This window comes from Pieris rapae, chromosome 1 (genome assembly GCF_905147795.1).
Source record: "Pieris rapae chromosome 1, ilPieRapa1.1, whole genome shotgun sequence".
Lineage (NCBI taxonomy): Eukaryota > Metazoa > Arthropoda > Insecta > Lepidoptera > Pieridae > Pieris > Pieris rapae.
Genome location: NC_059509.1, coordinates 2,817,233 through 2,889,321, shown reverse-complemented (window position 1 = coordinate 2,889,321; position 72,089 = coordinate 2,817,233). Strand labels below are relative to the sequence as shown.

The 72,089-nt window shown below is 32.6% G+C and overlaps 1 protein-coding gene and 1 non-coding gene across 2 annotated transcripts; both read right to left on the bottom strand.

The window, feature by feature from the left end:
- Positions 1-35,910: 35,910 nt before the first annotated feature.
- Positions 35,911-38,370, bottom strand: LOC123689626. The gene is made up of 2 exons (XM_045630668.1): positions 38,241-38,370; positions 35,911-37,940 (listed from the first exon to the last, which is right to left on the bottom strand). Exons 1-2 carry the CDS (start codon positions 38,368-38,370, stop codon positions 35,911-35,913), a joined length of 2,160 nt encoding a protein of 719 aa, XP_045486624.1.
- A 9,296-nt stretch (positions 38,371-47,666) lies between these two features.
- Trnas-gcu lies at positions 47,667-47,748 on the bottom strand. The gene has a single exon. It is a non-coding gene; the product is annotated as a tRNA-Ser (tRNA).
- Positions 47,749-72,089: the final 24,341 nt, after the last annotated feature.

The following is a 72,089-nucleotide window of genomic DNA, read 5'->3' as shown; positions in this document are numbered from 1 at the left end:
GCTTGCGAGTGCGTTGCGTGCCTTTTAAGAATTGCTCTTTTCTTGAAGGACCCTAAGTCGAATTGGTTCGGAAATACTTCAATGGGCAGCTGATTTGAATTAAATGAAAAATATTTGAATTTAACTTTTATGTTTACTTATATGTTTTGAAAAGTAATTTCGGTCTAAAACCTATCATTTAAGTTTTTAATTTATTAAATCAATTATTTGTATAAAATTATGTTGAATGTGGAAACAACATACATTCATAAAATTTTTAATTGGTAAGGTTAGGCAAACTTAAAGTAATCAAAAGGTGCCCTTACTTCTAGTATGTATCCCATTGCCTGTAATAGGATGAGTCAAAATTCGGAATATAAATATACCTCTCTTACCGACTATCATCGGTATTGTCGATGATAGTCGGTAAGAGAGGTCGGTCGGTAGGTCGGTAAAGACGTACTACTGGATTGGTGTGCAGTTCCTTTAAAGCAATTTCTATTTGTGGAGTTGAAGTAATGTATTAAAAACGCAATTTTCTATAAATTATAATAACATTGCTTTTCGTAAGTAACAGAGAGCTCCAGGCTAAGCGTTGAATATGGAAAATACTTGACCACTGAAGCGTGGGTGCAAAACAGACTGAACTTTAGAAAGAAACAGGTGAAAATCTAACTTTAATCGTAGGCTAGTGTTGTATCTAATTAACAATCTTTAAAATTATTATTAACGTAAAATAATATATCGCATTAATATATATTATTCTGTTCTGTACAACTTTCAACAACAGGAAGTATGAACGATGTGTCAATGCGCATTATTTACAAATTCAATGACACTGATAGTATGAAATGCATACGGGCGACCTTGGTGATAAACAGACGGAAACATAATGAGTAAATTCATAATTATATTATTAATAGGAAAGTATTTCTGTATATTTTTATTTATTTGATTTTCCAAGTGAGATCTTGTTTATCTAATTGTTGAAATGTATAATAACGTAGTCTTACATGCATATTTGTTTTATTGGCAAATTAAGCATTTCATGTATGAAACAATTGCTTTAAAATATAAAAATTGATTGAAACGCATTTCAATTTATTGTAAGAGAGAAATTTTCTGAAATCGGCAGTTTTTTTGTTAAATTATTGTTTGGTAACGAGACAGTTATTTGGCCATTGATTTGTTTGAATCTTTTTTTTTATTTAATTCAAATCCACGGTAATATATGCAGTTTGTAATCAAAATAATAGCATTTTATTCAGATAATTTACATGTCTTCTTTACATTTCTATTATCTTATATACTTGTTCGATAGCTGTGTGCCCCTTTTTGGCAAAAACTTCCTCCATATTACACAATTGCTGTCTGCTCTATGCCACGCTCTACCATGTACCACCTGCTGTTTCCTAAATGTAATAATTATAATAAATATATATATATATAATAAATAATCTGTTGATCACAGCTTCGTTATATTTTAGCTATTATATCTTAAATCAAGCCCAGTCATGCTTAACATATTAAAACAATTATGGCGTACCGCCAGTATATAATTATGATATAAAATAATACAGTTTTCCAGAAAACTATATTACACTATCCGATACTACATAATTTATTGCTGGCACAATTTTTGCAAGAGTTTACTAGGAACGAAAAGTGAATTTGAATTGGAATGAAACTTATATTTGTTACAAACATATACATGGAACGTTTTGCGGTTAAATATAATGATTAATGAAATTAAATGATTAGTGTTAATTACAATATTCTTAACCGGCTCAAACAAATTTAAAACACCTTAACAAACCACTAATTTGTATATCCATACTTAGATGGTATTATATTGTTGTCTAACGATGCTTAGTAATTGTCAGGTCAAAAATAAATAACTGTTAACCAACGTTAAATATTAACGGTATAAAAAAAAATATATTTAACAGAACTGATACATACGCACATATGCAAGTCGTGGCAGTTTGACACTGGCATAAAGTTAAAACTATTGCCATAAAAAAAGTCGTGGTAGTTATTGCCAAAAATATTGTAACCTCTTTCGTAGATAACATAACGTTAGTAACAATTTTTTTGGCAGGCCAAGAAATGGGAAAAAAACAAAGTATTTTTTTTGATACGCAATCGAAAACTCTTGTATTTTTTTTGCGTTGTGATAATTTCTTTATTTATTGCTTAATTAGCTAAGATAAGCTAAATAAATGTAAACTTTCTTTTGCGACACCTGTTACTATATCGATATTATTATATGTATCACAATCGTATCGTATAATGTAAATATAACTCGGAGAGCGGTAATGCCAAGGGCACGGTTAGACGTTGTCAGATATAATGTGTATCAAACGTGGTATTTAGACTCGATTCGTGACTGTACCAACTTCACTATTGTTTATTTATGCGAACCGACATTATTAACGATTTTATGTGGGATATTAGGTTAGTGGGAATCAATCTAAATACATCTCTTGTTTTTGTATAAGATCCTAAATGTTCCATTGCGATTTTCTTCGCAACATTTACTGAACTCCATGCGTTCGTATGTATGTATGTAAGTTTTTCTATTGGCCGGGTCTACACCCTATGTCTTCTTTGCCGATGAGTAGGGATGCCTACGGGTTTAAATTTAATGACGTGGAATAACTGATACCTGTCTATCTTATGTTCCATAAAAAACCTATTTGTTTTTACTACATTTTATACAATTTTACCAATTAAGTGATTTCTAAAGAAAGATTTTTGAACCATATTATGTTAACAACATTATAATTAGATTTACAAATGGAATGAAAAAAGACGAAAAATAAGTGCGTAATAACTTATGTAACCTGTTTTAATACGTATACATATTTTAGGTAATAAATTGTAAATGAATAAATAAAATTATAGTTTAATAGATGGCAATTTCAACGAAATACACGAAATCCATGAAGAATCTATTTGAAAAGGTAAGCAAGGGAAGCATACCCTGCCGTACAATAGAGCCAATACTCTGTATTGTACTGTTGATTTTGTAAACTCTTAAATAGTGGTTGACTTGAATGTCACGGCCCAAGAGGATATACTCCAAAGGGAACCAAATTAAAATTAAAGGAAAGGGTCTTAATAATTGATATGTTAACAATGATTTCTACATTTCTTATATACCTACAACATTTAATTGTTAGTAAACTGAATAGATAATTGATTATAAATGTACTATAAAAACTAGGTATTTATTATCCGCTCCTCAAAGCCTGGCTGGATCTAATACAACCTTTTGAAAACGTCGCTCAAAAAGCCTGCCAAGTATAAAAAGATCAAAACCGTTGACAGGTGGAATAGGGAAAATCGAGGCGGAATAGGAAAAAGTGGGAACAGGGGATTCCTGGGAAATTTCCTGAACGTAAGATTTCTCGAGCAAACATCAAAGAGAGCGTTTCAAAGAATGTCGGGAATAATTTGTCATTTCGCGTTTTCACTCAAAAACGCACTGATGAAATGCTGATAATTCTGGGAATATGCTAATAATGATGGCCACTAGATGTGCGTTTTTCACCAGAGACAAGCCCCGTGAATCCGATTCAAAGATAAATTAATTTCATTGAAAAGTGCACGTTTATTTGTACAAAACCTGCCCGCGTTGTATGTACTATATAAATATCATTTGTGTACTTTATATGAACAAGTAAAACCATACTAAATGTATGTATTAACAGCATTATATCCAAATTTAAAGAAAAAGTGTTCTTTTTTATATAATCATAGAAATACTATAGACGTATTTTGAACAGATAGATAATAATATACAATACATATCTATCTCTTCAAAATACGTTTTCAAATTAAAGTATACCACCTCCAGCTAAGCATCAAGAAAAATAGTAGTAGATAGTAAAATGAAGCTTACATACTGAAGACAACATAATACACTTCTGCTTATTTAAGTGCAGAGAATTAAATAGGTTTCCGACTACTGACATTTGGTAATATGACAAAGTAATTCAATTGTTTTAATTACATTTTGGCATTTGTCATTTGAGTTCTATCTAATAATTTTTTTGTAGTCGCCCGTGTCATAGCCCCAGTGGGCTTGGTCGCCAACTATTACTGACATTGTCAAGGTTGAGGTGACATGCCCCACGGGGACCCAAGGTCGGTCCCGGCCGTGCCAGCGATACTATTGAAAAGTGCTTGTCAAAAATGACGTTAATTTATTGGCTTACCCTTTGTTACAATGCGGTTGACCTGACGTACTTGGGTCCAAACTGAAGAATAATATGTCGAATAGTACGCACTTTCAAATATATCACTATCAAGTAATGAAGATTTTTTATGTATGTTGTCTTTGAATTTGAAATATTAATATGATTGATATAATGTCAACCAATGTAGATATAACTCGATCAGGGTTAGTTAATGGTTTGAATTGTAAACCAGGTTTCGTCGCTTCGATGCTCAATAATCCTATTGGCGGTGGGTGAGGTACAAGTAACAGGCTTATAGCGGGTAAATCGATACTGCTTGAAACAAATGAATATGTAACCCAAGGTCGTGTATTATATTTCAGCAGTATCTAGTAATTTGCATAAATTCACAATTAGCGGCTCTTAGTACCCGTTATAACGCCGTGAATGGGAGTGCGACATCTCTAAAATTAATTATTTTAAGACTTTACCTTATTAGTTAATTTAATAAATGCATTATTTCATTATTGCAATCATTCGCTGTAACTGAGGACACTATCTTGAAGGTATTTTTAGACATTGATACGCGCAGTATAGTTTCCATGTCATAATGACTATAATTATATACAGTGTGATACAGTAGTGACAGACCCATTATTAGAAAGCATGGAGGATCCCTAAAAAATATACTATGAACCAAGTTCTGCGTGCTGACTACATCACACGATATCAGTTTTGATAGGTCGGGATATTGGCGTGCATGCTGGAGTCATATTATATCAGGATCATCAGGATATTGCGCGCTGCTTTCTTTTCCATTTGGGTGTTTGGACGGACATGTGATTGAGTATCTTTTGCATTTTCTTAACTAAATTAAATCCCTTCTGTTAAAAATGTATCGTGTTGTTTAATCAAAGGTTATGCAAGAGTTAATAAAGAAACGGGGTCCTACACCTAAACTCGCTTTACTCTCTTACCTTAAGCCACATATAAAATATTACATGTAAGCCATTTTGAAACCTCTATATTAAATCTATATTCCCGGAATAATGACTGCATTGAAATTACTGAGAACGAATTAATTTTTATTATACACTATACGGATAGTATGTTTTTCATAGCAAAAAATTTGTTGCTAAACGATTCGTAAATCGTTACGCTTTGGCGCTCAATTTTTTTGCTTCTGAAGTGAATCATCACAATTGAATTGATTTATTAACTTTACTGTAATTATATGACTAACGTTACATTTGAATTTTTTTATATTTTACAAAAGATATTCTAGTAAACAAAGTGGAGGAAGGAAGATGCTGTTTTTCTTACTATCAAAAGGTGTTATTCTGGGTGAGGAGATGAACTGGCTAATAGAGTGCATGAAGTTATATATATCAGTCGGAAAAACTAACGCGTTTCAGGATGTAAATCATCGTCCTTATTGTAGCCATGGATTGTTGGCGTTGGCTACAAAAACATAAATTAACTGGCTGTAAATCTTCTTTTTTATTTTTTTCTTCTGCCTCGTAATTAGCTACTACTTATATATTGTTAATTATGACTCAATTAAGCCTTGGATTAGCTTTTACACTTTTGTTTATACATATTATTATTTAGTTATTATTTATTTAGATTTTACTTTATTTTAGTTATGGGTATTTTGTGTTCTTTTTTGTTAAATAATTATGCACTTATTGTACTTTACCCTCTGTAGGTGCTTATTTTGAATTGTTCCACATTAGGGTTGCCTGGAAGAAATCACTTGTTAGTGATAAGGTCACCCGTATATATATACGAAATAACTTATGTAACCTGCTTTTTTATATCTATGTTTTGTATAAGGTAACGAAGTGTGAATAAATAAATAATCTTCAACACTACTCTAATGTCAGTAACGTAATATATATAGTATTAGCATAAGTGCAACATATTCGTATAATATAATATGTATCTGCTATCACAGAATGTTGTTGTTTATGATATTTTCCTTTGGAAATTTGTAATGTAAAGGGAGGGTAAAACTTGCTGAGTTTCTTGCTCGTTCTTCTCAGAACAAGGCCGCCTGATAGTTTTGTGAACGAATGGCATAGTCTTGCTCTTTCGCGAAATTTGTAATACACCGCTGTTCTGTTGTTTGAATGTCAAACTTACGCCCAGTGCAGCGGCCTTGTCAGGAAGTGATTTTTAAATACAAGTTGTGATGAACGCGACTATTGAAGGTTAGAGGTGAATGTACTGCACTATATTGTGTGTACTTATACGATGTGATCTTCGCTTATACAATTTAAATGGATTTCAACATAAATAAATAAATTATTAGCTTCTCTACTACTTTTAATGGTCCTTACAACTTGATTACTAATATTGACAAACAAAGTCGAAATCGACTACTATAGTCTAATACTAGCAAAATTAAAAGTGTCTTTGCCCAATAATAGTAGTTATAGTCATAAAAATCATCCTTCACGTGATCTGTGCCTACCAGCTCGAACAAAATTGTCTTAGGAGAAATTTAATTCAGTTTATACGACGTACGATGGGATTTACACAATTTCATTTTTATATTTATATAATAAGGGGGCAAACGAGCCTGCGGGACGTCCAAAAAGTGCATCGCAGCCCATAGACACCCATTTTTAGAGGGTGCGTTGCCGGCCTCTCCGGGAGGAGTAGGCTCGAATTTTGAATAGTTGGAGTTCGTATCTCTCAGAGAAGACCCCCGCCGGTAGTCGATTCCACAGTTTGCTAGTTCGCAAAAGTAAACCTTGTGAAACGGACTGTGGAAGATTTCCAGCCATCAAGGATTTAAAATTATCAGTATTTGAGAGTATCAACTCCGTGATATATAAATATAATGAATACATATATATATATATATATGTGTAATGCATACAAATCTTATAATATATTTGATTAGCAGATGCATCAGAGATCACCGACCACTCGGCAGCTGCAAGGTGATTTGGAAATCACATGCGGTTAACGTATACGTCTAAGTAACGTAAACAGATCTTGTTTATCTCATTGCGATTACACGCGAAGTTATATTGAGGTGTGCCCGAGGCATCTACGTAGCTTTTGGCTTGTACTAACTAACCAAGACTATTAATAAACCAATTTAATATGAATTTATTAATCTCCAATTATATAACCATACATTTAATAATTAATAAACTTTAATTACAATAACAATTAAATATACAGTATTTATTATTTTCATTTGCAAATGTGGAAGAGTTGCTACATCTGGCGCAGGACGAGACGCGTTCCAGGAAACTGCCGGCCAACCTTCAGTTATGGAACTTGAAGAAGAAGAAAAATTAATAAAAGTTTAGTTCCTGTGGCAGTGTACCTGGGTGCCTTTAACGCTGACAGCATATCCTCGTATTGCGATACTTATTCGTAAGCGAGGAGGCCAGCTCTGGGGTCGCCGGTACTGTCTACCATCTGCCAATCGTTAATAAGTGCACTTGAACCCCAAGGGCCAAAAGTCTCTACTCCAAAGGGAACTAGCAAGAAGTTGGAGGAAAGAATTTAAGCCGTTTATTATTTTATGTCTGCTCTGCAGCCGCCCCAGCTTTTTTGCTTCTCCAAGGGAGGTGAGATGGGGCAAACGTGTCCACACGTATAGGCATCCCATACTAACTAACTTACAAGGGATCAACGTTTCTTGAAACTAATTATAATTAATTTAAAGCTTAGAAACTTTGTATGTATTAAATAAGGTTTATATAGTAAGGAAGATTTTTTTTGATAACACTTGCGTGTTTAATGCATGGATAAAATGAGACTTCATCTTCTCTAATGACCCATGATATATCCTTTAATACTTTCCTAGAATTTAAAGCCAATATAGGTCCGAGATAAAACAGAGCACGTCTTTCATAATACATACGCACGGATAATCTAGAACATTAAACACCCATATATTTATTATAACCATAAATCAGTCTGCGTGTTCCGAGGTGCATCACACAAAGTGCACTGCACTTAAACACATCTATATTATCCCATTTGAGGCCTTATTTATTTAAAGTAAACGGCTGTATTCGAATATTGCTGAAATGTCAGTTACGCCACTTTGTACATGAGGTTGTGTTTACGAACAATATTCTAGATTGCACTTTAACGCGTTCTCATAAATCACATTTTGCGATGTTGGAGCCGAATCTTGCTCGATTTCATAGCATTTTGGCTTTCAATTTAAAATATACTTTATCGTTGATACGTAAGGTATATTTTTAGTTGATTTCGAAAATTGATTTAGGTTATTCTGTAGATGGATTTAGGAAAATTGACCTCAGCTGTACCGTCCCCGTAAATATTTGCGTCGGACGCGGTTCACGCCAGTAAAGGATTAGAGATGAAATGTCTGAATTTTAAAGACACGTTTAACCTTATCTGTGGCTGCTATAACGGACACACCCGAAATGTTTGGCATTAGCTTAAATTAAAGGGCTTTATTACTGCTACTTAACTATATGTTTATTTGGATATGAATTCTAATGTTATGTTATTATTATCTGTACCGAATGTTATTCTTAACAGTTAAAGGTATAAATTATCAGAAACAATTTAATATGGTTTCTAATTTTTATAGTTTGAAAGTACTATTAATCCTTAAACATAATATGGGATCAGCCATACATGTCAAACATCTTAATATAGTATATAACAAAGTCTACTGAACAGATTTAAGTGTTATTTCATCGGTAAAAATACATATTAAAGAGTATTATTCAATTATAATAATCTTTATTTATTTTCACAGAAAACTTCAGACATTATAAGTTACAACTATTTATTAATTTATGTAAATAAGTGTCATTCTTCTTTTGAGGGATAATTATTGTATATGTGAGACTGATACCAGCTAAAGGTTTGGTGTTACAGGTCATCAGGTCTTCACCACTTCGGATAGACAAAAGATAATAAATAATAGAGTATAGAAAATTATGGTTATAGTAGATTGTATCGTTAACAAAATAAGAAAATATGTATGTACATTTATTATTGAATAGCTAGACTAATTCTTTGTCCGAGGTAGCCAGCCAGCTCTCCGGTCTCCAGTGATGTCGACAAACCTTTTTGATATTTCCCTAAAAAGCCTTATTTCTCAAGTAAGGTCTGCTTGGTTACTGAAAAATAATGTTTCGTAAAAAGACGTTAGTTTTGCTCGACTTGCTGGGCGACAGATAATCTTTGTAAAAAGTTACTTTCCGTCTTTTGCTTAGATTTATTAATTAAATTTATTTAATAATATTATTATTAATTAAATTCTTAATAAGGTAATTATTGTGTAACTTTTAAAAAAGCCTGTCTATACTCACTCAAATTACCGCGCGCAATTGCCACAGTTTTCGTATTCCAAATTTAAATAGTTAAGAGTTATAGAGCTATAAGTGTAATGTCTTATCTATGACCATATGCAAGTCAAATATAGCAACGTAGGGATCTTCCGCACTCTAGTGACGCCATATTTACCGACCTCTAAGTGCCCTCTAAATATAAACATAAATTCAGATCGAAGTTGTTTGAAATAGCCTTTATTGCTAAAATCGTTGCCAAGCCATTATCGACAGAATCGGGCGATTTTCATAAAATCAACATAAAATTATATATTTGGCAGCCGTTTTTGATATAATGTAATAAATACCTGTGGAATTGTGATCGCTCGTCTTGCACAAAGTTTCAGAAGCACCGATATAGCAAAGTACCACGTGTGTGATATGATATTATGCTGGTGTATTTGGTAATTAAACTACTTAATAAAATATAAAAAACAGTGAAATAAACGTATAATATTAGAAGTCTAAATATTGTTGTTGTGCGACGATTTAACATTAAGATATTTTATGTTTTTTTTTAATACTAGAAAAATTTCATAGAATTTTTATACTAGAAGATTTTTCTCAATACATCATTAAGAAAAATCAATAATTATCAATTCAATTAAATTCAAAATCATTTATTCATGTAGTTACATACAGTGTACATTAAGTTTAATATACACTTATGAACGTCAAAAAAAATGCTTCTTATTTTACATTTACTACCAGTTTTCAAATCAAGGGCGTAGAACGGAAGAAAAGAACTGGCAATAAACTCTCCGCCACTCTTTTTAATCGTTTTTTTTTTCTTTTACACAGCGTTTGTAAGGAGGTGCCACCATTACACCATGTTCCATATGACATCTTGAGTAATAAAGAATAATAAAATAAATTAAAAACAAAGATTTGTCCTCTATCAGCCTCTATCATATTTTAGGGAGAGAGACAATCCGACGCATGGACGCCGCCACAAGCATTGACATATCTGTGGCGATACAATAATTTTAGGTATGTGCCTCAGATTTCTGGATATGTTTAATGATCATCGGTCAATTAAATACACAAGTAGGTGATCAGCCTCAGGTACCCGCTACAGGCTCTCGACTTTTTCGGTCTAAGGGAAGCGCACATTGAAAGAAAGTCCATTAGTGCACAGCCGGGGATCGCACCTACGACCTCGCATATGAGAGTCGTACGCTGAAGGCAATACTGTTCTAAATGTAAAGAGAATCCGCTGGCTAATTTTAATAAATGATTGAGCTTTCTATAGAAAGATTGGAGATAATTGAGATGAATCGTTAAAAAAATTAAATTAAAGGCATTGAACTTAATGAATCACGTCGCTACTGGAATTGATAATAATTTATGATGTGACGATATTTCCCTGAAGTAACAGTGCGCCCACGGGCGGTCAACGATAAGATCTCAATGCGCAGTTTTTGTTAATTAAATCTAAATGTATTAAAGATTTTGTGTCTTATATTTGTGAATTCAGCTTACGGCATTAATAAAATTCATCTTAGCCACTTAGTACTCGTAATGTTTTAATGGAGATTTAAATGTTTTTGTGAAAAACCCAAATCAGAGTGACCTTTCACTTGTCACAGTTGAACAAAACAAAACAATGAAAAAACCTTGTAGCCAATTTATCTAACGTTACGAAAAAACTATTCTAGAATTCTAAATTCAAATCACTTAATCATAACACACTTCGCCAATCACCAACCGGAAGTAGTGTTTAAGGACAAATTCCGTCGTTTTGGTCCGGAGCCAAGTTCACGGCGATCTCTAGACGATCACGATAAATTCAACTAGGAATTTATTTACACTTTATTTTATTTTATTGTGACATATTGTGTAATTCTTTACGAAGAACACATTGATATTGAAAATGAACTATAAAGATAACAGCGGTGTTTTTTTCGTAGAAGTCGTGGCCAACGCGATTTACGAAATTCCTTACGTGAGTATTCTTTTTTCAAAATAACAGGGTTGTAGATTTCTTCCCTACTATACGATTCGTAGATAGATAATATTATATCCAATAATCATTGGCGTATTTTAAGGTAATTCTGTAATTTCCCTTGTCTAGCCCTAAATTAGATTTTTTACTATATATACATAATATATTTATTAACTCTATAGAAAGGCATTTGAAGAGCAATAATCATATTTGGATACATTACCCGGCGGCTTTCTTAATTAAGAACACATCTAGATTTACTTGAAGCATCCGAGAAAATGCTTACAGTTAAATGGCTTACAGCTGTGTGTTTAATTCGTTCTCCGAATAGTCTGTATAGTTGTGTCAACGTAGTTCTAAAAGTCATATACGCAATTATTTCGTTTTGATGACATTTCCGCTAGTGTCACCTTTAACTGAGGGCAAATTTCAATATTTTCTTGATAAACACGTATTTTAAATATTTTGGTACCTATTCTTAAAAGGTCGGCAACGCAATCGCGAGCCCTCTGGCATTGAGAGTGTCCATGGGCGGCGGTATCACTTAACATCAGATGAGCCTCTTGCCCGTTTGCCCCCGTTCTATAAAAAAAAAATTGCGTTCCACATTTCGTGTTTGATAATTCGACATAATCAACATTAATTAATTCAGAAATACTTATGCAAGAAATCCATAAAAAATCTTTTTGTACCTTTTGTACCTGCTTTCTTTTCAACTTCTTGTGTACCTGTGTGTGTGTGTTAATCTTATCCTTTTGTATATTGTATGATTCCCTTTGAAATTTACTACACCATACAGTCTCCCTCGAGTTACTTTAGCCGTTACACAACACTTCAAGACTATACAACAAAAAGAGTTATTCAATTCACAATATTAGTTCCTGAGATCTATGTCGTCAAACCTATAAGAATATAAGTATAGACACTAGTGACTCATACAAAAAAATATATCGCATTTATTATTGTTTCATAGGCAGATGTCGATTTTTGGACTGTAGCTTTCCCCGCGATGTTTTCCTTTACCAATTATATTAGATGCGGACATAGAAAGTCCATTGATGCACAGCCGGAGCTCGAACTAGCAGCCTAGGCTAACACTGCTTTTGAAACGAATGAGTGGATGAGATGAGAAATATAGGAACAGGATGAAAATTGAATATAATTGCAAAACCGCAAGCAAATAGGACGAGTTAGCGTTTATCTATATTATTGTTATTTAGAAAAAGACTATTATGAACTAATCGGGAACCGAGCTATGAGCTAATGGCCGGCTGTAATTATTATTAGGGCCGCGCCACATTGTGGTGTAACATTTTTTGATGTAATTTATTTTTCTTAATGTCAAATATCACTTTGAAGAAAACTTTCCTAGTGGCGCGAAACTAAGTTTTGTAACTGTGTTCGGACTTTGATAAAATAAAATGTAAGTATATAACTTATTTTTAAATGCTTGATTATATCTTCAATTACATGTTCATGTTGTAAAACATTGAAAATCACTTGATGCTACTGTTTTATTAGGCGAAATCTGGTATGTTGTAGGAAAACTACAATGCGCATTGCCTGCCTAATAAATGCATGTTTGGTGAAGGATTTTTATTTTGCTTTTCATCATGCCACGATTACTAGAAAGCGAAATTACAAAATATTTAGAAACTCTTGAAGATTCAGAAGATGGCTTAGACGGGTCAGACTCCGAAGTAGAGGATGTAGGTCACTATTATCAAACAGCTCGAGATGTTCTTCGAGAACTTGAAAATAGTGCTGAAGGTGAGAATGCCCAGTCTGATGAAGTGGATGCTGATCCTCCTCTCGAAATCGACAACGATCAAAATATTCCAGACCCTCCTATTTTGGAAGCCGAAGAAGCAGTACCCCAGAGGACAAGGACAAGGGAACGTGAATCACATTATATGTTCTTCGATAACTTCTATACTTCTGTGCCTCTCGTCACCTATTTAGCTAAGGAAGGAATTTTCTCACTGGGAACAGTAACAGTAAACCGATTGAGAAACTGCAAATTGCATGAATAAAAAACCACTATAATGAAAAAGAACGTACCCAGAGGATTCTTTGAGGAACACGTGGCGACTGTGGATGATATTGACGTAAGTGCTGTTGTGTGAAAAGGTACCAAGCCCGTTAACCTTCTTTCCACTTACGTTGGAGCAGAACCAACAACCACAGTCACACGCTCTGATAAATCGGAGAAAGAGAGAGCTGCCATACCATGCCCCAAAGTCATCAAGGAGTACAAAGTACACATGGGAGGCGTGGACTTATTAGATTCATTTATAGGTCGTTATCACATCACAATGAAGAGCCGCAGGTGGACCATGCGCTTATTTTATCATTTCCTGGACATTGCAGTTATAAATTCATGGGTTATGTTCAAGAAGGTAAATAATATAAAAGGAAATAATCAACTTCTCAATTTGGGCATATTCAGACTAGAACTTGCTGAAACCCTCTGCAAATTGGGTCTACCTGCAAATGGCGCTAAACGTGGTCGACCTAGTGGGAGCACAATACAAAGAGAACTTGTAATGAAGAAGTTCCGAGGACCAGCTCAAGCAATTCCTTTGAAAGACGTCAGATTGAATCAGACATGTCATTGAGCAGTTTGGCTGGATAAGCAGCAGAGGTGCAAATTCCCAAAATGTTCGGGATTTACATTCAAAATGTGCTAAAAATGTCGTGTATCTTTATGTGATATGAAAAAAAGCAATTGTTTTTATAAATATTAAAATGAAGAATAAATAAATACATTACAAAAATAATATCCACTCTTATTTTACCCATACTTGCAAAATCTCAATGAATGCGCAATGTAGTTTATAAACAACACTCACATTATTGTAAAAAAAGTATAGTAAATTCATGTCTAGATTTTTTTACTCATTTTTCCTAGACAGTAATACATGTCTATTACACAAATATATTTTTTTAAAACGTGAAACAAAAATCGTCCATTTAAGGGTTAACTTATTTTCAATGCATAAAAATATTGGATAGTGCCAATATTAAAAAAAGTACAAAATTCTTTTAGAAATAAGAACTAGTTGTCAAAATTAACAAAAAATTAAAAGAATGTCAATTTTTTCAGTGATGTTTAGTATGTTGTTTAAAAACAACATTGTCCATTTAAGGGTTAAGATGCATACAAACTAACAAGGTTAATTTACAAAGAAATTCCTTTTGATATTTTCTAAACTCCCTTTTTTTCTAACTAAATTATGTTTTATTAAACTATTAGTATTTGATAGGAAATATTGCTTAAGCAATATTTAGTTTCTTAAGTAGTTCGTTATATGAAGAATAATATAAGATTTAGGCATATAAGTATAATTTTTAATGGATTTTTTTTTAAAAGTTCTTTTATGTAGGATAATTGGTGTGGTTATTATTTTGGCGTTCTATCGAATTAGTAGTAACTGTTAAGGTAGTATAATGTAGTGAATAATAAATAAATTAATAAATAATTTCTAAAGCTCAGTTTCTAGCTGCCAAAATTGGCATCATACTTCTGGTTTCTATCTTCCGTACGGGAAAGTAATTGTAATACCCATAGTAACGCTATTTTATCGTATAGTATAAATCATTAAGGCATATTTATCAAAAGCTTTAATTAAATAAATTAAAAAAAGGCAATCAGATAGACACATTTGTATGAATGTGAAATTGTTCGAATGGGATCAAATTTTTGAGTATCCATTTACGCATGACTAAGCAATTCTTTTTCCAAAAAAGGACATATTATTATCAATGAGATTTTGATTTCAGGGTACAGTCAAAGTATAATCAAAATCGATTCAACAAATTACAGGATTACGTGTATCCACGAATGTATAATATAGGTCAATAATTGGCAGGTATAAGTTCTAAATGTAATAAAACGTAAAATAAAAAGGTCCGGAATGTCTTCTCACAAGAATCACACCACTATCTGATCATAATTATAATTTTTAAAAGGTAATATAATTATTAATTATAATGAATCATTAAGCATCTATGAGAACAGTAGCCGATGTGTCACGGCCCTTATAAGTGTGTGGTACAGAGATAATAGTGTAATGATTCATATAATTATTATAACCTACATAATAGCTGTGTAATAATTTAAGTATTATGTACTTATACTGCGATCTGTCAACAATTGTTCAATGTATATAATGATATACGACCTATCATTATATAAAGATGTTCTTATAAAATATATATAATTAAAAACCCGATGGAGCAAATTTATTATCTGCATATAATAATTGTGTACGAGCCAAGGCTTTATATTAGCAAACTTAGGCTTTCTTAGTTTTATAAGCTTGGTGATTTCCTAAATCGTTGGAGTTATGCCCCGAGGTATAGCCAGACGTAGGCACTCTCTGCAACTGTTACATTGCATTCATTGGTAAGCATTTCGCTTATATTCTATTCTTGTACGTTAATATAGTGTAAAACTAAAACCCTCTATTATTAATCGTTCCCACATAATGTGATAACAAATTATTCTTAATATTCTAAGTACCTGGATGGCCGGAAATTATATTGAAGTACGAATTACATACTAATAAAATATTTTTCGATCTCACCGACAAATAACATGACATTTTCTAGAAATGACTCCTAACTAGGTCGATTTATCGCCTCCGAAACCCTCTGTATACTAAATTTCATGAAAATCGTTGGAGCCGATTCCGAGATTCCAATTATATATATATACAAGAATTGCTCGTTTAAAGATATAAGATAAGATTACTTTGAAATTTAAAACTAATAACTAATTTTAATTAGGGCCTGTTTCACAATGTCCGGATAAGTTCCAAATAAGCTATTTATTACTTATTGTTAGGATAAACAGTATTTTTGCGTTTCACGACTGTCGCGCGAAATTTCTTTGGAACTTTTATCTTTCGAATAATTTATGTGTTGCATAATTATTTGGTACTTTATCCATACATTGTGAAACAGGCTCAGTCTGTTGAATGGTAGAAATAAATAGATAAATTTGAATTTCGAACGTCGTTTTATTATGACTTGTCAATCACGAAGTGTCGAAATAAATTTATTATATCTTACTCATGTACTCCTTATGTTTTACTACTGTCTGTAATAAAAACGTTTAGTGTTGTGTTAGAACATTGTACGAAAAATAGTGCGTCACACAGAATAGTGTCGTTATCGTATCCTTGACCGAGTATTCGGGATGTTGACCGGTCATTGGCACTGCGTACGCGCAATACAACATCAACAATTTACGAATTATGTTTATAATAGTTAGGTAGGTGAGGTCGGATTTTTGATAAAAAATTAACTGAAGGTTAAATAGTTCTTAATAAATGTGATAACAAGAGTATACTTTTCTTCTTTCGTGATTCATATCTGCTGGTAACATACGCTAAGAGTAGGAACCATTTTGCGTTATTAAAAAAGCAACGAAGTTTATCGTTTTTCAAATTATTTTTCATTTAAGAACTAATTTTGTTTTGGGCTTAGCATTTAGCTAATTTTATTTCATTTTCAAAATGATTTAGAAGCAATAATTTATTTATGATTTTGAAACGAAAAAAGGGCCTGTGAAGCAAGCAATGACATTCGAAACATCTAGATATTTCTACTGTCATAAATAGATTTTTTTTAACGGATTATACTATTGTTAACTAATGTGTTATTTTATATGATAAGACAAATTTCTTTATGTCACGTTACCATGGCAACGTATGGCTTTGATAATGTCGCTACGGCACCAACCTAATCCAGCCTCCCGTCAACAGCCAGTAGGCGTTAGGTCGTTGACCTCGACCTCCTTTTGTAAACATAAATATTCATATCGTAAATACGGTAATTGTTTACAAATAGCGTGAATTACTATTCAAGCCTCCTCAAACGGTCTCTATACATAATAATTAGCACATTTTATCAAGATAAATTGGACGACAAATCTTATAAATCGCAGATAAGCTCTATATATAGAAATAGTTAATCGTAGATTAACGTTAAACTCAAGTACAGCTGCGTTTTAATAAAACATGGAGCTTATTTGTTACCATGGTAACAGATGGTTATAAATCCGCTTATACATTTGTAAATTACAAAGGAATTACTAAAATAAATAAACACGCGCCCTTATGCGTCGTAATTTTTAAAATTCATACAAATAAAACTCACAAAAAACGTATATAAAATTTAATATTCGGTACGATTGTGCGTGAGTAAATGATATTATTCTGTTAGTGATTATAAAAAATATATTTCCATCATACGAATAGATTATGCCAAGTATATTAAATATAATAACAACCGTGATTTGTATTTATTAGGCAACGAAATATCACGTTAAAGTACGGGACATTGAGGCCTATCGCAATTACTCGAAAATTATTCTTGCACAAGGTACAGTCACATACAATTGCGTTTCAGGTTTTTTACTTGGCAGTAAATCTTAACTCGAATGACAAGAACTCGATTCATTCAATGTGGTTACGGAGTGCATAACTTAAGTATCTTTGAAGAAAATTTGACAAGTAAATGAAGTGCGTTTGTGGCTGTACAGAATAATCCCATTAAAAAAAAAAAATCTTAGATAAATTGCCTCCGCACAAAGACACAATTTAACATTACGATTACGAACAAACCTTATTTACTAAAAGGGTATTTAACATAAAAAAATTGTCTAATTACCCTACACACAGTATCTACTTAAGGGGAAACACTCTGTTCTTATGTACTACTTATTTCAACTTATCACTATTTAGGACTAACGTGCACTTACAGAAATTTACGTATTCGAATGGTTTTGTGTCGAAAAGAAATGGCCTTCTCCCGTGGTGTGATGTCGATAATGGTTTCTTTAAATCATCAATAACTTTTATTCACCACTGACTGAGGAAAGACCATGGAAGATTATTTTTATACGTTACAATATTTGTATATAGTTTCATTTATGTGAACTCAAGTAAACATTTTAGAGAGCAGTATCTCAAAGAACATTTCTTCTTCCAAGACAATTGAGAACTTAACTTATTCGGCTATAAATACTATCCTCGCTATTTTATTGTAAGTATGTATGTATATTGTACAGCGAACGGCATTTATATATAATTACTAAAAATAAAGTTGCACGTATATTAAAAAGTAGTTTATTAAAAAAACTTATTAACTTAGAATATTAGAAAAGCACTTGTTTCCTTGACTGTACAAAACAAATCGTCCATACATCAAATAGCATATTTAAATCAAGTATAATGACCGTCATCAGTGCGACCCGCGCAGATTGATTTGAGAATACTCATATAATTTGTATGAAACCAAATGGGTTATTCAATGAAACGCTTTCATTTTGGTAGCTTATTATTATATTACCTTCGGAAATAAGTTTTTAGAGTAATTGTTTGTTTTTCTAGTAGCTACTAGCTGTTTGTTTATTTAGAAGTTCGTTGCATAATGATACAAAATTATTGAAAATTAATGTGGCCGCATTCGTTAGCGACCATTTCCAAACCATTGTTATATGGAAATATGATATAAAAAACGGAGTTGTAAAATAAAATATCAATAATATTATATTTTATTTATCCAATTTTTTCACTCATGTTGTTTTGTAAATGTTAATTAAATACCCATGTATATGCTGGATATAACGTTGTATAAATGATTCAGTAAATGCGGAAAAGTAAATATTTGCCGAAGAAACAATATTATTTTCGTTGAGGATGGGGAGTGCGCGCAATTTGTAGTCGATATGGGTCCGTCCACCAAAGACTATGATATCACAGAAGCTACGTAGAAACCGTTAATGCAAGCCAATTGATACTAAAGACATATATTAATAACAGAATAATGTACAAATATTTATAATTAGTGAGATAGTAATAAAGTGCAGTAATGGAAACTAATTGTAGATATTTTATGTTACAATAAATTAACTTTGAATACAATTCTTATTATGTTGTACTGGCATCTGGTAGCATATTTAAACCATTTTTAGGATTCACGTCTTGTTGTATTCCGTTCGGTTCTATTCTGTTCTATATCATTATTGACAAAAACCGTACAAAATTCCGTCTATTTTTATGTTTATAGCGTAAGGCTTCATTGTATATTATATTAATTCGTTGCTATCAGGTTTACAAATAATACCAACCTACAGAAGTGAGGTTCAATATGACTACTGTTTACGTATTTGCTCTGCAATTAAAAACCACAAATTTTCACGCGTTTATAATGTAAGTAAATGCCCTAAGGTATTAAACAAATATCATTATTATATGCAGAAGCGGAGTAATATAGAAAAACCACAGATAAGCTATAGAGTTTTACAATGTATTTGGCTATATACATACATTGCAATACATCTACGTAATAGTCTTTGTCGATACGTCATAAGTCGAGTCACGTAGGCTCTAGCGACCGCAAGCTTGGTTAGAGCGATGCATAAAAACTAAGCGAACTTTTGAAATTCAAATACATCAATATGTCTGCGTTATGTCTGACTGTATATTTCAGAGGATTTGAGGGTGTCTCTTGTGTATGGTAAGCTAAATAAGGGTCGGTCGCAGCGAATAAACCCAAAGAACTAAAGAAACAATCGACTTAATGCAAAATTTGTCCAATCCACGGATAATATAGTTATCAATGACTTTTTTCCTTTTAAAAATTTCCTTATCTGTTAAATGTCAGTTTACGTTATGGTTTAATAATTACATTTCCACACAGTTTCCTAAATTTATTCTCTGTTATAGGTTTCATGTAGAGAGAGTATTACCATAAATATTAATATGTTAAAGTGTAAAAGTATCTGAAATAGTAAAAGTTATTATTATTATTATCAATAGATTCTTAGGTGATATATTCTACTTCAAGAAGAAGATCAAGCTACGTTAATATGGAACGGCGGAATTTATACTGATAAAGTTGGAATGTTAGATTCCCCCACACCCAATCACACACACCCCACAGTCAAACTCCACCGAGAAACAAAAACGTATTCAGTAAAAAAGCTATAAATGTTAGCGAGCTATTTAAGATATCACAAAGTCCATGGACTAACAAATTCACATCTAAGAACATACGTTTTGTATTCCCAACACCAAAAAGAAGGTCTGCGATTGCGATTGAGACCGATAAAGAGAGACTGAGAAAGGGAGACCGAGAGAGATATTGATATTATTATTAGCACATATGCAAATGTGTAAACAGTGTGAATATATATACATGGAGTGATCATATACTGGCAAATGATCATCTATTGGGGCTTTTACTTATTAATAATTTTTTTTTTAAGTTTCATTTGTGTACTTTGTACGAACGCACTTTTTTAACGACAATTTTTTTCAAGATACCAACAACTTTGGGACTTCCTACTGTGGGGACTAGCGATATATGAATTTTGTTACACCCCTTTTTTTCAGCATCCTTTCCTTCAGCATCAGGTGAGCTGCTACAGATCTAATAAAATTAATATATAACATTTGTATCAGTATTTTCTACGAATGAGGAATAAGGATTAAAATGGCACCTGTCAAAAACGTCCTACTTTCGCGCCATACTTGGCCACTCTGCACGCAAGAATTTGGAATGAAATGTCAATGCCAAACAAAATGGGACGAGAGTGAAAAATAGTCGCAAGCGTTTTGGGAATGACACGTATTTTTAATTAATGCTTAGGTTCGTGACTACTTCGGAGATATTTTTGTTTGATCTCTTTTGAAGGGCAGCCGGCAGGGCAGTAGCTTCTCGAAAATTGTAAAGTCTTGGCGAAACAATTTCGTCTATGTAGTCGCGATCCGTAGCTATTTAATCTATTCGGGCTGAGATCAAAAATAAATTTCTTATGAGATATAAAGTTTATAAGTAATAAGAATTAACCTAAGTTAGAGAATATAATTGGTTTATTTTATAATTAGGTAACAATAACATAGAAAAAAAAAATCAACATCACTCGCTGCAATGACTTAATTAAAAAAAAATCTGATGGGCAATTCATCTTTCATTTGATTTTATTTGATATGGCATTTTATCTAGTTACTTTTAAATATATACATTTTTTTTTGGGCGGATTAATAACTAGTTATCATAATTTTTGTTTATATTTTTTTAATATTTTAGCCGCTACTTCTAGTGATATCTATTTTGTAAAATATTACATCCACTTAAAGAAATCAGTTCTATATTACTACTAATATACTAATATAAGAGAACTATTTAAAAAAGAGAGATGTCAAGAAGTACTTGACGAAGCGAGAAGACTGACTTTTTTTAAGTAGTAGTTTTATTCTTAGTATTATTTGTTGCTTTTAAATGTCAAATTTCAGATTTTTAATTTTATTCTTTTTTTAAATGTATCTTTATCTTTTATGCGCTTGCTTGTTTTCTGTTTTTTTAAACATAAATTATTTATCTATGTAATCTGTTTTGGTTTTCTGTATTGTCTTAGTACCTATTTTGTAATATAATATGTATAAGTAATCTAAGATTACTTATAATTAAATAAATAAATTAGTACTGATACAAATTGACCTATTAAAATAATGTAGGTAAACAATTATTGCCGCAAGAACAACATATTAATCACAATTAAGCGTTATTATAATATACCGCAGTCCGAAATAAGGTGTCTTGTTAACAAGAATTTAGTGAGATGGGAGCTTGGGCACTGTAACGTTTTATTCGGAATACCTAACTAGAATTCTCAAGAAAATGTTCCGAATTAAATTGATTCATCTCCATTTAAGACATAGTATAGATTATTATTTATACTAAACGCAAAAGCATACTATGCTATGCTATTTAAGAACATATAAATTAGGTATAAAAACCTTGTTCGCATACAGACTTTTTTTGTAAACTGGGGGCATAGGTTAAGCAATACATGGAGACTCTTAACGATAGAAGGCTCGCAAGTGAGTTGTCGGCCTTTTAAGAGTTACTATGCTCCTTTTTATCCTCCTTTCCGGCAAAAACCGCTCAGTTGTGGAAGGACGGACGTCGAGGTAATACGAATTACGAAGTACTTTTGAACATACGGTACATAATATCATACAATTTGCCATAAAGGTTTGAATAGGTTGATAATTAAAATTGTAGTATATATCGAAATTATACTAGAATTACGAAATTATGTTCGCTTTATAAGACTAAATAAGAGTCTTATAAAGCGAATATAATTTCCTAATTCCAGTATAATTTTGATATTAGGTCTTACATTTTACCCTTCTAATAAAAATAAAGAAATTAAACTTGTAACATTAAGTAAATCTGTAATTAAAACTACTGAAAACTAATGATATAAAATTAACTAACAAACATTACATATGAAAAGTACTTATTCATAGGCCTATTTCAGTCTATATTTAAACCTATTTTTATCTAAATGTAACTTCAAACCGAACATGTAATTTGCATTGTAAGAAACGAAAATGCACAAAGTTTTCCACTTAATAATTTAAACGTAAATTAATATCTGCGCTACCGTTTTACAAATACAAATTTTATACATGGGAATCCGCACAGTTGGCCGAATGCAATTATCTATAACACGGCAAATTTAAACAGCTCTATGACATCTAAATTATACTTGACATACATCAAAATAGAGTTATATCTGCGGTCATTTTAAATTCGTCGCGTTATTTCACTAAGCATTTTGAATATTTTATATGATCGCGATTGTGTCATGTTGTGAAAAGTAGTTTTAATAGTATAGGATTTAATACTGACGTTAGGTGTTGATAAATTCTAAATTTAAATGGTTAAGAAAAAAATAATAGATATGGGATTTAAAATAATATAATATGGCAGTTGACAGGGCCGGATCTACTCAAGGGCCTTTTTGGCAGTAGCCCAGAGCCCTGGATACAAATGGCGGTATTTTAATTTTAAAAATTCGGAAATTTTAAAATGTTTGAGAAATACCTGAGATCCATCAACTCGCGTGCGAAGCGCGTCTATCGACGAAAGGGAAATTCCCTATCGCTTGTTTTTAGTCGGTGTATATTTCCGTCTATTGCGAGGCCCCGTTATAGCCCAGAAATCTTATTTCCATACTTTTTGTTATTTTTATAACATTATTACTATTATTTTTTATCTCTTTCGTTAGTAATAAATGTTTAAAACTATTTTTAACTACAGTCAAAAAACAATTATTTACGCATGCAATATAATATGTTTGTACTTATTTGATCAGCTACCGTCAACAGTGAATATTTAAACGACTGTACTCCATTAAAGCCAGTATTTTTGATGAGCTTAACTACTTAATATGGCTCGTTGTTTGGTCCGAGTTAAAAGCAGAAACAACCTTCCATGTTTAAAGTGCTTCTGTTCTTGCAAACAGTTATTTAACCGATGGCCGAACTCAGAATCTACGTTTTAAATATAACCTTAATTAGTCTGAGAGCTGGATGTTGATAGAATGCATCCAACAAAAATTCACATTTAAAATAACTTTGATTGAAATGATTGTTTCTAGATATGATGTGTATTTGAATATAAAAGTATAATATGTGTAAAGTTTAAAGGTGCAATGCTGGATTATGTGTATGGAAGAGACATTGAGATTGAAAATGAAATTTATCTAGCCGCACTAAAGTAGTCGTATTAACTCAACAGTGAAAATAAAACCTTTTTGGTAATAGAAATATATAAATGTATCGAACAGTGAACAAGATTAATATAAGGGAGCGTTCAAGTACTAAGTAACGCATTTGAGGCGTGAGGGGGGGGGGGGGTTTGTAAAACGTTACGGTGCGTTACAGGGGCTGAATTAAAACAGGGCGTTACGTAACATTTTTTTATTTTCAGTTAGAGCCCTCTTTTAATGCAATACAGAGTATTACTACCTGACCATAACTGGGTCATGCCAGAGTGGCACACACTTATTCCAGCTGTATGTCGTCGTCAACGTCAAGATAAACGTTACGTTGCATGGGGGGAGGGAGGTTCACTAAATCACTTATATACTAAATATAAGACATATCTTTTATCACTTAGGTCTCCGCATGTACACACGTAGCGTGCTTAATGAGTAGCATTTTCTTGAGAGGCTTACTTATTTATTTATCGATTGTCTCTTTCGATTAAAAGCCGTCTAATTGATGAGCGAAGACCTTATCATTTATTCTGCCATCGACACATGGTAACAGTTTTTACGTTCGATACATTGTTACAGCTGTATAATAGACGAGATATAATTAATAAATTAAATAATTATTAATATTACTTTTTCCTACATTTAAAACTCATTTAACCCTACAATAGGCCATCGAGCCCCGTTTGTATCTGGTTTTTTTATTGTTTTTTTTTATACAACAGGGGGCAAACGGGCAGGAGGCTCACCTGATATTAAGTGATATCGCCGCCCATGTACACTCTCAATGCCAGAGGGCTCGTGAGTGCGTTGCCGGCCTTTTAAAAATTGGTACGCTCTTTTTTTGAAGGACCCTAAGTCGAATTGGTATTGGTTCTTAAGGCAACCAAAACGTATGCTGTTCTGAAACTAGAAATTTTTTCTTCGCACGAGCAAGGACTTAAAAATATTAATAAAAATCCTGTGCTTGCTTTACAACCTGAGGGTTAAGAATCACATGCTTACCCACTAGGCTAACTGTGCTTGTAAAATTTTTGATAATAATTACTTTTAAAAACCTCGTTAGAGCCATGACCGCGTTTATAAAATGCATGATTCCTCCTGAAATGTATTGCAATTAGTATCATTTTAATCTTTTGTTATCAAAATCTGCACATTTACCCTTGACATACAAACCTTGCTCCGATTAAGTCTTGTATAAATTAAAAATTCTAATACATTATTAACAGATATCATGTATATTTAATAATATCTGTATTCGAAGAAGTAGATAAGCAGTATCAACACATGTAACTTAAAAACCTGTCATTACAGTATAAATATATATTTATAAAGAAATGCAAGAAATATACAGACGTCTATAGAAACGTTTTGGAATAGGGCTGTAGAATTTAAACAAATTGTTGTCTATTACATTTCCGTGTCTTGATTTTTTTAAATTTTTAACATCAATTTATTGAAGTGAAAGTTCTTTATCGACGTATGGGAGAAATTTTGTAAGAAAATCGTCACGTTTTTCGGTTACGCGCCGTGTCGCTTTTTTTATCGAAGTTTAGTATAGTGACGTAAAGAAAATAATGTAATATATGATAATAATAACAACAATATATTCGTTTTGAAGTTTGGTTTGAAATAAGAATAACAATATATTAATTTGAAAGTGATAAAATAAAAAGACGAAGATAATTAAGAAGAAGTTTCACTTACGAGTGTACGCTAGTACACACACACACTTTTTTTTTGTTTTACACAATGTTTGTACGGAGCTGCAACCAATACACCATCTTTCATGAGTTTTGTCCTCTATCAGCAGTAGGCATGTTGAAATAGGAGCACGTACTTACATTTTCGTGGGAACAACTCTCAATAATAGAATCGTAGTCGAGTTTTGTACTACGCACTATGGTGGTTCGATTCACCGTTGAAGCCAGATATTAAATACATTTGTAATTTGCCTTAACTGCCTCTAGTGGTCTATGGCTACCAGAATTGCTTAAATACTATTTTAGCCCGTGGTCTATGGTCAATCCTCTTACATAGCGATTACGTTAAAATTTCACTGTAGGATCAAAGACGTATTCCGGAGTACGTAATTGGCCTCAGGAATTCCCTCGTGGGTCGTATGCTTGGATTCCTTAAGTAGAATGCCTAGAGCCACCCTAGAGGGCTCTTTAAATACACTTGAGCGGGCTAAAACAATCTTTAAGCTAATAGCAATGGAATATTAAATATAATCGACCTATATAATATATATACTTAATTTTACAAAATATATCAAAACGAGAAGACTTGTGTTTCTTTGTTTATGGCATTCGTAGGCTAAGTAGGCGTTCCCATACGTCAATATAATGAATAAAATCCTATGCTGATTTGCAAATGTACGGATACTTCCTTACATTGTTATGCTCTTGTAGAAAATTTAAATATACTGTACGTTAAAAATATGCGCATACATTATAAATGACACATACCCATTACACGTATTTTCCGCGCAGTTTTTGTAATATTTTCAACAACACAGTTTTTTTACAAGATTCCGTTACGCTCACAAGACAATATGGACTACTATTTTACTAATCTTCTCATTGAAGTAGGCAAAATCGTATTAACATGACACCAAATTAACTATCAAAAGTTAAATAAAAAAACCTGCATTGAAAGTAAATAAATCATACTTACGTATAAAAACGTTTTATCTGTTAGGAACATAAATATTGTATTAAAATAGATCTCAAATAAGGAAATCACCTTACAGGTTACAATTTAAAATAAACGCAGCCTCTTTTACAACTGGGTTAAAGAAAGTTAAATAAAATATGTATATATTAAATAAAAACCATACATTGATTTATAACTAGATGCATTGCATTTAAAATAATATTATCGTTTGCAAAATTGCAAAGCGGCTTATGAAGTAATGAAATTCCTAATAGTGTATAACACTTGTATTTTTCAATGGCATTGGCAATGGGCTCAAAGACATGCGGGTGGGAATTCCAACGTTACTTATGTCAGACACATTGCTATACAAAGCGAACACTTAACCGTGTTTACACAAACTTTGAACGATTAAAAAACATGACTATACATTACTTTATTTAATATTGAATTAGGCGTGTGTCAAAGTCTAGGAGTGCTATTTTTTTATTCGCAGAAAACTTTTGAATGTTGGCGATGTTTAAATATCTTCGTGTCGAACATCCGCCCTGCCATAGTATGAGAGTTATTACAGTACCCCCTACGTGGCGTTATAACCTTTTAAGACCCATCTTAGCTAAACACGAAGCGAGGCGAGAGGCTGGGGCCTCAGATTTCTGTAACTGTTCCGTGATCAGACTTTTGAAGTGAAAACTTCTTTAGCGGCGTTGTACTCTTTTTTGGAATAGGTGAACTAGACAGCTGGCGCGGCGTATTTAATGTAAAATAAATTTTCATGTTTGTGTACTATAGCGCAATAAATAAATAATGTATTCTACTACATAAATGATAGTTAGTACTTGTATACTGATAATTAAAGCATTTCCTGCAAAATTATTCCCTAACCATTCCAAAATATCAAAAATGCACAACGTTAATATTCAAGTTTTCACTTCTGCCGTCACCTCCGGAGTGCAATCCGTCTTTTTTTTGTAATGGGCAGGTAGGTAGGTGACTTTGCTATTAAATAGTGTGCAAATAGTATATCTCCGACGTTCATGACTATATTCAATAGACATTACCTACTGTCGCTGATAGGGCGCGACCGAGTTTTTTTAACACGTTTATGTACTTTTACCCTAATTCGTTCATGATAATTGTATAATGCTTTATTAGTGATAAAATAACCTACTTTAATTATATTAATCTTAAATATAGTTAGTTGATTTGTAAACCATTAAAGTCCCCTCCATATTCATAAAAGTATCGCGGCCTATCTGACACGAACATAACAATCCGGAAACGTTTGCCAGTTAGTGCTACATGTTTTATGGTAATTTTATTGGCCACCAGAAAGCATTTCTTTGTACGATCAGGACGCTTCTCATCAATGGCAGTCAATTAGACGGTTGTTCTGTACTTGTTAACGTCCTAGGATATAGTTGTTATGGGAGAGTAGCGACTCTACTAATATGTATTAATTGCTTAATAAAATGGGATGTAAGTACAAATGGTATTTAAAGTTGTCATTTAAAGTCGTTTAGACTAATAGAGCTGTACACTGATACAAACTTTTTGGTGGCGGCTGATATTGGTACTATTACATTTTGAAATGTCAGACTGACATTTTTATTTATTTATTTACAATTTACCATAATATACAAAATCATACATTTAAAAAAAGCAGGTTACAACTAAAATTAAACATTGTCAGTTAGCTCTCAATTTCTTGGTGCGCAGAATAAATAATTTTGCTATATACCAACATCTAATAAAAATCAAACTAAAATGTATTTATTTTTATTTCTAGCTTTATTAATTACAACTGTGCCATAGTTTTAATTACCGAAGCGTTCTGCTTGCTGGGTATGTTAAGAGATATTATAAATATAGTAACAGGTAACAAAACCTCATCATATCAGTTGTTCTACCTAACTTTGTGCCACATTTAATTAAGCCTAGAACTGTATTTTCTAGACACTAGTAACATTGTGTTATTAAGACATATCAATAAATTACTAAGTTACACTGCATATTATACTATATATATACTAATATATTATCTATGACAGCAACACTTACCCTAATAAAAGTATGTTGCACTGTACAATTATATTGTCAAATTACACTTTTTAGAAATGTTTTCGTTATTTCTACAGCTTATGAAGTGAATCCTATTTAAATGATCTCTAAATATGAAAGGAAGTTTCATTTTTGAGAAGTCAAGCGGAGTTTTGTTTGCATACAAAAGTTAATTGTCATTATTAATAATTACGTTAATGAATCAAAGTAATAATCCAAAATAATCCAATCCATCCGATCCTTATTTGGATTTGGCCTTAAATTGCATAGGTTCTTATGATCTTTTTTTTTCACCCGTAGGTGATCAGTCTTCTGTCTGACGTCCATTTTTGTTTGCTCACATTTTTTCTTCTCCGTACGATTGAATTTTAGATGCGCCCATAGACAGAAAGTCTGTTGGTCCACAGCATAGTATCGAACTTATGGATGAAACAAAAGTCACTTGCTAAAACCACTACGCCAACACTACTTTTATTACGTTAGTATGTTTAAACACCATAAACGTATAACGTATAACCTAACGAACCTTTATTACGTATTTTTATTAAATCAAAAATGAAAGTCACGGGAGTAATGGAAGATAAAAATTTAAGCGTCAAAAAGTTAACAGAAGCAAAAAATATAACCGCGAGCGATAATTTGTTTTAAATTAAATATTGACCGGGGGTCCTTAACCTTCTTGTGTACACATGTTATTATAACATTGTATTTTAACCTCGTTTCTGTTTTGTCATTTCATGTAATAAATGAAAAAAGTACTTATAAGCCAAAAGCGTTCACAATCCCCGAATATTTATTACGATTACGTGACTTTTTATGTCAGAATTTAAGATATTAATTTAAGTTTCGGCCTATATTATCGGAACTTTGTCATATAGGTCATGTAACGGTCAAATTAAGTAATATACATGTATAGTTAATATCTAAATAGTTAAATATCTTAGTTTGTTAGTTAAATAAATTAAATCACAATTTTAAATGTATTAAATACTTTTTGTTTGTTTATTCCATTTTGTAAATCTTTTTGTAGTAAAATGTATCATGTATTCCATCTTTGGATATATTTTCAGTGTATTTGTTTGTAATTATATATAATTTATGTTAGCTGTTTACGAAATAAATAAATAGATACTAAAGGAAATAGAGATACCAATATCCAAACTGGAAATATACAAAACTCATTACAACTAATATTTTGTGAATCTATTAACTGATATCATTTGAATTCGATTAAAAAACCCTTCTAATACAACAAATAACGCTATAATAAATAGCAGTGCGCACGCGCAGCAAAAGGAAGTGCAGCGTTAAATTTGGAATAACGTAAACTGTGCGGCTGCCAAGGTTTCTACAAATGGCCATTCTGAGCACGAATGTTTAACGCATCACTTTATTTTGATATTCCCTGTTCATGCGTGCTACTGCGCATATTTTAGGAGTATTTATTGATTCGGACAATTGTGCTAAGGCTAGTTTAGTATGAAGATAGTAATCAAATGCTTCTTTAAATTTGTTTAGAATAAATACTATATTAGTCCTAGTCAATCGTGCACTAAGACCAAATCCCAAAATATATTGTATTTGCATTACAACTTTATCATTCTAAAGATGATTGTATTCATGGTAGTAATGGTAGTGTAGGTTCAGAAACGACTAGTATTAGCTTTGTACTTTTACCCTGAGGTCAAATATTCAACCTTGGTGAACACCAGTTGAATATGCCTAATTGAAACTCGCTCTTACGGAGTATCGTAAGGAACTACAACGGTATAAATGCGATATTAGATCCAAAACCCGACGTTCGTAAAGATAATTATTCAATGATCCTTGAGATTTTAATCGAAAACGAAACAGCTAATTCGTAAGAGTGATAAACCCAATCAAAGGCTATCATCTGGTCAATTTCAATTGCGTGTAATTTGTATATATTTTTTTGTATGGAAGGACTAAAAGTCTCTATAGGATACCCAAAACAATAAATAAATAAAGTAATTGCAGACCATTTTGGTGGAAGCGCCGTCATTGAGAGAGGAGTATAATCTATCTATAAATTTAAATTTTTCATTTCTTTATTCTACAAACGTTTTGTCACTGACAAAAGAAATTAACAAGATTGTTATAAGGACAAACGTGACAAACGGACAATAAAAGTTTTATCTATGTAGATTAGCACAAAATGATCGATGGCGCACAGGAAGTTTCGCAGACAAGTAAAAAAACCCTGCACTTTTCCGTTTTAAAGGGTTCCGTGCATTATTTAAAAGCTTACCTCAACGACGGAAATGTTCGGGCGAATGCAAAAAAGGTCTACAGTTTTGGTGGCCATTTTCAAAATTACTGAACTTACTATCGTTTAAATAAGACTTATATAAGATTGCGATAAAAATTTTGTCTATATATTCATAATATATCAGATATGTGTTTCCGTAGAAATTTTGTTTAGGGTTCTTCAATAAAAGATTGGTAACACAATCGCGAGACCTCTGGCATAGAGACTGTCCATGGGTGGCGGCATCACTTAACATTAGGGGAGCTCTCTTCCCGTTTGCCCCCTATACAACGAACCATTTTCTATACGGTGTATACTTGAATATTAAAATGTTACTATAAATTTATTTAGTATTTGGACAATAATGGTCCAGCTTCTGAAAGTGTACTCAACCTGTAGTGACACCTACAATATGTCTACTGAGGTGACACTACAAATCATTACGATGTCGTCATATCCTGAAACCCGCTTACGAAGTTCCGCTAAGGATAAAATATACAACCTTAACAATTGGGACCTTCAATCCAGCCAGTCTCTGCTTAGACTGGTTGAAGACTGTTGACGATCCTCCAGAAACCTCAAATTTGCTATTACGAAATTTTTTGTTTTAATACTGATTTCATCTGTCGCTGCATGATATATAAAATTTCAATCACTACAATACATTTGAGACTTCGGAATCTTTTTACAATTTTTATTCATTGTGTATCAAGAAGAATAATTCAACGGTAAGCGGCCAGTATCACAATTCACAGCGCACTTGGAGATATTATTTTTGGTACGACGCAAAAAATACGACGAACGTATAAAGTAAATATTCAAAATTTGTAACCCACTTTCGGCGACTACGTTCTGCCTCATAATAAAAGCTATAGCGTATTTTCCAAGCAGTTGTGGTAATTAATATTATTATATGTATTTTTTATTATCACATAAATTTTACCTAGATTTTTTGGGGGGCTTTTTCCTAAATCATTAGAACGAAAGGATCTCTGAAAAATGATTTCAACTTATTATCGTAACGACGTAAATTGCTGCAAGTGAAATGACCTCGAGACAGACGTACAAACAGACAAGTTTTATTAACACAGGGTGGCTGACCCGTCCCACGGCTTCAGGGATGCGCAGGAGTGAATATTTTAATCTAAAATGCAACGTTTACCAAATAGGTGAAGAAATGCAAAAATGTTTTCTTTTTTTAAACTCATAAATGTGGCCAAGTAAGTTTTTGTTTATGTACCTATATTAATAATCTGTGTAAATTGGAACAAGAATATATTGATTATGAAGCTGCTGTTTATTATTTATAAATTTGTGCTTTAAAACAAATGTTAGTTCAGTTGCCTCCCCCCCTCCCCCTTTTGCACGTTTTACGAAATACTCCTTTAAAACCTGAAGATTACTATTATACAAACTAGAAACCTATCAATTACATAGTTGTTACAAAAGCGCTGTCATCACAGACATTGGAGAGCAACAGAGCAACCGTTTGCCCCCAGTTCTTTTAAAAAAAACAACAGACAGTAATTACAAATGTTTAAACAGTGAATTAGAGTATTTTTTCAATAATATATAATATTCATCAACTAAGGCACCTACATTCCAAAAAAGCAATACATGCTATAAAAAATATGTTAAAGGTTCTCATTTGTTTTAATTATATAAAAAAGTAATATAAAATATTTTTAGCTGAGCTGAGTTTTAGACGGTAGCTGAGTTTAATCATCGGACGTCAAGGCAAAATACAAAATCTAATACCGTATCACCTCGACGTCCGCCGTTTCACAATTGAGCGTTAAAGCAGTTTCTGCCGCGCACCACCAGCAATTACCTGCCCACTGAAGTATTTCCACACCAAAACATTCATAAAAGGCCGGCAACGCATTCGCAAGCCCTGTGGCATTGAGATGGGTGGACTGCACTTAACTTTTGCTCCCTGTTCTATAAAAAATATATGTCAGTATTTTCTACATAAAACATTAACTCCCTGTTTCTATGAGTTCCGCTGTTTACTATTCTCTACGTTAGATTACATCTCCATGTATTCATATACAAACGTTTTCGACGAAGTTTCACAAATTCAAAACAGGACTGGATTTTGTATATTTTGAAAATAACGTCCGTAATTTTCTCTGTCCCTTAAAACGAATAGAGGTGTATTCGCGCAATTTCAGCCATTAAACGAGAGAGCAGGCAATAACCCTGGGGAGTGGAAATGCGAAAGAGATTAATATCACACGCTCCCAGTACGGATTCCTCTGTGACGCATTGTATGACTGTTTACATCGAAAGATATGCTTTAGTAATTCCAGGTCGTCTAGTACATTGTCAATATAGCGCAGTCTTGGAATCTAGCCGATAGGGACGATATCTTACTAGAAGCGTGAAAAACACTCGATAACTGTGGCCGTACTACTCTGAACTGCAATTTAAGATGTCAAGACTACGTTTAATATGTAATGCATTCACTGGTACTGTTTTTAAAAGATTTTGATTTTGTTTGCTTATTATGTTAATACTTATTTGCATTTCAGCCTGATTTACATATTAATTGATTTATTTATAAGTTCTAAAACTACGTGTAAGCTATCTATAATTATACATGACTAAATGACATTACAAATTTTACACATACACATCAATTATATTAGAACATAAGCAAACTAGTAAGAGAAAAAACTAAACAAGTAACCACAGAATTGACTAAAACTAAATAGAAACTTATCAAAGCCATGCTATTCTGGAAAAAAGTATGGGTTTAGTAAATTTTTCGTAAACAATAAATAATTTTATTGTGTATGACGATTAACAATACGATATACAAATTGGCCTATAGTTACATACGTTACATTTGTCTCCGATCAGATTATTTAATTAATTAATCTTTAGAATCACAAGACAAAGGTCAAGAAACTTATATGAAACGCTACGACATAGTAGCTTACGTAAAATTTCATTTTGATTTAATATTAGGAGTGTAACTGAATATAACAACTGCTATTAAAAAAAAATCAAATATAGAACTTTTGTAGGAATTCAAATTTACTAGAATAATTACAAAGAAACTTCTATTTTTAACGTATCACTTTTTATAAGGTTTCTAATTAATATAATGAAGAAAAATATAGCTAAAAGTCTTTCCATTTTTTTATTAATTAAGAGGCTTCTTTTTAGGATTTGCTGTAAAGGTCATACAAAAAGTATTTAAAAGAAATAGGTAGTAGTGTTTTATCATCCGAGTTACCAATACCATTTATGAAAGCTATTTAATACCTCCGACGACTACATAGTCGGAGGATTATCTAGAAAATATTTATAAAAAAAAAATTTAATTAGTCTCAAGGCATAGACAGGCTTTTTATCAGCCCGACTACTAATTAGGGCAAAATATAGTTTAACTTACATCGGGAATATTATGAATTTTTAGTGGATGACAGGACTAATATGTGTGCGTGTGACAGTTGAAAGTTTGCCAAAACGCTACCAACTCGTCGCATTAGCGCAACGGGTTGGATTCCACCGGCGATTCTTTACAAATATCACCATTTAAACCTTGTAAACATTAAGGGTAGATCATTATACTGAATTATTGGCACTTTTCCTCACGTTCTTAGGGATAGTGCCAACTCGGATCTTATCTTTATTTCCTTGGCCTAGTGTTATATATGGATGTTACCCACTTACTTCATGGGCATTGATTGTAATATGTTCTTAAGTAATTATGAGCTGCAAATTAGACTCGACCGAAATAAATGAGGAAAAATCAACTCATTTCTCGACGAAACATGTAAAATACCTATTCATTTCGTCACGTAGGTAAGTCTGTTTTTCTAATGAAATGAAGTATTTATAAAATTACAATTCTTGATATACCATTTATTATTGAGATATATATAGATAATTTTCTCTCATTATTTTTTAATTTTACCCTCTATAAAGAAAAGAGTACGCCATTCATGAAAGGCCGGCAATGCATACGAGTCTTCTGACAATGTGAATGTCCATGTGTGACGGTGTTACTTACCATCAGATGAGCCTCATATTAAATAAAAAATAGACCAATTTAACCACAAAAGACGAATATATTTCAATTAAAACAGTTACAAATTTTAAGTAGTTATACATCTGTAATGGCGGAGACCAAGAAAAGGTGGGCCGAGGGGCAAGTGGAATGCGGCGTAAAAAGAAGAAGAAATATGGGAAACACCACTCACCTTTAGTCCTCAGGCACTTCACTTGTCTCCGTGGGAGAAGACCACGTATAGAATATTAAGCGGTAAGTACGTAGTACTCTGCGGTAGCGGAAACACAGTAGTAGAAGTGAGCAAGCGTGACCTCGCGACGGCGGTAGTGGCTTCTCTCTGGGGCGCGGGCGCAAGTCTCATAGTCCCCTCCTTCCACACTTTAATATTGAAGAGAGAGAGAGAGTGGTGTTTAAGGAACGGGTGCGGTTGGGACAGAAAATGAGGACAGAGAGGACTAAGGTGATTGGATGGCGTGAACATTGCCCCCGGCCTAAAAAACCTTTGGGTTTTTTATAAAGAGAAATAATAATAAAAAGACAAAAAAAAAATAATAATAATAGTAATAACAATGAGGAAAGAAAATTGATATTCGCGATTGGTAAAAAAGATCATAGAACTATATGAGTTTGTTAAGCGGTTTGTAAAGCGATTTTGTAAAGCGGGTTGTAAAAGATTCATAAAGCAGTTTGGAGAGCGGTGTATTAAGCGGTTGATCGAGCGGTTTTAAAGCGGTTTTATTAGCGGTTTTATTAGCGGTTTTATAGCGGTTTTGTAAGTTGTTTTGTAAGCGGTTTTATCAGCGGTTTTAAAGCGGTTTTGTAAGTTGTTTTGTAAGCGGTTTTATTAGCGGTTTTGTAGGCAGTTTTATTGGTTCGGTAATGGGCATAAACGCACAATAGGCCTTTTATAAATTCCCGTTGCAGTTTTGACTAAAACTACTCTACAAATTCCATCTTTTCCGGGATAAATTTCCATTACCTTTCCTAAAGGCCAAGAAAGTGGAGAAACGTTATCTGTCACTATAACTACAACTGTACCTATTGTGACAGGATTGGCTTGTGTATTCCATTTTGTTCTCGACTGTAGCAAATGGAGATATTCCAATTTCCATCGATTACTGAATGATTGTATCATACCATCCAACAACGCATATCGTTTTAAAAGTGAAACTGGTTCATCATCTACTTTCATTCTAGCGGGTATAAATTTTACTGGTGATGACATCAAGAAGTGAGCTGGAGTTGAAGCTGTGAGCTCAGATGGATCCTCACTTAAAAGTGTAAGCGGTCGAGAATTGATAACTGATTCAATTTGTGTAAGAACAGTTAACATTTCTTCATACGTTAGTAACTGTTCACCTACCACACGACGCAAATGGTTCTTAAAAGCCTTAACAAATATTTCGAAGCAGCCACCAAAATGAGGACTTCGAGGAGGATTGAACTTCCACTGTATACGATTATTTGCAAGCTCAGTGGCAAATGTATCATGGAATTCAATCGAGTTTGTAAGTGTAAATATATCTGATAATGCATTTTTTGCTCCAACAAAATTCTTTGCATTATCTGAATAAAGAACAGAAATAGCGCCACGACGCGCAATAAATCGCTTGAATGCAGAAAGAAATGAACTGGTACTAAGGTCTGTAGTAAGCTCAACGTGTACAGCTCGAACCACCATACAAACAAAAATGCAAAGATAAGCCTTCATAGAGCGGACTCCACGTTTTCGATAAGGAATTATTGAAATAGGACCAGCATAGTCTACAGCGGTATGGACGAAAGCTTTAGATTCGTTTACACGATAGTCTGGTAAGTCACCCATGAGCGGTATAATAGGATGAGGATTTGCTTTAAAACAAAAGTTACATTTATGTATAACTGATCGCACTATGCTGCGGCACGATAGTATCCAATAACGTTGTCGAAGAATCGCCATTAAAGTGACTGGACCAGCGTGACAGTTATGACGATGATAATAGGAAATAATTAACTCAAGTATCCTGTCCTTTCGCGGTAACAAAATAGGATGCTGCTGATCATACTGTAGATTGGCATTTTTTAATCTACCACCAACCCTTATCAACCCATCAGCATCTAGAAAGGGACATAATCTTTGAATAGAACGCGAGCAGCGGCCACTAGTTTTAAGGCTATGGATGACATCATAGAAATATACCTTTTGTAAAACCTTAAATATCTGTATTTCAGCATAACTAATATCGTCAGCAGAGACATTAGTAGATCTAGGAAGTCTTTTGAGAAAACGGTATATCCATACCACTGTACGGAGAAACAATAACCAAGAAGAAACTCGATGAGACAGTTCTAAAATTGGGTTTGGATCACTCCACACTGTAGCAGGAATAGAGACTATTTTTCTTTCTTCTTCTATATCAACAGCTGTTTCAGAGTTTAGAGATGTAATTGACCACTCAGATGATTCCAGTTCTAACCATTTTGGGCCAGTAAACCAAGTAGAATTATTTATAAATGCAGTGGGTGATAAGCCGCGAGATAGACAATCACTAGGATTTTGATCACCCGCAACATGGTGAAATTTTTCATTTTTAATTAAATTTTCTAACTGCGGTTGTTCTACTATAGAACATAGCGAAATAGCGGTATAACTGTTACAGTTATTGGTGCAATCAGAACCCAATAAGGGGACGTTACCGATGATAATATACCCGAATATTGTTTCGAAAGCGGTAGGAGTGCCAGGTGCGCCCGTAACACGACCCGACAACATTATATCGGCGTAATGCGGTGCACCAATAAGTATCTCTATCTCTGACGGATGAAAATAATTGTCATCCGCCAAAGTAATATTGTTTAAATGTTTCAGCGAAGACTTTTTAACTTGTGCCACCGGTAAACAGTCTGTTATTTTGTCTATAGTAAAGGCATTTAAAGGTATAGAATTATTATTAATCCGAGAAGAAAGAACGGTAGAAACTTCTCCTATTATCGGATTTGAAGCGGAACCTATACCTTTTACAAACTTATTCGTAAATTTAGTAACCTTTAAATTTAATCTTTTGCAACATTTCATGGTTATAAAAGTGCTTTGAGACGCACAATCAATTAAAACACGAACTGTATGTGGTTTACCATTTAAATCATATATATATACTTGCGCCGTACCTAATAAACATGTATTATTACTTTCGGAAATAGCCGGCCGAATATTACAAAGTGAAATATTTGAGTTATTAATCGGCTGATTGTCGCTGCGTGGAGGTAAATTAGGTGTATTATTAGCGGGAGGCCCAGCAAGCGGCGCAGTTGCATTGCTCATGCGATTCAAGTTATTAGCGTGCATGTTTTCTTGAGAAACAGTCGCATTACGACACAGCGTAGAATGATGTCTTATGCGGCAATTACGACAATTCCATGCAGACTTACACTTATTTAACATATGCGATAAACTTAAACAGTTAAAACACCCTTTATTGTTTTTGATAAAAGTGTATTTATCATCTATAGACAATTCGTTAAATGAATTACATTTATATAAATTAAAATGATCGATGCGTTTACAAAATGAACAATTAGACCGCTTCTCTGTAAGCGACACAAACGCACGCGAAGAAACCGGTTTGTTATGGAATGTGCGAGTAGTATCCAAATGCTGAGCTATTCTATTATGCTCGCGTACGAATGCAATTAAATCTTTATAACTAGGTATTGTAGGGTTGTAAATATTATGTAATTCGAAGGAACGAACTGTACTAGAATCTAATTTCTTCAATGATAAATATAGTAATATAAAATCAGCTAAATTTTCTAATTGTAATGATTCTAAACTTGATATTGCGGTGCAGTAATTGTCAAGAAACAATTGTAAATTTTTATGTGAAGCGGTGGTAAGCGGTTTGAAGTCTAGAATCTTTTGCATATAAGCTGAACCCAAACTTCGTTTGTCATGGTATTTGTTTATAAGCGTTTGCCAAATTAAAGCATAATTTTCAGCATTTGGAATTATACCTGCACAAACAGAGAGGGCCGAATCAGATAATTTACTTATTAAATATTGAATTCGTTCGTGATCTGAAAGATCAGGATTTTCATGAATGGTACGTTTAAAGGATTCGTAAAATAACGGCCACTTAATGACATCACCGTTGAAAATCATTAATTCCAACTTTGGTAAGTGAAACGATTTGCGTTGGTGTTGGTTTGCATCAGATAAATCATTCCTACCTACAACAAATTTATTAAATTTCTCAAAAATGAATTTACAGTGACAATACATGTCTTCAAATGAATTCATGCAATTAAAATTGACAGTGTATAAGGGATTAATAGTTAATTCGATAACATTTATTTTACTCACTGTTTCACAAAACGAATCCCGAATATTATCAATTGATATCATACCCGATAAAAAAGAATTTATGTCAGCCTCCTGCGAGGTTTTCTTTGACCTATCGTACAAGTCTTGTACACGTGAAAATAAATTGTCTCGTTTTGCAATTAAAACGGCTCGATCAATTTCAAGCGAACTGTTAGCGCCTTGTTTCTCAGAAGCCGCTTTACGAGTCTCCATAATGACAAAGATATATATATATATATTAAATTAAATTAAATCAAATCGCGATTTGTAACAAACTAAAATAGTATATCGCGGCTCGAAAAGGACCAAACAATGTAATGGCGGAGACCAAGAAAAGGTGGGCCGAGGGGCAAGTGGAATGCGGCGTAAAAAGAAGAAGAAATATGGGAAACACCACTCACCTTTAGTCCTCAGGCACTTCACTTGTCTCCGTGGGAGAAGACCACGTATAGAATATTAAGCGGTAAGTACGTAGTACTCTGCGGTAGCGGAAACACAGTAGTAGAAGTGAGCAAGCGTGACCTCGCGACGGCGGTAGTGGCTTCTCTCTGGGGCGCGGGCGCAAGTCTCATAGTCCCCTCCTTCCACACTTTAATATTGAAGAGAGAGAGAGAGTGGTGTTTAAGGAACGGGTGCGGTTGGGACAGAAAATGAGGACAGAGAGGACTAAGGTGATTGGATGGCGTGAACAACATCATATAATCGTACAAATCGTGTTTGATTAATGTTGAAGAAGGAAAAAATTAGATACACTAATAATTTAGTCTGCAGGTAGCAGGGCAATGCACTGCAATTCGTCCATGAAGTATGTCAATGCGGTACCGTTGATTTGCAATTATGTCTCATCCTGCATCATAACGGTTGCATTGTGTTTGACGGACAAATCACTGTGAACTACTTTTTATGATTCTTGGAATTTGCGATAATTTTCAACAAATATTTGATGTCCGGAGAAAGGTATTTTTGCATTTGATAATGAACATTTTATTATTTATACATTTTTACTGTAAGTGATAATTAATATTAGGTTGTAAGAGCTATCATATTCTTCTGCTATGGTATTGCCTGTAGGTATGGATTTCTTATATCTTTTAGGTGATAAATCTTCTGTGCCTTAAATTCTGTATTAAATTAGTCAGAAACTTTTTAATAAGTTTATCGCTAACAAATTTGTTTGCATAATTACAAAATAGCCAAGTTTTTTTTCTCGTTCCAGCGTTGTAAACTTTATGTTTTTTTCTATTGTGTTTATGTTCGCTATTAATTAAAGCACGGCCAAAATTACAATAAAGAAAATTTAGCCTAGATTTTCTAAACTGTTTACACGTAGCTACGGCGTAGGCGGGTCGTAGATACAGTGTAAATCTATTTTTCCCACAAAAGGCTTGCACAGACGAGACTCAGTCTAGACAGCTCCACAGACGGTGACTTCCTACACCTACTCGATTACCTACACTAACTTTGTCCTCGGACACTCTTTACTTTCGAAATAAACTTCACTATGTACTTACATTAATATTAATAGAATTGTGAAGTATCTATTTACTTGTTCGTTAACGTTCTTAGTAACGAACATGGAAGTAGGAGGTTTTATATCAGTTTGTACATTATTTTACCTATATGAATAAATGATTTTTGATTGATTGATTGATAATATAAACTGTTTATATATCAAAAGCTTATCACTGCAATAAAACTAGATATAATATTGCTTGCATGAATACTTCTTCCTGTAGAGAAATTTAGCAGTAAGCCAGACAAATGTTTATCATTATCATTGGGTCTAAGTTTCATGGAGTCCATAGAATTGGACATAAACGTCATTTTGTTTCTAAGTGCCAATTTTTTTTATTAATAGGGCAGTTACATAGAAGTTAACTCGGTATAGCAGAATTTTATTGACTAAGACATAACATATCATATTAACTAAGCTAATATAATTTACATAAAGTCAATATAATTTACAACGTGGAGCCAATTATATCTGTTTGCTCAACAGTATTAGTGTGTGTTCAGTCCTATACATTGCTACAATCGATTCTTATCAACCTTCATACCATAAAGTAAATAGTTTAATACGGTTAAAGTTTCGTTATTTGCTACATTAGGTCTTTATATTATATGATATTGACGTTTTCTTATGACGTTGACCTCAATAATAATATAATTCGACTATAAATATCCTATTTGGTTAGGAATTTGAATCATCATCTTTCAATTTTAATCGTTACTTGTGATGAAAATGTGGATCTTGTGCGATAATCGGAAGCGGTCATCAAGCCAAACCAGCCAAATCCTGCTCCAAGCGAAAATTGACTTCGAAAAAGTTGCTTATGAGCGTGTCGTGGACTAGTGCCTATAACTTTCTTAAATCTGAAGTTGATCCAAGATGGCAAAAGTTCTTAGATAACAGTGGCACATACATAAATTATCATTAATGAAATATATTTCATTAATTTTTTTTTATTTCTGTTCTAACCATACAAAATGCCAATTGAATGAAGACCTAATGTTTTTAGTTTTTTAAAAATCAATCAGCTCTATTATTAAACCTTTAATTATGGCCTCTGAATTTTGTATCTTTTTGCTTACGTGATTTATTGAAATAAGGAAGTCAGTGGCTTAGGAGCAGCAGACCTCTGAAGCAGGTTTTATCGTGTTTTTCTTCACCGTACGAGCGAGTTAAACGCAACATACAACGTATGTGCATAGCTGGGGTCCGATCCTAGGACCTCAGGAATTAGTTTCACATTTAAGCCCAACTAACACTATTTTAAGGTATATTTTATCTTTCTGTGAACACCAATAATATACCGACATTCAAAACCCATATATGTATCATTGGGGATTTGTCTAGGACCGATAAAATTTAGAATATAATAGGTTTTGTTCGTAGGATTATTCGATACATACAAGTGATAAATCACACAGTTGCGCAGTTAAACAATTGCAGTAATAGTTGATGGTTCAGTGACCTCCAACACCTATTGCACTAGATTATATCAAATTATCTAATAATCAGCAATGAGACACATCTACGCAGTACGCTGTAATGTACGCTTTACTCACATCAAACGGAGTCATTATAGCGTTAAATTTTCACGTTCTTTTATTATGTTTTATTTTAACAATACTCTGTTATACGGCCTGTCCCGATTTTTGAAGTACAACTTCTTTAGGCGCATGAGGGTAATTTTTTTACGGATGAAACGTCATGAAGATGTGCAGCGTTTTTGTCGTATACAAGTAAGAGAGCGATTGAGACATATTGAGAGTGAGAGAGAGAGAGAGATCGAGAAAAATACATGCTATTGGTTGATGAATTCGTTTAGAATTTGAGATTGCAATTCTGTCGCATAACGTCTAGTACAGATCATTAGCATCTTTTTTGGGAAAAGGGATACTCTTCTTTAATAAAATCCCAGAGGCTCTTTTATCTCTGCCTTTTCATAAATTTAAGAAATGTAGTAAATAAAAAAAATCTTAGAAATATGCAGTGTGTTAACAGGGTGAAAATAGATATACAAAAACATGGAGCGATCATATACCGGTACATGATCATCTATTGCGGCTTCTGCCTTAGTAATAATTTATTTACAAAGAAGTTTCTCTTCTGACCTGAGTATTTTGTACACACGGACTTTTTTAAAGATAGATAGAATATAATGAAGCAGAATAACATTCTAACGGCAAAAATATCGGCCAAATTTTTTTTCTAGTTTATTATCAACGAAAGCTATTGGGTTTTTTATTCTTCTAAGATACCAGTAATATTTGGTTGTAAGAGATATTATATTCCTCTATCATGTGCTCATTGTACTGCGCGCATCATGTACATATAAAAACCCCAGTTAGGCTTCGGCTGTTGGCCGCAGGTATCGATTTCCTATATCTTTGGGTTTATAGGCAAGTAGGTGATAATTATTCTGCGCTAATTCTTGACTTAACTGGGTAGGTAATATTTCTAATAATTTTACATGTTTCTTAACTATTGTATACGCAAAACAAATTTGCTTGCGTAACTCATCATTATAAAAAAATGCAATGTTCTATACCTGAGGAATATTGTAATATAGTATTATTAATAATACATGTAATATTTGAAAATTTATAATAATATAATTATTTACCATTGCTTTTTTTATTTGCTATAAATAAAACCACGAGGCCCGAAATACATGGCAGCATTATTCATAGTTTACTTTACTACTGCATATTTACTATACACACTCTAATCCAGGTATTCGACTCCATACACACGGAATGGTCGTTAAAATTAGCATTCTAAAATTAAAAATGCTTTTAATAATTCGTAATAAGCCCAAAGCTTTTTGAAGCTCCACTTTGCCGACCTCATAAAATCCAAAACTGTATTGCTTACTCCACAATGCGATCAAAAAGCAACTTGAATGTATTAAAAAATTCACGACCACTTAGCTTCGCTATAACAAAAACTAGCTCGATATTTCAATATGTTTCAAGTTTCGAGTCATGGAGGGCCCTTCACAGAACAGACACCGAAATATAAACTACTACGTTTCGAAACTGAATTAAACTTTTTGCGTGTAAAATCAGCGACTGTCAAAGAGTAATTTTAACAAACAAAATGACCTTCGCAATTTCGAATGAAATCTCATTAGATTTAAGCTGTGTTTCCCTAACTTTTCATTCGTGATTATAAAAATATATTTATTTATGTGACTTTTAATGATGATTTAAAAACGGTTGTATATCAGATTGAATGGTTAAAGGTTTTTGTGTATTTCTTTATTTATAAGTCCTAAAACGACATGTATGCTTTAAATATACAAGAAAATGTGACTTCACAAATTTTACACACACACATACACATCAATTACAGGTAAGGTATTACTAACGGGATAGTAGATTCATTATTCCGTTGGTGAAATTCTTTCCCAAAACGATCATTGATTAGGTTGGCCTCTAGAAAATAGGTTTACAGTGTACAGTTGAGGCTCCATCTATGTTTAATAAAGTTATAAATTGCAAGTTTGAGTTACACTGCCCAGTGTATCAGAATGCAGTTAGTCGAAATTAAATTCCTGTAAGCCGGACGCAGGCTACATCTAAAAATAAACAAAACAATTGAGCCACTACTGACAATTAATGAATCCTGTTAAACTGTTCTGATTAGTTGTTGAATTTAGTGAGAATTATGGTGAAATATTAATCGTTTATATTATTTACTACACTTATTCGTATATGCAATTTGCCCTTGACTGTATAGTGACTAAAATCTAACAAAGATAATCAAAATATAATTAATTCGTAAAATTGGTGTACAACTTATGAATGTCAGTAATTATAATTGTATACATTTAAACTTACATTTGGTGTCAGTTCTCAAAACAAGGGCGTAAAACAGACAATAAAAACAATATGGCAATACTGTCACTGTTTTAAATCACCAAGTTTTTTTTACAAAATGTTTACAAAAGCAGCAACCATTACATCCTTACGAGGTATATCAATATAATTTAATTAAATATTGTACACAAATAATTCTATAAAAAACCACAATTTTTTTCGGGGGCAAATGCGTTACGCATCACGGCATCCCACGGCACGGTTGCCTGTGAAGGGTTATGTGGGACTCGCCACTGTGCATACCCACTAAAACCCCACGGAGCCACCAACAATCGCCCGAGGCAGGACACGGTAACAGCTTAGCCTTGTCCGCTTTATTCTAACTACCAAAACTAACTGAGGTACAAAAAACTAACAAATAATTAGGTTAGGTTAGGTTGGTATTTCTTGTACATATCAAGTTTCCAAGATAATTACAATCGATTTCGCCATAGACGACTAAAAAGCATGTTAATCATGAAGACAATGTCAATTTATCAAATAAGTTACGATGAAATGAAAGCCTCAATGATCCCATGTTCTGTTGTGGAAACGAGTATGCAGCCTGCCTAGGCCTGTCGGACAGTACCTACACGATAAATATAACAAATATTTTATTGCATCTTCTTCCTTAAATTTCAGATTTTATTTAAATAGATATGTCTATGTTTACATAATCATATCTAACATATCAATGTTAATTTTCGTTTGTTTCGATCTAAGTACTTCCGTTTATTTCGGTTTTTTTCGTATGTGTCCGTATATTTTCGTCTATATCCATCTATCTTTTTTCGTTTATATTCGTCTATTTTCGTTTATTTCCGTTTATTTTCTTTTATTTAGTCTCTATCAATTTTCGTTTGTTTTAATCTATTTCCGTTTTTTTTTATATTTTCTAGATAATTTCCCGACTATGTAGTCGTCGGCGGAAGTATCTTACATAAGTCGTATTGGTAACTCCGATGTTAATACACTACTGCCTATTTCTTTTACTCCCTTTAAGTGTCCCGTTGCTTTGAAGAAGCCTTGGACACCATGGGTTCAACAAATATGCTTTAATAAATAAATATTCATCAAATATTAAATGCCACTAAAAACATTATAGTAAGAAGTTATTACAAAATAACTGGGTTGCTTCTATTTGAGAACGGGTAAACACATACATTATTAAAAACGATTGCATTTCAGTGAGAAATGGTCGTGCATAGGGCTGATACTGATACTGATACATTGAAACTGCTTTTATTTTTACTTAGTTTATATAAATTTGTATGGAGTTAGTTATTGTTTATTTTATTTTTTTAAATTTCGTTATATAAAACATTCTCTTTCAGGAAAATAAATATTAAGGTACAGTTCAAGAAGTACATAACTTAATCTACAGAAATATTATTACAAAATTAACAATTTTACAGACAACCGACGTTGAACGTGACAACGTCATAAGAAAATACTGATGGAATGGTTGCATTTTGCAAAAAAAAAATTAATTTTATTTGTTTGTTAGATATTTTGTATGGATATAGAGAAGGCGGTAAATGGAAATCACAATTGAATTGATTAAGTTACATTTAATTGTATGCATAAATACAATTATGTCAATTTTTTAACGAACGCATGCTGCCGAACGCGGAGACCAATTGTGCCTCTTTGTCGCTCGTTCTGCACTCTCGTTTGCAAATACTTTAAAGTAACGCCTCAGACGAGGTAACGCCGCATGCGTCAGGTTTTTTAATGCGTGCACTCGGCTCCATCGAAATATAAGACGTTGTCACGTCAAATTCTAAAAGCTTATCTGACAGTTTATGAATTACTATAAAACCATGACTACTTATCTTTAGTTTAATACTGAAATATATTTTTACATATAGGTACTGGACATGCCTTATGCTCCACTATTGAAAGAAGTTATAATATACTAAACTCACCTAACACAATTCAGTCCAATACAATGTATGATCTTATAAATATCAATGTAATATTTTATATAGAATATAAAGCCTTTACCATACCTGTACATAGTAACGTTAAAGCGAGCACTACGGCATTACGTAAACAACGTATTGTGGATTTACAAACGTTTACCTGATTTAGTGAGTGCTAAATCAATGCATTCATCGATGTATTTACGCGATGTTCAGTTATACGTGAACGGAAAGAATTTAAGGATATTCTCTAACGTTGATAACTTTACATCTTTATCGAGGCTATGCTTCATGCATGGTCAAAAATTGCGGTAATTCAATCATTATTTTTTATTATTTAATATATCTGAAAGCTAACATTTTTTGATACCCTAACTGGAAATCCATTTGCGCATCCCCTGTTCCCGACCGTATTCTGGACCCACACCAGTTTCTTTGCGTAGCCTGTGTTGTCTTCTACCGATATTAATGATATTAGCACCCTCGCCGTGGTTTCCAACGCCAGTTTTCTTAAGAAGACCAGTTTCAGCGTATCGTTAAAACGCCCACATTCAGTAAGAGAATGGGAATGACAGTTCGAAAATTTATGATTTGCAATGGCAACCAATAATATAGAGTAGCACTGCTGTTTTAAAATACAGCAGGTGTGTACAACAATATTGACATGATACAGGAAAATAGCTTCATTTACGTCGTCTCACAGTAGCGTATCTGTCGCACTTAGGTGTTATTTACTGGCGATTTCAAATCATAAGTGCGGACGAAGCTTATAAAAGCTATATTTGGCGTGAAATTATTTTTTATGGGCGGCCTTTATCGTAACCATTATGGAGGATTTTGTTATAAATTGATGTCAAGAATTAATAAAAATGTTGATACTTATTATTATTTATCTAACATATTGGAAAGCACGTTTTGTATAAAAATAATCTTCCAGCGAATTTAATATATGTATTTGATTATTGTTGTCGATTACAAAATTAAAATTTCCGACGAGGATGGGATTCGAACCCACGCGTGCAGAGCACATTGGATTAGCAGTCCAACGCCTTAACCTCTCGGCCACCTCGTCATGCAAGGCCTCAGGTAATTTTTCAACAACGTTAGATATAGGCATAGAAGATATTAAGAACACGTGTCAATGACTTCATGTAACGGTGTCAATAAGTTACTGGTGAGATATTCCGATAAATGTAGCGAAAAAAGTTTCTATTTATGGAGCGACATATTTACCCTATGAAGCCTTAATTAATCTTCTAGAAAATCAAGGCAGCCTTTCGTTAATTTTTTATTATTTTGGTTGAGGTAACTGTTGTTGTTTGCTTCTTTGTGGGTCTTGATTCAGCAAACCCAAAAAAGTTTTATTCAATTCTGGCAACCGTTTCCTCAAGAGTATCTTCTATTTTTTATATTTTCTTTTCTTTATCTTATCCTGGTTTGGTTTGCCGCCTAAATATTATGAAATCCTAAAGCAGAAAACAAATCTGGATAAATGTAAGAGTGATCAGATGAGCGTCCTGGCCGTTTGTCCCTCGTGCCGGTTCTTTAAAAAAACCTCATGTTTGGCACTCCACTTACTAGCCTGTTGAAAAACTGTCGAAATTTGTACTAGCAAAATGTTAGAAGCAGCGGGCTAATTTTACTTTATTAGCAGTAGCAAATTAATTTTTATAATATTAAGTAAAAATGTCGTAAATTTAAGTTTTAATTCCACTTTTCTTTTTCTAGTACATATATACTTTTGTCTTCCGTATCATATATTTGGTTTTTTATTACTAAGTGTATTATAACGTGGATATGTGTTAGATGTATGATTACTAATAATTCAATATTACTGCGCAATATAAAGCGTATATGTACCGCGTTGCCCCCTTTCCGCCCGTTTACGGAAATGCCAAAACCACAGATACCAGAATGTGTATAACCATAAATGTTCTCGAAACATTAAACATTATAAAGAAACGAGTTGTTTATTTACGAGCTACCGAGCCACGTGCGCCATTTGTTTGTCATTCTCGCTTTTTGTTGAGAATATTTTTACACGAATACTCGATTCGAAAACTGTCTTGATGGCTAAGAGGTAACTTTTTACAGTTTTATTTCAGGGATAACTGATTGAAGTTCTTGTAAAATTAAACAGTTTTTTGATGTTATAAGAATTGTACAAAAAATTCAGTTAGGACAAAATCTTGCATCGGATATTTTGAGTTTTTGACAGCGGGTAGCTCTCGCCTTTCTGACGCGTACTAGTAGGAACTACCCGATTGCTTGCCCAGTCTCTAAATAGCAGAACTTCTGGTGTGGGTCCATTTCCAAATCGGATTTTAAAAAAAGAACAATAATTTGTTGTCTATAGAATCAGCGCGCTCACTGCAATCCGTTTTAAGTAATATAAAAATATTTTGATCGGTATTTAACGTTGATTTTGGTCTAAATAATAGTTGGAATAAACGATTTAAAAGAGGAAGATGCTTCTAATTCGAAACGATTGGAAGGGCTATTTATATAGGCAGTTAGATGCACAGTAATTTTGATAGTGGCTACCGGTTAGTCAAGTCGTAGGCAGACACTTGTTTAAACAAGACAAAGCCTTAAACGAACTTAAATCCTTTATGAAGTTTTGAAGTGTCACCAAAGGGAAAGATATCCTTTGTCTTACTTTATTACGAAGTTTACGAGTTCCAAGCGACACAATTAAAAGTATTAAGACGTCATAATAAACTTACGGAAAATGCATTGTTATAAGCTGAATTTGTCAGTTTAATTGTCGATAAAATGTTATTTGTATGATAACAAATGTGTGTCATATCATGAGACGTTTTTGTAACAAAGAACGTGGGTCAGTGTGACGGAAGTAATTTTTCAAAATTGTTCTGTTTCAATTTGAAAATCCTTCAATATTGAGGCGTTAAAATCGATATACAATAGAAATATTTCTTTGTTTGAAGACTTTGTTTAGGTATATGGACAATGGGTTGATTGTACCTAAACATCGTAGGTTCTTTTTGGTCTACTTGAAGTTGATATTTTTGTTAACACGAGGCTCGTTTGGACTATTTTAAGTTAAATACTCTAAAACTCCGACGTGAATTAATTGATCTAGTTTATTTGTATAATATAATTAACTTTAATATTTACTTGAACAATTTTATCTAGCATTATTATCACAGTCAATTAAAATATTAAGTATTGATCAATTTAATCATTGTAGTTGGAACTTTTGGATCCTCTACTATCATGGGCGAATCGTGAATTTGTGGGGCTGACGCAGACGCAAAAATACACCCACCGAAAGCAAGAAACAGGGAATTTTCCGTGACGTTCGACAGACACGCATTGCACATAAGTTGTTTGATCTGATATCAACATTATGATTGGATTTTTTTAATTAAAACCATCGCATATTGTTTTCAGTACGGACTAGGGGCCCTGAATTGTAGCCCAAAAAGCCCGTAAGTAGATTCGCCCCTGATGGTTATGGTTAGTTTTTAGGAACAGTAGGGTACTAACACCCTATTACGTATATTTTAGCACAGTCATACCAAGAACCGAATCATATGTAAATTGCTCATCATACATCTAGTATTAGATATCTTACAAATGCATAGTAATTTATTAAATTTAGTAGCAATAATTAACATTTACTGAGAATCGGCGGGTCTCAAAGGCTATTAATAAATACTGATCTGCGATTATATCGAGTACCAAATAACGTTGGTTGAAATCGTAGGTTTTTTAACTAACGCGGTGCGTTTGATGTTTGAAATGCCGTTTTGTTTTATTACTCGTAAATACGGGTGAATGCCACAGGTTTGTTCCATTTTGTACCTGTTATGACGAATGTATCGCGAATTTTCCTTGTGTTAATATTTTATTGTTTATAATATAACTAACAAACATATACAGTTTTAAATTTTATTGATTATAAGGTTGTACAGAATAATTTATGTCATTTCGATACTTGCAGCTGAGTTTCATCAGGACGTCGTGACAGACTACAAAATATAACCCGTATTATCTCGTTGTCCGAAGTTCCACAACTGTGCGTTTTTAAAATACCGCCGCGCAACACCCAGCTAGCAATATTTTTTAAACCAGTTAGGGTCCATCAAAAAAAGAGAATACCAATCTTAAAAGGCAGCTGACGGACCAATTGCCAGAGGGCTCGCAAACGATCTGGCAATGTGACTGTCCATGGGCGGTATCACTTAACAATAAGGGCCTCAGTTATATAAAATTCAATTAATAAAATTTAGTAAAACATTACAAACAAAATTTTATCAAAGCAGTGGAATAAGCCATTTTGAATATTGTAACTTTACTAATACACTTGTTTTTCTTGTATTTTTAATTTACTTAACACGATTTACTCAAATCTTCAAGCTGTTGCTTTAAAAAATATATTATTTTATCTTATTATATTCTCTTATCAGAGATATGGTATTATTATTATTATATTATGGTACCCTATTTAAATATGTGCATATAATTAGTATAGATAGCGGTCCATTAGGTTTTGTTACCATAAAGTTACTCCTATATTAGAAGTATCTATTTATTGCCATTAGTATGTGTAAATACCATAATTTGCATATTTATTTTACATTAATCTTGTACAATGTTCCTCTATGTGAATAAAATGTAACAAAACCTGGAGCAAAGTGGAATACACCCACCACAGAGTCATTATTTGGTCCTAAAGCGGGTTTATTTGTTGTGTAATAAACAATTTTTGGCTTCTGAAGAAGTCGTATACGGTGATCATAATTTTGATGTTTCTTTTAAATAGTGCATTGCTCTTAGGTGAATTAATGAGTTTAAAATTGCGGGTAACCATATATCATATTTTATGGCCTTTCAGAAACTGCGAGTGACGCCCTTCCGGTGTTTTTAATTTTATAGTATTTTGAAATGAGAATTCGATGTATTAAACAGCTTACTGTTACACACTATCGAATTTAGTATAATAACTTTTCAAAGTCGATCTATTATTTGAAGTGTCTTGAATTTAGAATTTAGCGTTGTGTGTCAAAAGTCAAAGTTGTATCTTCTATATATATTTATGTTCACGATTTTTAAAACAGACCACAGAGATCGGACTTCACATTTTCGCTGTAAATGACAACTAATTGACATTTTTTTATTTCTAATATATAAGATAACAAATATTTCCTAGCTAGGAACAGGTTTTTATGGAAAAATTCAATTGTCGTTGATACAATTTTTCATCACTTATTATTTATTTTTCACAAGCCAGCCATTCTAGAATGTAAGAGAACATACGAAAAGCTATTCATTTTTACAAACATATACATATAGATATAACGAAATTGACGGTGAATTTTTTCACTACGTCTATAGAGAAATGAGGCGGTACATTTTTGCTATTAATATATTATGGATTGGTGCCACATGGTGTCAGATATATATGTCATATTAGCTAGCTTTAATCTTACGCAGTATTATATTAGGTTAGACGTCAGTGCCTAAATGCAATTATTAATATTTCACCGGAAGAAAAAACTTATATGCTTAGAAGACTATTGAGAGATTGGTATATCACTACCAAAGTATGTACTTAAATCTTAGGTATTAATCGTAAGTAATGCGTGCAAAATCCATTAAAACCAAGTTTTATCTAACGTAATAAATAAACGTACTATTTCCCCATTACCAGTCATATAATTACATAAATCTAGATTTTCCTGTTAACTGAAAATCTAGGAAAACCCTTATTGAATACGCACTATAATTTATGTAATCTATCAATCATGCAATGTCATTGTGACGTTTCCACAATTTTTCCTAGTATCTGACAAACGATTGTTACTTCCCCTTACGGATAACGAAAGGTTAGCGTATGCTATCTGTGTACATTTAAAATGCAATATATATTTTTTAAGACATAGAAAAAGGTTAGGTTTTATTAGTAATTATCTGTAGATATTGGAGTCTAATAATATAGGATATGGTCATCAAGAATAACGTAGGGTTGATTATTCATGTTGTTAATTATTCATTTGTTTACTAATGTTTTTCTCTGTAACATAATTTTTCAGAAATATGTTTTAATAGATAAAATATTAAACATAAGGGTATTTTAGAGTTCTATAAGTCATACCTTCCAGAAAAACGTGTTTAAAGAGGGTTAAGAATAAATACACAAAAAGATAAAAAACCAAAGTACTGATATGTCTTTTTAAAATCTTTTTGTGTTAGATTCTACTTAGATCTTAATTTCTTGACAAACCGTTTGAAATAGTAAATTATATCTGGGACCGATCTAGTATCACATAAGCAGATTTACTGCAAATCCTCCTTCTTCTTGTCAGCATTCATTATTAGCAGCAGCAGTATTCATTTTTTGAAGGAATCCTCGAATATTTATTTCGTTTTCAAGCATAGAGAATGTGTGGGTAATATCTGTATAAAAAAAGTACTACCTAAATAATTATTGTCAACGTAATCACCGAATAATAAAAAGAGAGATTTCCCAAATAGGTTATGTAATACTTGAAGGATCCCTTTTGCACTTATATTGAAATAAAAGTTTTCAATACATATAACAATATCTCATAAAAAGATTATACCACAAGCTTAAATACCGAGATTAAAAGAATTTACATAACCACTATGAAAAGTATGCTTATACATAATTAAAACAATGGCAAGTTAAAATATCTCAATAGAATCTAGCAAATTTTTATAACTGAGTGCAGTCCGTATTTGTCTCTACATTTTTATTGAATTCCAATAAATTGTCTGTTTATTATTCACGGTATATACGAGCGGCATTTTAAAGAACTGCTCAAAGATTAATCACATATTGAATCAAATACGCTGTGGTCGTGCTTCAGTTGGAACCTCATATTATTGACAGAATCGGTATCAAACAAGCCTATTCCTATTCTTCTCAGCTGCAGCGGTTCAATAGTTGGGAGTGTTCAATTATGACTGAGGAGAACTGATCAAATTGCGTTCAAATACCGGTACTGCACCAATGGATGTTCTATCAATGTTATTAGTTAATGTACACATTAGTGGCAGGAAAATCATGTGCAGACTGAGGTAGTATCGTGTGCAGAAGGCTAGCTCTAGGATTTACCAAGAAAATAAAAATGTGTGCTTATACTTTACTTATACTTATACCGTGTACACACGTAAGAAGTGAAACTTCTTTATGTCCTTATTTTTCGAGAAATGATCTACTACATGCAACTTCACAGAAATTGGTTCAATAAAGTTAAATTAGATAAAGATTAACAAAATTTTTAATATCAAAGACATTAATACAATTATTTCATTTTACCTTAATACTAAGATTATTACATAACTTCATTAATTGTAATGGAATTTTTACTATCATTGTATTATATATATTTGTTATTCGAAATGGCTTCGAATCAACCGTGTTAGGGACAAGAAAAACATGGCGCGAAATATGTGACGTATACCAGAAAATGTGACGCGGAACCGAAACATGTGACGGTAGATTTTTTTCCAACGCCGAAAAAGATAAGTTCCACTTCTATAATAATGTAAGCAATCCTTTACGCTTCCTATAAACGAACTGGTTCATACCAAGTTTAATTTAATTTTTAATTTTATAACACAATGGTCGAATTAAAGCGTAAAATCCTATTAACTCTTCAATTGCTAAAAACAATGTACGAATATACGATTTTTCATGGACTTCCTATTGATAAATGTGAAATTTGCTCCAGTTTCTCATAGGTCATACAATGGATGAATATTGTCCACAAAAGATTGACGCTACAAGTTTTGCTATGTACTCATGAGTAACAAAATCAGGCCGGTTTGATTCTACTCTATTTGATTTGATAATCTATTAGTTTCGGGTAAGCGGGGTTGCTGACTTAAAGTCTATCATCATCATCGAGCAACGCCTGTACGGACCCATCAGGCTGGGATTCTACACTGGAATGCCCTTGGCATTAAAGCTTTGTCGTAAAAGGCTTATGAAAAATATTATAAATTAATAGTTCTGTTTTGAATAATCTATGTCACTGTCGATAGAGCAGCTGTGGTCACTGAATTGGTAAATAATTCCATTTTGCATTTGATAATATAATTACCACATTGCTATAATTTCAGTATTAGTAACATAATCGTTATGTACACAAGTATTTAAGTTAGCTATATCCGTTTTAGTGTATTTGTTATACCTTAAAATGCACTCAGTAGACGTATTGTTACCATGGACGATATTTTCTTTAATAAAAAAATATTCCGACGAATTAAAAAAACTTCTTTAAAGTATGGAAAAGTCATACGTTAAAAGACATGAATGATAACGGCTGGGAATTTTTTTACAGCGAAATTTTATTTACCTAATAATTTTACCGAACTAATTTGATTATTAAATAAATCATATATTATATAGTTCTTATGCAATATATAGCAGTAGGTGACTGTAAAATGTACCTATGTTTGGTAATAATCCAAATTATATTTAATAATAAAAAAAATGTATAATTTATTCATGAATCATTTTAAGTCCTTGATGTATATATTTCCGTCTAACACGTTATAAAGTACGAAATACCTGGTTTTCAAACTAATAAATAAGAATTCGCAAAGTTCAATGACTTTTACCGCGATTTTAATAGTAATACGGCCGATTTCATGCCCTAGCAATATACAAAGACTAGCTGATGATAAATTACAAAAAATCCCTTTGAAAATACAATTCAACGAATGCCTATAATTTTCCATAATAGGTACAAAGGCAAAGACCTGTTGAAAAATAAATCAAAATAAATAAGTTTGAATACACTTTGTAGTTGTATGCGCCCGAGTTTAATAGTCGCGATTACAGCGTCATACACAAGACTACGCGTGTGTGAGTGTACTAAATCATTGGATGTTTTAAAACCAATTGAATTACTATTTTTAACATTTAAACGATTCTCGTTATTTTTAGTTTTATGCGAGACCTTATTTAAAACCTTGTAATATAAAATACATGACCTATTTGGCATATACCAAAATTTTAATTGGATTGCTTTTAAAAGCATATTCAACATTGAAATGTATCTCGAAATATTTTTTCAGCTTGGCAAAATTTCAGTATAAATAATTTCTTCCAGTTCAGATGACGATACTTGTAATTTATATGGCAATATTCGAATGAAACGATTGATACAAGTGTTGTGTAACTTTTATTTGTAATCAGCATTATAAATATATAATTGAAGTTATTGCAAATATTATATGAGAACAATGTTTCAAATAGATTTAAATAAAATGCAATGATCAAATTTGTAAATCGCAGTACAATTACACATGTGTTGATGTAAACAAGTCGCACACACACGCAAATTGTTGTGTTCGACATTGAGCGAGGTCATGGCTCCCGCGCGTGCGATTCGAATATGCGAATTATCAACTCGTGAGTTGTGCCTTGATTAGTGATAGGATTTAAGTGTCAATTTTTATTTTATTTCTGCTATTGTCCCTGTACAATAGAATATCCAAATTCATGATATAAAAAAAAATATATATTTTTTCAATTTCACATATCTAAACAGGCATCAGAACTCGGAGGTTCATTAAGTGATACTTAAGCTTAGTTTAAATAGGTCCAAGAGAAAATTAAAAAAAGTTTAATTCACTCATTAATTTTACACGTATTCTGTATCAATCATGCACTGTTTTTGATATGTAAATTTATTATTTAACATTTGAATAGTTTTCTGAATTTGTCATGTCAAGTATTTATTCAACATATAACTTCATAAACTTCCTTCGATTTTTTGCACTATATAAACAAACTAGCTACCCGCCCCGGCTTCGCACGGGTGCAATGCTGATACTAAATACACTAAAGAAAAACTGTGAACGTTGTACATAAAATTTCCTTTTTGTTCAAAATTAAATATAGCCTATATTACTCGTGGATAAGCTTTCGAATGGTGAAAGAATTTTTAAAATCGGTCCAGTAGTTTATGAGCCTATTCATTACACTCAAACAAACAAACAAAGTTTTCCTCTTTATAATATTATGATTACTGGCCCTCACCCAGACCTTAACCCTTAGAAGACATGACCTGCTCTTGACGACATAGTGAGTCTCTTAAAATCTTTTATAAAAGCAGTAGCGTAATTTCCCTTGGAAACAGTGTGGTCCTTAGATTCGTGTCCAAACGCCTTGTCCTTGGATAAATGCGGAGATGCAAGAACACTAAGTAGTTCTTAATTAACTAGACCTTAATAACAATTACGCCCGTCTCATTTTCAGGAAAATTTATGTTCATAACCTCACGACTCATTTCCTCGTTGCAAGGTCTTCCGTAAACGCATCTGTGACGAAAAACGTATGCAAATGAACTGTGACTGTCCTCCAAGGTCGCGCATTATGTTTGTCGAGTTCATTGGTTCAATATTTGTTAATTATTGTGTGATGAACCTTGGAAAATCAGTGATATAAATAGCTAAATATTTATACTAAATATAATTATATTTGACTTTTATTTCAATAGTGTTAGAGGGTTTAACGTGTGATTCTCATCACACAAGTCGTAGGGTCGATCCCCGACTGTGCACCAATGGACTTTCATTGTACGTGCGCATTAAACATTTGCTCTGCAATTGTGACGGAAAACATCGTGAGGCTTGCCTATTATAGGTGACTACAATATTGACACAAATAATACCAGCAAACATCTGAAACAAATGTCTTTGTTTTTTTTAATGGAATCTCACTATTAGTCTTAAGGGCCTTTATCAGCCTTAGGCCGTTGGTAAATCAGTTGACTTAAATCTGAATAATAATAAAAGATTATTAAATAATTATAAAAATAGGAGCTAGGAGAAGGAGAAATAAAAAAAGATTATATAAAATACTTGTATGGTATAAATACCTAACTTATAACAACCAGTTTTGAGTTATTATCTTTTATGATGAACTTATTAAAGAATAATTCAACCACATTCCTATTTCGTCTTTAAAGTATTGTGACATTGATAGTACACGCATAATTTGTAGATAAAACACTAACGCCGGGTGGTTATCTAAAAAAGGTAATAAAATTAATTGAACCGATGGTTTATTGCTTCATGTTGAAGGTTAAACTGCTTCTGTTATATTGAGGTGCAGTTAATTGTAGTGGTTTCGACAATTTAAAAAAAATAATAATTCTTTTTGACGTTTTTATTGTCTCTATGGGCTGTTACGAGAGATAGATAACCTATTACGGATGTATTTAAATGTAGGCCTATTTTTAATTGAGATAAGTTCAACGTACCACTTCAGACGTTTTATGACTTATATTTCTTTAGAATAAGCTGCAAAAAATACAGAACTATTAAAATATTTAAATTAATTCTTGCTTGGGCGGTTTTAACGCTTTCAAAAGATCTCTTCCAGGCACCACTGTACGAATTCTTTAACGTATAATGTGTGATTATGTATCTGCTTCTTAAGCAAGGCGTTCTGCGTTCGAATAGTACTATATTATATTTATTTCTATATTTTGACCATAATTTTGTTGCATTAGGCTGACGTGTTATTAAAGAAATATTTGTTTAATAATCTAAATAAAGATTTACCTATTAAAATGTAACGTTTAACGTAACGTAACGTAACGTTGGCCTAGTGGCTTCAGCGAGTGACTCACATCCATGAGGTCATAGGTTCGATCCCCGGCTGTGTACCAATGTACCGTTTGCCTAAAATAGTTGTAGTGCCACTGCTTTTTTTATTTTTATTAAAACGTGTTATAGAGAAGCGTTTCCCAATAAATATTAAAAATAGTAATAATAAAAAAACATTCAAATATAAAAATTAAGAAGATATTGAAATGTAAGCAATGGTGCTTAGATTTAAATTCTTTCTGTGGTTCTTTCTGTTTTCGGCAATGATGACGTATAGAAGTAAGAAGTTCTCGACACATCGCTGTTCTTTTTGACCATGCACATTACTGTCCAAAAATGTCACCTGTGATTGAATTTATCGCAATATAAAGTTTTAAAAACATTTATTGTATTCATTTGGTTTTAAAACATGTACTAGACGGTTGGCCTTTTCCATTGTTTATGAGAAGTCGGAAGAGTCAAGTTTTTCCGGTTCAATAAGTCGAAGTTTAATTACATAAAATTTTCCGATACCCGTGTAAAGTGTAATTTAATTTATATTACAGCATTTCCACCTTACAATTTAGTATGACACTTATTTGAAGGGAATTACCATTACAATATTGTGGCCTAGTGGCTTTAGCGACTGACCCTCATAGCTGAGGGCATAGGTTCGATCCCCTGTGCGCTTATAGATTTTCATTCTGCGCAGTAAATATTCGCTCGAACGCAGAAAAATATCGTGAGGAAACCTTAGCCTTGGGCCGAAAACTTCGAAGGCGTCACCTACTTCTCCAATAGATCATCAAATGATCATGAAGCATATATAGATTTCTAAGGTCCGGACCTGAAAGGTTTTACCGCCATGATTCAGTTATATATCATCGTCGCAATATACCTGAAATTTTTTTCGATAAAAATACTTTTATGATTTACGTATTGCGTACGAAATATACGTTTTACATTTAAAGTAATTGATATATAATATTTTTTTAAGTAAGTGATAGGTTACATACTTAGTTTCTACGACAGTTATAGTTTGTATTATTGTTATTTTTTGACAATCACTAGAGCTTTGCGTTTGGATTGTGTTGGTTGATGTCATTGATCTCTTCATCTACGGTATCCAAGGTGAATCTCGGGCGGTTCATTTTCAGTCTGTATACGTCACAAGATGTAAATCCTACGGATATTTTAGTGACTAAACAGGCAAATACTTTTGAACAAACACTGTTCAAGGGCGTGTTTTTTTTTCTCTTTATTTAACAAAATAATATAGTATATCACAATATGTTACATTAGAAAACCGCTGTGTGTTTAGAGATTGTCTTAAAAAACTACGAAACATGTAAGTACCCAAGGGGTCTGGAATAATGTATCATTTCATAAATATAAATAAAAAAGTGCCCTTAAGTACATTAAACACCATTGTATATTAACCCACCGAGCCTAGAACCGCATCTAATACGTACACTCTCTCAAGATTTCTCTTGAGACTCTGACTGATTGCGTAATCTTTTACTCGCCTAAAATGTGGCTGCGGGTTGCATTTAATCTTAAGAGACTATTTAAACTTTTACCAGCGACCTGGCACTCCGTAGTACCAGAAGTTAACTTTTAAGTGTCGAGGTTGGTAGTATTACGCTTGATTGGTTAACCTGGCGTTCACAATCGATTGTTGGTAGGTCAAGAGGCTGAACCTACAGCTCTGATCAATGTAAGAGAATCTTACTGAGAAGGATCACTTTCAGAGTGGTCACGGAACTTCAATGTTTCATTTGACACCTGATCAACAAATTAAATGCTATAAATAATCAATAACATTCCTATAAACTAGTTTATAATCCTAACATTAAAGTAAGATCAAAGAAAATCACTGATTAAAGTACTTGAAGAAGCGGGAAGACTCTGATTTTGTTTAGTTTTTAATTAATAAGTTTAGTTTAAAATTCTATGTAGTATTTGTTGTTTTAAATGTTAAATTTCAGTTTACTTTAGTTTTATTCTTTTGTTTTTTTTAAATATATCTTGATCTATTAATGCACTCGCATGTTTTCTGTTTTTTATACATAAATTGTTTATCTATGTTTTGGCTTTCTGTATTGTCTTAGTGTTTTGTATTATAATATGTGTAAGTATTAGCTGTTAGATTCAAACTCAAACTCAAATCTTTATTGCATTCCTTATATAAATATTTTACACGTTATAATAATTATTACAATAAGGACCTTGGTTAGGCACAGCAATGTTGTGGGAGGGCTCCACCATAGTTAATACGTTTCTATTCTTACAAGATACATTATTTATTTGCATTAACTTCACATCGGGAAAAGGAGAATGTACTTAACATTATCAATAAACTTAACTTTTATAAAAGAAATTAAAGTCTATCGGTCAGATACTCTGTAACAGTGTAAACACTTCTTATATAATAATTTCCATAAAGATTTTCACCTTCTAATTTGACATGGTCTATGGTCGGTCGGTTATCGGTTATCGGATTACTTATAATTAAAAAAAAAATATTATAATGCAGAGGTTGGTAAGCGAAATATTATATTGACAAAGTACAACTATCAAATCCAGTACATACTGAGATTTCCGCTCCTCCATAACCATTCGAGCGAACATCAAAACAAGAACATTACGTCTATATTTGAGTGAGTCAATTAAATCTGTTTATTCGCTGGCTAAATTGACTTTAGATAGAATCTCTGGCACAGTAGTCGCGATATCGAATATTACCAGCTGCCGAGTTGCATCAGTATGATGTATGACATAACCGCTAATGCATCGATGCATATAATTCGATGTATCGATTACTTGAGGCGTCTTGCTGTCTGTAGTCACGTAGACAGGTGTTAGGCAAGATACTCACTGAGCGGAGGTGAGACTAGATAAGTGATTTCTGTTTAGAATATATATTGAATTATACCAAGAATACATGATTGAATAGAAATGACTACGGTTCTAGTTTTTAGATTAGTTCTTAAAGTTTATAATAGTTATTATCAATATAATATTTTTTTCCTTTACTTACAGTGGTTGTCTGGAAGAAATCGCTCTGAAGCGATAAGGCCGCCAGTTGATTTGCATTAAATTATGTTTAATATTTTCCTTTTATGTAATGCAACGAAGTGTTAATAAATAAATAAAATAATAACAATTATAATAATTATACTGGTTGCTCTATTAATCATCCTTATAATTTGTGCAAGCCTTTTCTTTTTTTTAAATCATTACTATACAATCTTAGAAACAAAAAATAGGAATAAAATCCAACTGTAAAACTTTAAAACTCAAATAGAACATGCTTTATATTTAATAAGTATTAGTAACTAAATTCTCAAAAACTATGAATTTTTAAATCAAAATCGAAGAACATCAACAAGTAAAAACTGTGAGACAAAGATGTCTTTTCAATATACACATATAAAACACAAAGACATCGTAAAACATTAATTACATAAGCCAATATTGCTAACAGAAAAACCAAATTTGCTCATGCATAAAGTTAACTGTAGTTATGTGTATATCCAACTTTACCAAGTGTAGATTTTTTCTAGCGATAAAGCACTCAGACGAGGAAAAACTTTAGTTAATAAGAGTCCACTCTGCCCTCTTATTCGAAGAACTGATAATTCATATGCAATTATATTCAAATTATCGTATTATATGTGTCTTTCGTCACGTATTCATATGTCATTGGATATATTGCTATATATCAATGTCATTTAAAATGTATTATATATCAATTAACGCTTCGAAAGCAGGATCAGATATTAAAGATTGAAAATAAGCGGTCATCTGCTAAAATATTCCAGACAATCCAGGCGTAAATAATCTAAATAAATTACTAGACTTAATATAAAAATTGATGCGCGGGGTAAAAATTCAATTTATACAATTTATATCTTTGATATTGTCTAACACTAGAATTGTAAGTAGTAATAGACAGGTTGATCTATCAAACAATAAAGGAAAATAATCCACAAAAAAAGATGCAGAAAGGTGTCCGCGTGCCCCGTTGAGTAACTCTACTCTAACTAACTTACATTTATTAATATTAAAAGTGAATGTTAAAAACAATATCGCAGTATACTTGGAGTTATAAAAATAAACATATTGAAAGTATATTCTCTCACAAATAAGCCATTTCAGCGTATATACTTAACTTATAAGTTTTATTTGAAAGCCGACATATCAAACGACTCTGAATACGAGTCTAGCAATATTACAATATTCGCCGTGCGCCCTACTCAGTGTAGCTAAATATAGATCTTTGTCAATTTATTTTTAAAACAGCGCATTTTGTTAGTTTAACTTCTATAATAAAAAAACACTATAAAATGTTTTTTTTTCAAGCCACTAGAGTGTCTAAAGTTAACAGTAAAAACTTAATTCGTGTTATTTATGACTCAAAATGTGGTTGTGACAAAATTCATCTATTGCCAATACCCACACTAGGGAGTCCCTGTGATGTGGGTAAGTAGATATTAATTAACATGGTGTCTGTTTAAAACCTTAAAACTGAGTTAAATACTGCAGTATTTACTGATATTCTCGAATTTTCCAGACGTTATATACAGTCTTTATTTATACGTATAATGAAATAGGCAGAAAATGTCAGATAATTTCGTCACAATCCCCACAGTTACAAAAATAAATTATGTTAATAGGAAATGTTAATTTGTTTTTTAATTATTTAAAGGTTTAATATTTTTTATATATACCTCTGTATTTGTTGTGCTCTATGGCTGGTATAAAGCCACAACAGAAGCTGCAGCACGTCGCTTGTCAAATTAGCGTCGATGCGATATCGCTTATTGCGCGAGCCTTCTATTTGCCTCTATAACAGAGGGTAAGTCACTGTACCTGTAGGTATTTTATAGATGGGTGCTAACAAATTTGTTTCTATATTCTACCTTAAATCTGTCTGGTTACCTTAGAGTATAACCTTTCATGAATATAAAATATTATTGCCTTGGAAAAGCGGAATAAAAAGTATTGGAGTTCGACTTACAATTTTGTGTGCCTAAGCATATATCCTATGTCAATCATCAAATGAAAGGATGCGGGATACCCCAACTTACTCCATACTCTCAATTCAAATTCAAAAATCATTTATTCTTGTAGGTACTAAACTTTTCTAAATTTGTTTTAATTTTGAATTTAGATTTTTTTAATATTTATTATTATTAGCAGGTTTGGTATATTAGTCTTATATAATAATACTAGCAGATCCGACAGACGTTGTCCTGTCTACACGTCTTTAATTTCAAAATTTCAAATTTTAATTAGCCATTTTGATGAAAATTATTATTCAAATGTTATGACAATATCTAACGATCCAGCACAGACGATGCAACACAATGATAACAAAACTTTTTTTAAATTTCGGGACAGATTAAAATTAAAATTCGAATATTATTTAAAATTTGACACTGCGATGGTAGCGCCGTCTGTCGGATCCAATGTAAAACATTCCAAAATGAACAACAACTAATAAATTGAAAATTAATTAAAAAAACATTGTCCAGCGGACAAAATTGTGAATCTAACCCATTCCCAGATCCCCTTGAACACACACAAAAAATTTCGTCTAAATCGGTCCAGCCGTTTAGGAGGAGTTCAGTCACATACACACGCACACAAGAAATAGATATATTAAGATAGCCCTTTAATTCCGAAACTCTTTGAAATTCACTTTGTTTATTTTCAATCCAGTATATCTCGGAGTTCGGTGTGCCTCTTGGCAAAGGCCTCCTCCACTGTTCTCTATCTTTTGCGACTCTTCTCCAGATGTAGCCTGCTGTTAGTTTCAGTTCGTCCTCCCAACGATTGCGTGGTCGCCCTCTTCTTCGTTTTCCGTCTCAAGGGTACCATTCCGTCACTATTTTGCTTAATTTTTCATGGAAACTCCGTAGCATATGACCCGTCCATCTCCATTTCATTTGGTTAGTCTTAGTGAGAATTTCTGTTTGTTTATCTAATTATAAGTCTTATTAATATACAATAATAGTGCATAAAAAGTCACTTAAAAACTTAATTAATTAAAAGGAAATGCTTCTTTATCATGTGTTCATAAATTTTTATTACCTTATGTTTTGCTATCAGTCGGTATGGTATTATCAATTCTTCGGCCCGTTATTGAAACTGAAATGTGTTAATTAAAATAATCAATTATTAACACAAAGACCACTTAATTTTTTATCGTTTTTAGGGCATGTCTAACATTTAAACTTAACCATTAAACTGCAATAAAGGTGCAATTTGCACTTGTAATTAAAATTTATCAGAACGTTGCGTATAATTAAATCTATGTAAAGTATACGGGTAACATCTTTGTTTGAAAACAATTGGTTTAGTACAGAGTAATTTGTGACCACAGAGACGGAAGAAGCCTATTGTATCCTTGAACACTTTACATAACTCAAAGATTATGTCATATTGAGCGCATTGGCCAAAATCAGGCAGTGAAGGAAGCATGCCTAAGTCGACCTAGTGGTGGGAGACCAGAAGTACAGCCCAAGAAGCGCTGGATCGCTAGAGCGATTACCTGAAATCCAGCTATTGGCAGAAAGTCGTATAGGACAGGAGCACTGAAAATGTCCTAGTTTGGAGGTTCACATTTTTAGTTCGCAGAGCCAGCCGAGTGAATAAGGATCATCAAAAAACAATAGAATGTCCCTAAATTTTTACTTACTGACAGTTATCAAGAATGGGTCAGAAGAACTGTAAAGAAAGCCTTGGCAAATTTTTATTTATTGGTCTGTGTAGTTTTAAGGCCAGTCAGAACGTTCAATAATTTGGACTTTAGCAGTAGCTGTTCAGTAGAACATAGCTACAGAATGAGATGAACTTTCAGAAGTGGTATTTTTCTTAACAGACCCTTGGTCAAATTGGTTCGGAAATACTTCAGTACCTACCTACCTTAAAAAAAGCTCACTTGTGTAAGAAAATTTATTTTAATTGTAATCTGAATTCTGATGTCCAGAGTATAAATAAAATAATGTTAGCAGCTACGAAAACATCACAAGGGCAATATAAAATTTATTTGATACTTTAAAAATACGATTAATTATGAAAAACTCACGCTTAATACTCAATTTGAATACGAATGCCTTTAAGTGCCATGAAAGTCTCATTAATTTTGATTTCCAAACACCGATATAACGGAACGAAGACCCTCCTCATTAAAACCAAATTAAAAATGTAAAAGGGGCTTAAATTAGTCTGAATTATCACTGTACTTACGCGATATAAAGTTATTTCATTGAATTTTGCTGAAAATAATTACATAAACTTAATGATTTTTTAATTGGAATTTATATTGAATATGTATAATATAGGCTCAAGATTTTATTCAACTATACCATGCCTATTCAATACAGTTTGACAGTGAAACTTGGTGACTGAATATCACACACAGGCTAATTTGAAGGGATTTTATTATTCCTTATTACTCAAGATGTCATATGGAACATGGTGTAATGGTTGCAGCTCCTTACAAATGTTGTGTAAAAGAGAAAACTTGTCGATTAAAAAGAGTGGCGGAGAGTTTATTGCCAGTTTTTCTCTTCCGTTCTACGCCCTTGATTTGAGAACTGGCAGTAAATGTAAAATTAGAAGCATTTAAACACATTAAATTTCTTTTTTTAACGTTCATAAGTGTACATTGTGTACCAACATGAATAAATGATTTTGAATTTAATAAAGTTTTATTTATTAATTGGCAGTCAGTCTGGTCCATCAGATTTCGTTTGTCAAATACTCCTTACAGCATTAGGCATAAGAGTCTACCATTTCATTTTACATTTACTATTAAACTGTTAAACGTATCATGTATCTTTAAGAATTTTAACAATGTTTAAAAATCAAGGCAAACATTATTATGATGTATGGAGAAACTTTTTCTCATTATTTATAATACAATTGACAAGAAATAGAAACGATAAGTGTCTGAGATGAGGTGTGACTAGTATGTTAGATCTTTTGTTTTTAATCAAACCACTGTTTACTAATCGAATCTGTACTTATGTACTCTATAGCAAGTGCGAAGTGGATTTCCGGCGTATAATTAAAAAGTAATTCGCGCCAACATGTTTTAAGTTAACAAAAGCACATAAATAATACCAAAGTGTTGCATTTAATGCATTTGAAACAAAGAAATATAGTGTACTAATAAGGGCTGACAAGTATCGTGAAAATAGTCATTATAAATAATGATAATGAGAAAGATTTACTTTTTACAAGCAAATCTTGCAACAGTGTTCTAGTGGCTTGTTCAAAATTACTCCGGTGCGTACTAATACATTTAAATAAATATTTATGTATAAAGAAATCTTAACACATACTTAAAGGCCGTTCAAGTATTACGTAAGCAGATTTACTACACTTTACCCCCCCCCCCCCCCTCTCTCTCTTGTCAGCAGCAGTAAGTAAAGCTCTAAAAAATATTAGAACATAAACGTATTCATTTTTTGTAGAAATTCTCGAAAACACATTTCACTTTCAAAGTACAATGTGGGTAATATGTGAAAAAAAGTAAAAACTTATTGTTGACGTAATCACTAAATAATAAAATAAATTCTATAAAGGTTAGAAAAGAAAAATATATGTTAAAAATTGACAACCTGTGTCAAAAAGAAAAATTATCAATGAAAGGTTTTGTAACATTAACGGCGGCAAATTAGCTGGAATCTCATCTCTCTCTGGACACTCACATAGCCAGAGGACTCGGCAGTGCATACTTCTCTCTTCTCTCTTTTCTCTTCCGTCTATGCAATTATAAAAATGCTAATATTTACGTATAACGTATTAATCACGTCACTTAAAGCTTCAGCTGTTTCTAAGCAGGATAAATCTATCAGGTCACTGGGTTGGCCTGTATTGCACAATCATAAAAAACTTGAGTAATAAATTCTCAAAAACTGCCGACTTTAAGTCCGCTATCAATTTAAACGCAACTTAAAGAGTTTATCCCGGAAACTTTATGCTAATAAGGCATACCCTGGCTTCTACTTAACTTCGAACTTTAACAAAGTGCCGTTTAGCTCACTTGAATCACACTTAAACTTAATCATTGTTTCGAAGGACATCAAAAATCAAAAATATCTGATTTTAATAATGTAACAGAATTTTGTTGGACTTGACCCCATTTTCTAACATCTTCGTTCCATACAATAATCTTGTCTTGGTCAATACAGCGTTCGGATTCCTGCTGTACACCGATGCTTTCTTTCAATACTTGTTGGTACATAGAAGCGAAACATTAAAAAAAAAAACGGGCAAAAAATTGTGGCGATGTAGGCTTCTAGTATTATCATTCTTTTATGAAGTTTTTCTAAGCCTCATGCTGGTGCTAGCTCCTTACCAGAATCTTTTAAAACACATCACATGGTGATCAAAAAGAGCAATATTTCTCGCGTTAATCTCATTGTGAGTTAGCCAGTAATTGTGAACACAGAATCATTTTTTGTGACGTTAATCATTCTTTTATGAAGTTTTTCTAAGCCTCATGCTGGTGGTAGCTCCTTACCAGAATCTTTTAAAACACATCACATGGTGATCAAAAAGAGCAATGTTTCTCGCGTTCATCTCATTGTGAGTTAGCCAGTAATTGTGAACACAGAATCATTTTTTGTGACGTTAATCATTCTTTTATGAAGTTTTTCTAAGCCTCATGCTGGTGGTAGCTCCTTACCAGAATCTTTTAAAACACATCACATGGTGATCAAAAAGAGCAATGTTTCTCGCGTTCATCTCATTGTGAGTTAGCCAGTAATTGTGAACACAGAATCATTATTGTGACGTTAATCCTCAAGATACATACTTACTATTTAACATACTTTTTTGTTGCGTGACATAACTAAGATACTAATATTGTTTTTTTATTTTCTTCAGATTAAGGTTGTATAGAAAAGGCTTAAAATGAATGGAGTATGCAGTACTATCACGTAACATAAACCATAGGAGTAGGTTTGTATTGCACGTTCCCTAATGATGGTAGCGCAGGTGCTTCGAACAATTTGCGTATGGTAATGCAGTCTGGCCGACCGCTTGTTTTGCTTATTGATTTATACCAGTGACAGACGTGCGGAATATCTTCATTGATCATCATAACACTGAAAGTTTTTCCTGTATAATTGAAGAATTCTTCAATCAATACTGTTCGTACAAAATACAAATGTAAAATGCAAAGGAGCGGCGTTAAACACACATTCAATTACAATAAAGTTAGGAGATAGTTCGTTATGAATAAAGTTTGTTATTATTAAATTGTTATTTTAATCAGAACAGCAGTTTTGCCCTAATGGCTACAGCGTGCGACTTTCACCCCTAAGTTTGTAGGGTCTATGTACTTTTAATCTTTATTTTCTATGTACGCATAGAAATTAAAGATTATTTACCAATTATTAGTTCGCCGACATGCAGTTTTTTTTCTTTTGGCTCTAACAATTCGCTGTTTTAATTATTTACAGTTTATACATAAAAAAACCAAGGAAACTAATCGCGTCATAACATAATGATTGAAAACGCATTAAATTTACAAAAAAATCTAAAAAATTACATTAGGGGATAAAGAAATAAAAATTATAGTTTAATGTTACTATTTACAAAAAATACTTATGATACTTTATCGAATTCAGTTAATGTTGATCTTACCTTTTTGAAAAAATAATATCTCAACACAGATAATGATTTTCTAATATCAAGGGTTGCATCGCCACCAGTAATCGGTAATTTGTAACTTCCAAAAGTGATTGCGAAGCCAGACGTCAATATTGAGATTTTGGCCCGCGCGATTCATTGCTTGCGGCATCAGCGCGTTTAAGAGAATTGTATCGAAATTTCCCACAAAAACGTCCGGATCTCTATCTCTAGTCGTAAGTTCAGTACTTATGATTAGCTATGATAGATAGAAACTATCTAATAATGGGAGTAAAGTTTGGTTAGATTTATGGATTATTTTTTAGACTGCAATACATGAGTTCTGTTTAAAAAATAAAACATACCAGATTTTTGTAATTTTTTTAAATAAAATTAAACGTATGTTATACTTTTTATTATAAATCCGTAGTACACTGTTTAGTTGTTAGATTTTATTATTTAAAAAAAATACAGATAAGTACACACATAGTAAAAGTTTATGATATTAAATTCCCCTGCCATATACTGTTGAAAGACTAGACTTTTGTATCATGTGTTATAGTAATGCAAAGTCAATTATCTAGTGCAAGAAATCATACGTAATCAGTAAACAAACTGCACTTTTAGAAGGAAAACTTTTTATCGAACGGATTTAAAGATAGCAAAGGAAGGTATAAAAGGGAAAAATAGCTAAATAAGTAAAAGCAAACAGTGATGTAAGCTTTCGCCGCATTTACATGCAAATGAGGGTGGATGTATTATTTGTGCAGGGTGGACCTGGCTAGAGGGTCCCGTATATTGCAGTTTTATAGCTGAGTCTCGGGAGAAACACCCTAAAATAGCTTGCGTGTTAAAAACCCTGTATATTGTAGAATGGACTAAAGTTAATACGCTATTTGTTAGTGCTGTTCTATGTGAAAGACCGTTGCCATGGAAAAAAATTAAGGTATAAGGAGTTTTTTCTTTTTTAGTTATTATTTTTATTATTTAGTTTTTATTGATTATTGGTGGTTTAAGCTCCACCAACCCACCCCAACCCCACCACCACAGAACAGAGTGTCTTTTGTCTATTCTTTACAGTGTCTAAGGGGGTTTAAAGTAAGGGGGATTTACATTAAATATGGTTTTTATTAAACGAAGTTCGTTCGTAATTGTAATGTTAAATTTTCTTTGTGCAGAGAAAATTAACTAAAAAGGCATTTTAAAGGTACACAGGTGATATGTAAATTTAAAATAATTATAGCAAGAGACACAAACATTTTTTTTATTACGACGTAAAATCAGAAAGACTTTGTGACTGTTTGAGTTGTGTGAATCTTCTATTATCCAGACATGGCTGAACCCTAAATCTATGCTTCTTTTTCACAGACTATTTGGCACGGAACGGTCACTCGGCGCCATTTTATTTTCACCGACTGTTTCGCTCCAGCTTTTATAGCTTTAAATTGAATATAGATGCATTTACATATTTAAATTAGAAATTTCACTGCACCACATCAGTATTGAATTACGGGAAATAATATAATACGTAATACGGGATTAATGTCATGGAGTATACTTCTACTGATAATAAAATCAACAGAAGAATCAAAGTATCTAAAATTGTTATTTTTTTTTAAAGTTGTAAATTACTTGCTTCAGGGGATCCCCCAGCTCTTCCGTTATTAATGTGGTAATAAAGATGTTTATTTTCTGAATTTTAGAAAATTCGCGCATGTGTGTGTATGGGAAATGTATGTACATGATACAATAGAAACGTCATGTATATTAGGCCGTAATGGTTTTTCAAAAATGACTATGTCGACGAATAAAAATGCACTTGATGTTATAAAGCGTGCGACATATAAATAAAACATGTTGAGTTCCTTATACACAGGTGAGAAAGGGAGAGGGAGTGTGAAAGAGAGATCCATATGCAAGAATTTGAGGAACGAAAAATGTATAAGACTTATAGGTTGTCTATTTATTTTCTTTCAAAGCACTTTACATAATTGGTATAGGCAGCGGGCTTATTGTTAGCAAGCGATCTCTTCTAGGCAACCCTAGAAAGGCAAATGAAAAAGTAAATACTAAGGTTAGTGCAAAAAGTGCATACAATAAAATTAATAATAACCATAGATAACAATTTAGCCTTATATAAATAAAAACCATAATAATGTAATCTCAATAGTTATGAATCAAAATGATAGATTCTAAAAGACATAATATAATTATAATTACAATAATAAGATTAATAAAATTCTTTTCGAAGTTGCACTAAGTGAGGGTAGATTTTATTTAAAAATAATTCTATGTTACTCGTATAAGACTATTTTGTGATAAAATTTAAGTACCCCGCAATCACAGAAATCATTGAAATACCTCCAATTAATACTAGTTCTCCAAACACTTGGTATCGCAAAATCATAACCGATTTGGGTAAAAAGTCATAAATTTAACATTTGGATTTATGGTTAAGAGGTGTTTCTTATAAAAGAAATGATAACAGGTAATCAAAAAATCTGGGAATCGAACTAATCCAATCCGTTTCCAGTAAAATTCTTTCACCTGGTATTTTCTATACCCTTACCTGTCTGAAGTATTTCTGCCGACATTCTCTACATTTTTAACCCTTCGTAATATTTCCTATAGCCAAGAGAAAATTTAATTAATAGCTCATTAATATTACGGCCGGTGGAGGGTTAAAAAGAAGACGAGAGATTTTAAAAGTTTCAATTCAGTGTTTTTACTTATAAAATTAGTTTAGATTTATGCCTTCTAATTAGTATTCAAAAACTGTTTTAGGAAAAGTCTTCTTAATTAATGCCTAATATTTTCTTACACTGTAACATACATGTACATGTATCTCCAGATGTATCCATTCCTCAAACAAACTTTTGTTTTAATACAAATGATCTTGAGGAATCCGAGGAGTTAGTTATAAAACACACTATATTGAAAGCCTAAGTAAATAATTATACTCAAACATTATAAAATTCCAACTATATCACTATACAATATATATCAAGCTAAATCCTATTTTGAACTCGGTTAAAAAGGAGATTTTATTTTAATATTGATATTGATTAATAAATCGGTGTTTTACAATGTGTGTGTGGTGACGTACAGTTCCGTACTTCAAGGTCAAATATTACTATTTTATTGTTTCAATGCTATCAACATGTT

Bases quoted from the DNA above. Each gene is read 5' to 3' on its own strand.
- LOC123689626 (XM_045630668.1), bottom strand. From the start codon at position 38,370: ATGCACGCTAATAACTTGAATCGCATGAGCAATGCAACTGCGCCGCTT. The intron at 37,941-38,240 runs GTAATATTCGGC...CCTTTACTATAG, and splicing joins TAACTCAAATATTTCACTTT to ACAAAATAACAGACTGTTTA.